Raw genomic sequence first — 72,089 nt, forward strand, 5'->3', positions numbered from 1 at the left:
TTCATATGGAGGAAAAAACAAAAAACAAAACAACCCCCCACCCTCCAACAGCTTCATGAGAAGCAGGTTCTAAACAGAGGCAGTATTTCTTAGAAGAAAAAAAAAATCAGATTAAAAAAATGCAACATTAACACAAAGGTTATTACAAAGGAGTGTGTGCTATCATTTCAGTCCTGACTATAAAAACCAAACATACACTCATGGTTTACACGGAGACTTGCCTTCATCTAACCAGTGCATTCACAAAGTGATGCATATAATTACCCTCCTTTGCACATTAGTTCTAGACAGGAGTTTGGTTAGATTGATTTAAAACATGCAAACATTACTGCATCTTGAAGGAAAACAAGAGAGGTTGTTGTTTTGTTTTTTTAAGTAACCTTTGCTTTGAACACATTTTAATGCTCTTGTCCCAGAGTAAATAATTAAAAAAAACAAACTAAACAATCCAATTAAAAAAAATAGTCTAGACTCTCAAAAGCACATTGTCAAGATGTTCCTGATAAGCCCCTTTCATTTGAAGAAAACAAACCCAACTTTGTCTAAATGTGTGTAAAAACGTGCAAATAGTGAATTTTGTTTTAGTTTTAAGGGGCAATGCCACTTATGGCTAATGCATATAAATGTGTATGTGAATATATTTTACATAGAGCTATATACATACAGTACATATACACACACACAGATATGATGCAGACTGTTACAATCCCATGGTGCTGTAAACTGCCAAACATACAAAATTAACAGGTTTAGTCAACTGTATTCTTATACGATGTATAAGTCACTCACAAAAACGAAAAACAACAAAAAAAACCCACTCTACAAAACAATCTACACACTTTATACTTCAATGACGATCCTCAGGGCTAATTTCACTGCTGGCATAAATGGGGAGGTAACCCCACTGAGGTTAAGAGATTTATACCAGGGGGTTAATTTGGTTCCTGGCCATTGCTATGTCATTTTTAAACACAATTGTTTTTCTAAATGAAGTCAAGCCCATTCTGTGACCACTACACCACCCAGCAAGCACATTTAATGGAGTGGTGGTGAATTTACAGAAAAAATATACACTCTCACTTGTTAAAGCCACTATTCCAAAAGCAACATCAAATGTTAAAATCAGAGGAAATTTAAAATCAAAGCCTAATTGAAAACATTGTTTCAGTGATTGATCAGAGAGAGCCGTTATTTCTGTTCACCAAATAGAACAGACGCCTGTACTTCATTTGCTGCAGAAGCCTGCATGCCAAGTATTTTAAGTCAAATTCTAAACCAATGCTACGTTTGCATTAGCCACAGAATGGGGGTGGGTCTACTGCCAAAAGTGCAGAATAAGAGAGCTGCATTAAACATGTGGAGCCAGCCCCAAAGAGCAGTGTTTTAAAGCACCATCATCTAGAACAGCTCACAAAGTACACTGATAATCCTCAATCTCAGTCCTGTGGAACAAATGGTAAGGCCTCTAAAGGGCATTCAAAATTCTTCCCTCCCCTCCTGCAGAAAATATTTCTGGCCACAGAATGTAAGCTTTGCAAAAGTTTGGACAAACTTTTCTAAAGCACTGTCAAAACATACTCCTGCCATACAGAATAATTACCTGTATTGCTTTACCAACATGTCCTGCTATTATTTGGGGCAGGGGTGTGGCTTTGTTCTCTCCTCTTGCCTGCACAGATTGTGCCAAAAGGAAACTAGTGGGACAGCAATGCAAGGTTCCTTCAAATACAAACAGGAGATCTTTGTAAAAATAGTTGAGTAAGTCCTTTAAGACTTTCATCACTATCCCAATTGCTTTTTAACACACACACACACACACTTACTTTTTAAAACGTATAACCAATTATTCCAAGGCTTTCTATGCAAAAGTTGAGACTAGAATCATTTTGGCGTCTAATCTTTTGTGAATAGACAGGAGTCCTGTTCAAGTGCATTGTCTGTTCCTTGCTCAAACTACACTCAGAAGTTCTTCAAGAAGCGGAGCCCGGATTTTCAACCCATTCTCTCACTTACTAAAGCCTCTGTGCATCTGACTTAAATTTGCCATTCGAAGCAAAAATTGGCATGAGTCTTTGTTCTTTCAGGAATATATTTTGACTCTGCTGTAAACAAAGCTGACATTAAGGTAGGAAGAAAAACAAAAGAATGTAGGATTCTAGAATATGGCTGAAAACAAAACCCCACTTCACCATAGTGCTGTTAAAACTGCATTTTGAACCTGTCTCTTACCCTCCCCCCATCCACAAAAAAGTACCTGTTTTATGTCTGCAAAATGCAGCACACTTACAAGACTCACTAACAGTTCAGATTTTCATTGTTAGTGTAAAGAAAAAACAAACAAACATTCAAACAGAAAAGAGAATGTTCAAGTACCAAATATAAGGGGCTTTTCCAAACTTTAGAACTGTGACACACCTTTAATAATTCTGCTGTTTTAAACAGCCATAGTATTGAGTTGCTGGACACGTTGCCATCCAAGTTGCATCCTAACAGCAATGTTAGGGCAACCAAGATTTCCCCAGCCCTTACAACTGCACTGAAAGCGTCAACATTCATTTCCACAGTCTCCATTATGCTGCTTGGCTTTAAAGAGGCCAAGATTTGTTCTGATTTCTGTCCTTCTGTGACATGAGTGCAGCCTGAAATTTGGGTATCACGTAAAGTAGATGGGCTCGATTCTCCTTTCACATACACAGCTTTTCTTCAAGTGTAAGTGAGAAAAGAATAGGCTCATTAATTTGATTGAGGATTTCTTTTCTACCTCTGTCACCTTTGGAAGTGTGCATGCACATGGAGAAACCATGTTTGATCCTGGTGCAGAGAGAGTTGTACTGCCTCAGAACCCAGTACAGACCTAGGGGACATGTGGTACATGGCAGGCATTGCGCCATCACTTCCAGAAACAGTTTAGACAACTTCTCTCCCCCTTTAACTGGAAAACGTGTCACCATATATGTTCATATATTACACGGTGGTTCAAATACTCAATGAGACACCCTTGTTTTTCGACTGCACCTGTGCTCTTTGGGAAAACTTGGCAGCAGCCTCAAACTGCAACTTACCAACTCATCTCAACACCCCCACTCCCCACTTGTTCGCAGTAAGACGTGCGACTGGTAAAGGAACGAATGGGAGGAGAGTTGGAAGTTTAGGAACTTCAGCAACATGATGTTCTTGGCTGCTGTGCTGTGTACAAAGGGCACAATGGCAACTGTGGAAGTAGAACTGGTTTCCCCATTTGTGAAAAAGCAAAATACTGAATCACCCCTGTTCCCTGCAAATATACTTCAAACAGATAGAAGAAACTGTGCATATTAGAAGGTCTCAATATCATTTCCCCCATTTAATACTGTGCAAAAAAAAGTTTTATTTAAATCTCTATATATACTTAATACAACATGGGTCAGTGAGATCAGCACTACTCTAGCTGCAGTCAGGTAAGAAATGGCTGCTCCAATACACTGAGCATAAGTTCCCTGTCTTTTGACCCTTGAAACCAGAACTTTTCTGCACTCTATTCGCACACGAGCATATTGTCTTCTGGGTTTTTTTTTTTTTTAATTTTTATATTTTACTTCCTTTCTTTGCTCTTATGTTCTCTCGTATGCATTTAAGCTTGTTAACAGCTCATACAAGGGCCCAATCCTGCACCTATTGAGCCTAATTCCAATTTCTCTTTCAGTCATGTGCAGAGTAACAGGGTTACACTGGTTTTATACCAGTGAGTGAGCAGGATGAGGCCAACTGGAGTGACTGGGAGCAGGAGCAGGCCCCCTAGTGGATTATACCTGCTATGTATTCCACTTGGTCTTATACCCATTTTTCACTTGCCACATGAGTGCAAAAACTGACGCAAAAGGAGGTGTGCAGTGGCATGTGTGACCATAAAATGGGTAAAACACTAGCAAGCTGTAACTCGTGTGCCTAAATCAAGTGCAAAAAGGCACATGGACAAATCAGGAGTCATCAGGGAGATAGGGATGGAGAAAGTGAGGAACTTTTAGGTTTTAATTTGAACACAGTCCTAATCTGAAATGTAGGGGGAAAAATAATTAAAATGCTTCTAGATGGCTTTTAGCTTTCTGGATGGATGTATTGCTCATAACAATGCAGCACCTGTGAAGGGTGAAGAAATGTGAAATAAGGGGAGGCAGATTCTGAGCTCATTCACACCCCACTGTAAAGCCAAAGTCACTTCACAGAAGCCAATGGAATTACTCTGAATTTATACAGGCATAACCAAGTGGAATCTGGCTTAACACATCACAAGCTCAGTGATATTCAACTACAAGAAACCTTCAGAAGTAGTTCTACTTCCTGCACCACTGCCAGTGGTGCTGAGAAACTGAGCCAGGATTTAGTCTAATAATTGACCGTTGCTGGTTAATATGAAAACCTTTGTCACAGTTCAGATTACAAGACACTTCACAGTTTGCAGATTCTCACCAGCGTGAGTAGAGAATGAGGAATAACTCCATTGACTCCACTAGAGTTTCCAGTGGAAGTAAGAGAAGACTCATGATATAATGCAATAGATTTTCAAAGGACCAGAGAGTAGATAACTGCTATCTGTACCTTTGAAAAATCTACCCAGTCTATGTGTAGTCTAGATTGAAACCAGTGGCAGGGAGAATGCTGGAGGGGCAAGAGATAAAGCATGAGAATGATGCTTTGCCGTCACTGGATTACCCGTAACTTAAGAGATGTGGCAAGTTGCTTTTACCAAAAAAAAAAAAAAAAAAAAAAAAAGTCCATTTCTGACCTACAGCTGGAGCAGCAAATCTAGATTTTTACTGACTAGGACAGACATTTTACCAGCAATGTGGTAGCCAACCAGGGGAAACTGGGTCATTTGGCATGGGGCCATGTGTTAGTCTCATTCTCCTCTCACACGAGACATCTACCAGCATCAGTTTGTGGGGGCTTTTCAAGCCTTGACACTTATTCATTTGAAGATCGCATTCTAGCCGGTTAACCAGCAGCTGGGTTTAACCAGCGGCACATTTAGTGCAAAATAAAGTGTTGCTTGGACATGCCAAGCAATCTAAATTGCCCTTTCCACTACTGTTTATCAGTGTTCAAGATCTGTCACAGCCCTACTCATGAATAAATAATGCTCTGCTTAACAGTATTTTATAGTGCCTGTGTTTGATTTCTCAGTGCAAACATTAATTAAGCAACAACCTTGCCATCATTCCGTAGGGATTATAGATGGTTCAAGTTCAAACAAGAAGTCAGTGGCAGGGTCAGAAACAGACCCAAGGGCTCCTGACATGCAGGCTTGTGTCTTAACACTAGACTGTTTCCGTGCCTGTGCAATTAACATACAGTGGGTATGAAACAAAATGCTACCACTAAAAATAGCAAAAATTTAATTCTAAGGCCACAGACGGAATAATTACTTTGCCATTTGTGCTTTGTTGCCAAACAAAGCTACTCTTACCTAATTTAGTTTTCCACTGTAGAGACTCAGTAGTAGCAAATCAAAATACTGAGTCAAGCATATAATGGGGACAACCTACATCTCTCTTCAAGTGCAATTATTCCTTGGCTTAAGCATTTTAGGAACACAGGATTGCTGCACCAAGTTACACCCAGGGTCTGCCTACCCAGCATCTGACAGTATCAGATGCTTCAGCAGATGGCACAAGAGAACCTGTAGTTTTTAGAATAGTCTATGCCTATCTCATAGCAGAAGATCCACTTCCTCCTTTGGCTACTACTTATCTGGCTGCTGTGTTTACAAATAATGCAGGTTACTTTTTTATTATTACCCAACACTAAACATGGCTATAGATAGTAGAACTAGATTCTGCTAGCATAAAATCTTGAGTACCTGACTTCAGTGAAGTAATGGAAATCAGAATCTGGTCCATGGGTGAACAAGTCAAAGGGCATTTGTATGATTGAGCATACTATTTATAATAGAAAAAATCTGAGGACCGGTCTTCATGTAATTATTTGGTATAAGAAGCCATCCAGAAGCACTGCATTGCACCTTTTCTTTATACTTACATTACAAAACAGTTACAAGGGTTTCAAAAGAATAGTTCATCATTCAGCAACAAAACTCACAAAACATGAGTGGCCAGCTTCATTCTGGTTTACATTCCAAAGCATAGTATCTAAAAGATTTGGAAAGAAGTGTCCCAAAATAACAACAAACAAAAAACAAAACCAAACAGAAGAGGGGAGAGGAAGGAGGAGCAATTACATCAAATCAGACAGATTAGAGTTTTCAAAACCACACAAGAAGTTTTAGCTTTTCCTTTTATTTGTTTCAAGTTTTGGTGTAGAAAGTATATGTGGATGCTAATGCAACCTTCCCCCATAAGTGCTCAATCCAGCAACGAACAAAGTTTTGGTGGGTTCAATTTGGTTATAAACATTTCCTTTACACGAAGACCTGTAGTGTCGTTGAAACCAAAAAACTTTGTTACTGTTGGTAAAAAATAAAGCAACTTTTCTTTATAAGGATTTTTTTTCCTTTTAAATAACAACCTGAAGCTTTCCCGTAATTCCTTTGGTCTTCTCTCACCAAATTCCACGCCTCCTCAAGATAAGCCCTCATTTGGAAGTTCGGCTGAATTGCAGTGAAGCTGCTAAAATTAACAGAGAGCATTGCTGTGTAGAGTTTCCCCCCCTAGTTTCTTGGAGTTTAAGACTGAAAGACATTACTGATGCCTCAATAGAGGCTTCAAAATTGTCTCCACAAGAACAAGAAAAAAAATCCCAATTAAAAGTTCTGCTGAAGGTGCCTGGCAAAAAATTATCTCCATAAAATGTTTTGCTTCCAGTTTTTTGGATGTGTTTATGTTGAGTTTATTCCCCCCGGAGGGAAACAAAAAAGTATCAGTGTAAAAGCATAGCTGAGCTTTAGGTAGCACCAGGACACCTACACCCAAGTTGTCGTCTTGTTGCTGCTAGGCCTCTTTGATTCACATTCACAGAATCACTTCTTGTGCAAAACAAGCAGTCTAAGGAGAAAAAATGCCCTCAGAGTTCTAATAAAAACTGTAGAAAAGAATCCAAGATAGCCAACACTTTCCCCCTCCCCAGAATTTATCTGCAAAGGGAGGAGGGCATCTGTGCGTAGACAGGATAGGCGAGCCTGACATTTAGGGAATCATTGTGTTGAATGAGGGATGTCTGCTGGTAATGAAGGACTAATTCCTTAAGTGTGCTGTACAGGTTATATGGTTCTGCAAACCCATAACCCCTTGGAGTGCTGTAGATCACACAGTGTTTAACTTCGCCATCAGCTCTGCAAGGAAAGAAACAGGACAGTTTAACACGACAGTCTAAATGTCAACAGGCAACTATTATAGCAAGGCTGATTTTGCATCAATAAAATAATGACAAAACTCTAGAGAGAAGATGAAGGGGACGTTATAATAGAGATTCTGGGCAGAAGATATGCATCTAGGAAGAATGGTTAGTCATTCTTACAAAGTGATCTACATAACAAAGAGGAGGACTTGTGGCACCTTATAGACTAACAAATTTATTTGAGCATAAGCTTTTGTGGGCTACAGCCCACTTCATCGGATGCATGCAGTGGAAAATACAGTAGGGAGATACATACATACATACATACACACACACACCCCTCCCCCCAACGTGTGTTACCATACACACTCTAACGAGAGTGATCAGTTAAGGTCAGCTATTACCAGCAGGAGAGAAAAAAAAACTCTTTTTGTAGTGGTAATCAAAATTGTCCATTTGCAGCAGTTGACAAGAAGGTGTGAGGAACGGTGGGGGGGGGAAGAGAGAATAAACATGGGGAAATAGTTTTACTTTGTGTAATGACCCATCCACTCCCAGTCTTTATTCAAGCCTAATTTAATGGTATCCATTTTGCAAATTAATTCCAATTCAGCAGTCTCTCGTTGGAGTCTGTTTTTGAAGTTTTTTTGTGATCAAGTGGGCTGTAGCCCGCAAAAGCTTATGCTCAGATAAATTGGTTAGTCTCTAAGGTGCCACAAGAACTCCTGTTCTTTTTGCGGATACAGACTAACAGGGCTGCTACTTTGAAACATAAAAAAAGAGGCTTTCACATGGGGAAGCTCTTATCTCAGTACTCCAACCCCCACTGCTTACTTCTCAAACTTTCATTCCGAGGACCGACCAGACTTAGATTTTTGGCAGAGATAAGCAGACTGATTCTCAAAAAGGCATTTCACCAGTACCTTGTAGCTAGCCCAGAATGTTGGGCTACGTTTGTAGTCGGCAAACACAGCATGGGTTCCCCCCAAGTCAGTTCGTTATCTGAAGTTATAGTAATCAAGTTCCTAACTTGGCATTTACTGAAGCACCACAATTATTCCACAAGCCTGGGAACTATTTGCCAGAAAGATCAGATATTAGATAATCTCCATGCTAGAACTTTCATAATCCAAATCACAAGTAAAAGCAGGTTACATTATGCCATTTCAGTGCTATCTTGTGGCACAATACTGATCAACAGAAAGAATATTCCTTTTCTGAAGTACTATCATTAGCTTAAACAGAACAGCCATGTGGATCTGGAGTTGCATGTCTGCAAATCAGAACAAATCTCAACATGTGTCACGTGGAACATTTCCGAATCCAAACTTTGCTAATGTTCCTCATCAGAGAGTGACGTGAATATCTCGCCATAGATTATTATGGAGTTTCTTACTGGAATGCTGCAGAACTATAGCCTAGTGATTACATGACTGAAGATCATAAGGACCACAAGACCTGTACCTCCAAACCAACAGCTTTCTGCAACAAAGTTGTGCCATTGTAACCTAGATGCATCTGCTGCATATTGTGCTCATTTGAATGTGTGAATATTAAGGTGACTTGAATTCTCTAAAATAATTCAAATGGCAAAGATACTTGAGATTGACAATCTAGAGGTTTCTGAGTAAGTTAAACCATAAAGAGAACAGACTTACACCACAGAACAAGCGTAACATCCTTTCTTGCTACTCTCTCGAATTAAAAATGCTCCATCAGGTTTCCCACGGAGCAAATCTTCTGCTTGGATACGGTTGAGATCCCCAACAAACCAAGTTTTCTCATCATAATGTGGCAAGTTTTCATCTTCTTCATTCACAAAGTAAGTACTAGAGAAAGAGGAGATGGAACTCGTTAGCTCAATAACCCAGTCGCAAAAGGCATCAGTTATAAAGAGGAGGATTTATTCTGCAGAAAGCATTCTAAAAGGAAAATAAAATGAAAATAAAAAAAATACATCTGGGAAGAGGCTTGAAGCTTGAAGACCGGCCTGCTAATATTCACTTAATGTCAACCAAGAATCCGTATTCAAAATGGTGGCCACATGCATATTAGCTGAAAACAGATGCTGGCTCACAGGACACAAAACTTTCCCTTAGGAAAAAACTCCAATCCTTTACACAGAAACTGGCATTTCATATTATTGAGATCCTCAGTGGGAAGACCGGAGCTCTGCCACTTATCAGTGAGATTAAATGTACAAGGGCACTTACTCATCAATATTTTCATTTTTGATTCCCAGCCAGTCGTTTATTCGCTTCTGCCTCACTCCTTTGTGATTGAGCCATCTGTCGGGATGAGAAAATAGAGAGCATTAATATGTTCCCTAGTTGTTTGCTACTGACCAAACAGAAGAGAAGCTTAGACATAGATCCCATAAAGAGAGAATCTAGAGACTGAGCTTACCCCCGTGCACTAAAGCCCATGTGCAAGACAGACCCCAGGCAACATTACACAGTACACCCTTAAACAGTCTCCTTAGAATGATCTCTTCACTGGGGAGGGAGCAGCAGAAGAGGCATGACCTCTTGACCCTGCAGGTCAATGGGGAAAGGAATGTACTATTGCAGGCTATGCTGGGTCTTCTGATGATGGCTGCGGCTGCCTCCCTCTCCCAGAACAGAATGCATTGTCACTGGTGCCTCTGTCCAGGTAACATTCTCACCTTCTCTCTGAAGGGGTGTTAACTCTCTGATACCAGCAAGGCTCAGAGGGAAGTGTGCTTTGGCCCTCCCAACCTGTGAAGCTCCAATCCTATAGATTTGGGTAGTAAAGGCTTCTGAGGGATTTGGGTCAGTAAGAGGGTGTACGCCATTCTAAGGAGCCACCACTTCGCCCTCTGCTCTTTTCACCCTAGTTCTGCATCTTCTGCTAACATTAGTGGAGGAAGACACTTGGTCAGTCAGAGGGTATCATCCATGATGTTCTAATTCACATGAAAGCTACCTATATTGTAGAATGTGTACTGGTGATGTACTGGTGTACCAGACATGCTTTGAAGTCTGACAATTACAGTAATAGGCCATGAAGTTATTATTACAGAAGCAGTGAAAGGCTAACCAGCTACTCAATCATTTCATACCACGGGTCTAGTCTCCTGTTAGTGCACACACAACTGTGATTATAAAGAGGAGACCAGACTCCCATTAGTATAATGAACATACAGAATGATAGCAACTGTCTTTAACCAAGTTAATCACAGATACTTTTTTGAGGTGCACAGGCCTTGCCTACTTACACAAGATACTGATCTCTGATCTTGCGTAGCTGGATAAGATCGGGTTTGATGCTATTCATTTTCTTGTCAATTTCCCTATTGTCCAGAGCTTGTTTCTTCAAATCCTGCTCCAGACGCATTTTACTATCATGGATCTCTCCCAGGCGTGATTTTAATTTCTCGTAATTCATCATAATTCTGTAAATAAATTTGTAATGTTTAAGCAGGAGAGAAATATACAAAAAAAAAATCAGTCCAGACTGCTCTAGCCTTAAGAATGTTATTATTAAATGGCTTACCTCTAATACACAGTACTGGAAGACAAAGAGCCATATTTCTTTATATCACATTCCTCTCCTGTAACCATCAGTTTAGTAGTGGCTACTATTGTAAAGCGCTTTCATTTTGTTCGGAGTGCAGCTCTACCCTGAAAAGTGACTAAAAGGATGCTTCCTACTTACTCCCTGGATCTGCTCCTGTCATACATTTAGAAAAAGATCTTAAAATTTAAGACAATTTTTTTTTTACTCTTGACAAAGCTAACAGCTCTGGGAGTGAGCTAGATCTGATTCTTTCTCTATGCTCAGATTTACTTACTCAAGTTCTAAACTGCAATACAACCCTAGCACAGGTGTTACTGTCAACAGGATCTGGCCTGCAGCAGACACTTATTACTGGCAATGATGAGCAAGTTGGAAAGAACCCCGCTTGACTCAATTTCAGATCTCAAATTGGTTTGCAGGCCTGGCAGTTAAGAACAACCTCCCCTTCTTCCCCACATTCATTTACTTTACTTATAAACATATTGACACAACTGTTCTGGTGTCAGGGTGAAGCATGCGTGTCCCACAATGTCACTTTTACGAAGTCCCTTTTCAGAGTAGAATCACACTAAGGATATTATTGCAATTGAGATGATGCCATATCAGGGTCAGGTTAGCCATCGTACTTGCCCTTTTACCATAGGGCAACCTACAGCTGTGTTTATTTGCAAAAATCTTAACAAAAACATTTAGAACACTGGAATGAGACTGTATTCCTTGCACATCAATGCAACTGCTTATACAAAAAAGAGGAAGTTTAATATCTAGTCGCCAAACATTTGTGCAGAGATTTTATTACTGTGTAATGCTATAAAATAGGCAAAGCTGCTCTGCTGTTAAGCTTCCTAGATCTGGACTATTTAGTAAAGGGATAGCATCTTACTTTGTGATTTGTTAAGCACAGCATACATTTATAGCACACTATAAACATTCTTAACGCAGAATAGGGGAGTTTTTAGTTGCTCAAATCACAGTAACTTTAGGCAATTAAACTATGATAGTTTTTTATGTAAGAACTGATATAAGTATCAAGAGTTGGAAGAAAGGATCACATTACTTTGTTGTGCTTAGGTATTGGCAAAGCTTGACAATAAGAACTGCACCTTGCTATTAGCAGGCAATAAAGGTTTGAGCCTCAACCATTAACTTTTGTGTGGACTTTGGCCAGATAGAAATTCAATCTACATTACAAAAAATATGGCTAACAGTGGGGTTTAACATACATTAAGATCAGATTCTAACAGAAGAGAATTTTGATGCAGTTCACATTGACTTACATTATGATCATATCCAGCTCCTCATTCAAACTGCATTAGGAGACTAATAGCCACTGACAGATGGGGGGAATCAGTGTGGCCTTTCACTGAAAAGTGACACTAATACTGGGATGGTGGGGTTCCAGATTTACCAAGTCTCCATTTCAAATATGCTCAGTTTACAAGTGAAGAGATGTTCTCTCTCTCTCAACTGCATCCCATGCAAATTCAGATGGGGATCTGACAGTCAAGCTAGGTTATTTCCTTCTCACACATCAGTGTTAGAGATTCTGCAGCACAAATCATGCCCTCATTTGTGCAACCCAATTAAGCCCTATGTGACACGTTCTAATGAAAACTGATTAATCCATGTATTGAAACTTTAAATAATTTTGTTAATGCTTGTGGAGAAACAGAATTCAGCTCTCTTGCACATTACTATGATTTAAAACAAAACATTTGCTTTTGTCGGATTCAGTAGATAAGACTATGAAAACATACAAGGAAAAGGTCTGCTGAGTCAGAAGTGGCCATTTTTCAGGGCAGAAATCACTCTCTGGAAAGTGCCTACTACCTTCCCTAGAGGTCTCCACTACTCAAAAAAAAACCCTTGACTTTGATTACTATTGTTGTCTAACAAAGAGGTAGTAAAAAATTATGGAATTTTTCAGCTTTACAAATATTAGTTTGTTCTTAATTTCAAAATATTTAAAAAACCTTTGTAGGCACTGGATTGGGGCCAAATCCTGATCTCCGATGCACATGCAACTCTTAGCAGTGTCAATGGGAGTTTCTAAATGGGCATCCAAGAGCACATTATGTGACAAGTGCTTTCAAGCTAGTCATTTCTGAGATTCACTCTACATGTGAGTGTTAGAAATCAGCTAACTTTTCTTTAGCTCACGTTTTAGCTGTAAATTAATTTCTCCCCCTCTCCAGACAGTATTCCTTGAGCAATAAGTATATACACATCTAAACCTCACATTAGATGAAGAGAGCTCTTCACTATAAAATCTAGATTCATAGACGTTAGAGACCAGAGATCATCCAGTCCGCCACCCAACAAATGCAGGATTATCCTTTACAGTGCACAACTGTTTGGGATATTTGAACAAAGGAATACAGTAACTCCTCACTGTAAGTCATCCCGGTTAACATTGTTACGTTGCTGATCAATTAGGGAACATACTCACTTAAAGTTGTGCGATGCTCCACTCGTACATTGTTTGGCTGCCTGCTATCTCCAGAGCTGGCAGCCTCCCTATGCCCCCTCCTCCCCACAGCGCCTCCCACCCACCGGCAGACCCCACAGATAAGCGCCTTCCCCCTCCTCCCCCCGCCTCCTGCCCATGGCAATCAGCTGGCTTGCGGCGTTTAGAAGGGAGGGGAGAGAGGGGGGAGAAGCGAGGACGCAGTGGGAAGTAAAGGAGGAGGAGATGGGGGGGGGAGAAGAGGCAGGTCAAGGATAGGGGCTTGGGAGAAGGAGGAGAATGGGCGAGCTGAGGGTTGAGCCCCCCCACCCCTGGTGCTTGCAGAGTAGGGGAAGCTACCGCTGCGCAATATGCTTCTCCTAGCCTATAGCACCTTCAGCCTCCTTGCCTGCCTCATCTCCAGTGCCAGTGGGCTGTGCTTGTGTGGGGTAAGGCAGGGCACCTCCCAACTCTAGTACTGTACGTACAGTATGTCTGTAAACACACAGCAGGTGCACACTATTCTCTCCCCAGCGTAGTATTAAGTTGCTTGTTTAAAATTGTTTAAAATGTATATAATGCCTTTCGTCTGGCAAAAAATAAAATAAAAAAAAAATTTCTCTGGAACCTAACCCCCCTATTTACATTAATTCTTATGGGGAAATCGGATTCGCTTAACATCGTTTCACTTAAAGTCGCATTTTTCAGGAACATAACTACAATGTTAAGTGAGGAGTTACTGTACGAATCTTTAGTAAACATACTGAACTTCTTTAATCGTATAAAAAAGAAGGCTTAACAGAATTTTCTGTTAGCTTTACTAGTGTGTCTATGTAAGGAGCTCACACACAAGTATGGTTTGAAATACTACCGTTCGATTTCCTTCTCATTCCCCTCTCTGCGGAATCGTTCAATGTATTCTTTGCTGTATCGCTCTTGCGTGTGGCACTGTTCCTCAAATATTTTAATGGTTTCATTAAATGCTTCAATTGCAGTTCTCTTCATCTGAATTTCCTATACAAAGAAACCAAAACCAAAAAGCATCCTTAGTCATTTGCATCCTGAAATAAGATACAAGCGCGAGACTCGGTTATGCTTCCTAAAGTAATTGTTAGAAAGAAACCTTCAACCTTTTTTTTTTTTTTTAAATTGTTGCAAAGTCTGATTTTTACTGAAGAGGAAAAAAACCAACCCATTTTAGTCAAAGTCTCATAGAGAGCGGATCATTTCTTTCTCCACAAGGTTTACCAAGTTAAAAAGTACTTGTAATTAGGCTTTTTTGAAAGAGAATCCCATCACAGATCTTTAAATTAAAAATTTTGGTTCTAGCTGTTTGTGGTTTGTTGCCAGAAGCACTAATATTAAAGTTATGATGAGACCTTTTATTTTACAGCAACCAGCCCAAACAATGCAGTATAAATACTGTAAAGCACAAGATCTAATTTTGATCAAGATATTATATAACATGTAACATCACAGAACCAGGATGGTGCCCTTCCAGATACCTCTTCTTCTAGGAGTCTATCCTACTTTACGGCCCCTATATGATGACACAGTGGCATGCAGTTCCTGGAAATCTCTCTTAGCCATCTGAGGGAAGAGATCCCTGGTGCAGGCACTGCATAGAAAAGCATCAATTCTGACTGCTCTGCTTTATGCTGGGAGCTGCTATGGTCTCTGTGACAGCTTAAAACCCTCATCTGGGCTGTGCCGTTCCTCCAGGAGTGCAGTGCTGTATCTCATACAGAAAAACTACATTCAATCACATTTCCTTTATTTATTAACTTTGTAATTGTCATCCCCACACCAAAAAAGCTCCAAACTGAAATCAAGGAAAAGACAAATACGCTACCTATTGCTTACGTTTTGTTTTCCTTGTGTTACATTTTTAAGTATTTGTTTCACTGTCTTACTAGGGATAGAAGTTCAGCTTTTCAGACAGCTGCTGTAATGATCAACAAAAGGTTATTTCGAAACTGACCTGTGATGTTCTGGTGTATTCTTCATATAGTCTGTCATACTCTTTACTCTTGTCCTGATACTGAGAGTGGTATTCCTGAAGCTTTTTACCTACTGCATCTATGTTATCTTCTTTCACCAACTGATCCTGTGTATATCAGGAAAGAAAGAAGGTAATTCTTTAGGCAAAGTAGTTTCTCCAAGCACTGTTCCTTGTCAACCTAGTAAATGTGCATATTTCTGCGATCAATTATGCAGCAATTTTTACATCAGGCTTCTAGAAGTATAGAAGAGAGATCTAGTCTAACAAAGCAAAAAATAAGTTTCACAGTCTATAAAGTGAGCAACTAGGAATATGGAACTCAGAACTAAACCAAAAATTATAATAAAAAACCCAACAAAGGCAATATAAGGTCAGGAGATGCCTAGATCCCCCCCCCCCCTTAGAGAAAGGGGGAATAATGCAGGCAGGAAAGATCAATTTTTTTGTTTGTTTGTTTTAAAAACAAGAGTTCACAGAACTTGTGAAAAACTGCAGCAACTTTGAGAGACATTTTGCTCAGCGTTAAAGACTGTTGCATAGCATGGAGGAGAAGGAGTAGGTATCAGCGTAAAACCCCAGGACCTAGAAAATTAAGCCCAGGGCAAGAAGCCAGGTGCCACTCTCACTTCTACCAGTGACTGATTTTAACATATTTTGTACATAAACAGTTGCTTTGCATCCTAGACCACAGAGCCCTGCATGTAATTCACTAAATCTCTCAGCCTCAGCTTCTCCACTTGTAAAATACAGGAGATGACAATTACCTACATCATAAGGATGCAGTGAAGCAGAATTTAATGTTTACGTAGCTGGAGAATTATGAAGACTGCCAGTGCGAGTACTCCAAGTAGAGGTTAGGACCTCCTTCTCCCAACTTTGTGGTTATTGTTTTAGACCACATGAACTCTTGGAACCACTACTTCGTCCTTAGAAAATGTGAAGTTGAATTTTCAAGCATAAAACAGCTTTGAGTTTTCACGATTCATGTGAAAAATCCAGGCTCTAGATAGAAAAGCCTGAGCTTTAGGACAAGGAAAAACTACAAAATACATCTGGTAACAGTTACTGGGCTCTCTGGAAACCTCACCTGTTGATACCTGGATACTGGATACATCAGCTTCACGTCAAGCTTAGGATTGTACTGGGCAAGAGACTCATGGCGGTAGTGGTTAATCAGCTCCACAACAGAGTTAAATGTCAATGGATCAGAAAAACCATATTTTCCATCCCGATGATAAATCTTTATCAGTTTGTTGTTGCCACCCTTCCTGTAAGGCAATACACTAGCTTAGAGGTTTTGTTGTGTGCATGGGTAGCGCGCGTGCGCAGACACACACACAAGCCGCAACATGTACGGTATGAGTAGCCATGCTAAGTTTTTCATAAAGGCAACACACAAGAATCAGTGTAGCTAGTCAGACAGACAATCTAATATGTACCTTTGTAACTAAATTACCTAATATTTATTAATATGTAAAAGGATAAAAATTAAATAAATAGAAAAGGTCTCCAAGTTTTATTTGAGCAGCAGAAAAGCCCAAAGTAAATCTCTTCCTGTGTTCATTCTGGTACTAGTTTATTGTATTTAAGACCTAGTTTAACCAGAAATTCTCCAAGGGAATGCTCAGGATTCTTTAAGAGAGCCACGCAAAAAAACCCAAGAGCAACTAGGCATATGAAGCTCAGTACTAAATCAAAAAAATTATAATAATAAAAAAACCCAAAGAACACATAAGGTCAGGAGATGCCTAGATTCCCTCTTAGAGAAAGAGGGAATAATGAGGGACATACAGACAGGAAAGATCAAAGTATTATACAAATGAAAATGTACTTGCAAACCGATTATCAAACAAACAATCTCAAGTGTTGGATGCTAACACTGGATACTCAAACTTAAATAAATCCTTGGAAGGATTTATAAACAGAGTAATTAATCCAGGACTTTTCATTATCCAGGTTTGTGTTTGCTGGCAATTTATATAAGTGCTTGCTTATTTTCCCCCCTACTACCAAAAAATTTAAACAGTGCTCTGTCCTTTATCTGCTTTCTTAATTTATGGCTCCTGCAGATACATGTCTATATGGTTAAATATTCAGACCACCATTAATTAGACTTTAAGGCAAAATTCTGACTGGATAGAAAAATTATCCTCAGTAACTTCAGTGTGGTTGTGCAATGTGCAAGTCAGAGCAGAATTTGGCCACAAGAGTACATTTTTAAACTCACAAAAGGAAGCAGATTTTGAACTCCAAGACAACATAACCATCTATCACATGGCAACTCAGAAGAAAGCTGATCCTACTATTTTGTGAACATACCGGAGCAGATTCTGTACTGAGTTACACTCTGCTGTGCAATCAGAATCAATGTAATTAAATGCAGTACCCCTCCTTAAATCAAAGTACTGAGACACAGAGAGATACAGAACTAGGACCTTTACTGATTATGTCTGCATCACAGAGATATCCAAATAGTACTGTCCCAGTATGTACCGGGCTCAGCACAAGAAGTGGGATGGAATTTCTAGGAGCTGGTCATTTGTTTCCTTATTCCAAACTCTTCATCAGCAATCTCTGGAGAAATGTTCCCAAGACAATGAAGACTACAACTGAGGGCATTTCATGTAAATACTAATGTGGTATCTACTGACATTGGTGAGACTACTAAAAGCAAGGTGAGACGAGAGAGTGAAAATACCCAACACTTACCGCAATGTCAGAGTGTAGTCTCCCTGCATCTTGGTTGATGCATCGCGCACCAGAAATGTTCCATCTGGCATGTCTCGTAATTTGTCATTTACCTCCTCCCTGGAGGAATGAAAGATTGGAAGAAGGATAAACGAGAAGTGTTAGGTAGTCGATTTGCTTTAAAATAGACACATTCAAAGAGAGGCCATCAGTGTCAGGGTGCGTAAGGAATTAGGTTTCCTTTGTGTTTTCCCTTCAAAATCAACTGCAATCTGAGGATTGAATGTTTGCTTTTCAAATTCTCTTATTTCAGATTTAGGATATGCATAGGGATAAGATTTCTGTTCGGCCTTTAAGGTTTGAACTTGTTTACTTTTAGCAAAAACCAGCAGCTGCACTTAACTGCTGTTTAGGAAGAAGGTTATGTATAACAGTAGCAGCGGTGTCTCAGAGAAATCACCAAGTTCAAAACCTTTCACCGAGATCTGCTCACATTTAAATCCAAACTGGAAACAGGTGATTTTTGTGAAGGCACTTCTGGCCCTTTAAGAAACTGGCACTAATATGGTCATTCACAGAAGCTGTGTCAGAAAAGTATCCACACTATAGCACAGTTCTAGACTCAAGGTCAATTAGTTGTTTGATTCAGATATTTCTTTTACAGCAATTTTATAACTACTGTAATGCCATTAATTCCAGTGGAATTACTCCTAATTTTCAACTGTTGTGAAAGAAGAAATTTAGGGTTTATTCTTTTAATTAAATGGAAGAGGCTTTTATGGAATGGGTAGGACCCATAAGCATTTCAAAGGAAATGTATGAGCTAAGAGTGTTAGTTAAACCTTCAGGAAACTCATTCCACCCAAATGACAAACCACACTTTACTTACAAAACTAATACCTTGTCCTTTATAGCACTTTTCACACAAGGATCTCAGAGGCAAGTTACAAACATACACTTTATCTATTTGACTGAGAGCACCTCTCTCCTGTACCCTCACCACCACCCATGAGATGCAGGCAATATATCTGCATTTTAAAAGGAATCATAATGGATGTTTTAATTCAGATATTGCTGTAAGATCTTATTTTCATTCTTTATAAGTGTTCTTAGTTGGCATGTAACTATCCTGGATGGAGAATCTCTTTCAAAAGAACAATTTCCACTACAGATATGAATGGTATCTGAGAAAAAGGGAAATTGTTGCCACAGAACCCTTTATGGCTTGGGCCTTACACATCTCAGAGATGGCCTCTCCATGTCTCCAACAGTTGAGAATGGCTAGGATGCTTGAGCTTTCATTCTCTAGTAATGCCCAGGGGGTTGGAGATGGAGTTTACTGTGGAAGATCCCTAACTTATTTTCCAGTCTTCAGTCCAATAGAGTAAATGTCTGGTGGCTTTTAGGGCGCAATGAAAAGCCCATCTGTTGCCCAAGGTGGCTGGATTGACAACTGATTAAATATATTTGTGGGTTGTATTTTGTACAAGAAAATGAAATGAACTGATAAAGTACATATAAAGCTATTCCTGCCAAACTGTATAGACTGGGTCTCATCCTGAGATCATTTACTCTGGTAAATCAGGAGCAATGCCATTAGGTCACTGTAATAATACTACTGTAAAAGCGATTTAAGATAACAGAATCAAGCCCACTGCGGCTTGTGATTAAGTTTTGCCATTGTTCATTAAGGGCCTGAATTGTGCTATCCCCTCACAATGATCTAAATGGGGTTACTAAATGGATCTTTTTTCTTCTGTTAAAGCTGTAAGAAGCGAGAGGGGCTAATGGACTCTTTTGCTAGACATCTCAGCCATAAAGCAAGCAGCAATCCAAAACTGCATCACATTCTTGTTTTATTCTCAGCTCTAGCATATTTAATTTATTGGTTTTATTCTTTACATAAAAGACTCACATTTAGTGAAAGTTTCATGAATTGCTCATTCCCAAATGCTATGTTTAATACATCTAATGACTGAAGCCAATACATTCAAAACAGCTTGGTTTCACAACCAGAAAGGCTAGAAAGGCTTTTTTTTAATCTTAAGATTTTGTAGAAAGAATGATTAATACAAGAAAACAATTGTGGCCACAAGATTGTGAACTACTGTTGTAGAACAATAACCAGAGCAGAACACATTACACACACTCAGTTCCCAATTCAGCATAATACTTAAACACACACTTCAAGTGCTCTGCAAAATCTGGGCCTGAATGCAGTTCCTGAAGTGAAATGTTGTCTGAGCATATACAGGCTCAAAAGGAGCACAGCTTAAACAGGCTCATTCTAGTCCAGCAGTAAACATTCTTTACCTTGAAATATCCCCCCAGTACCACTCTGCATCCTGCAAGGAGAAACTGGAATTGTCCTTTATTCCATTTGTGTTGCCCGGAGTCATCGGTTTTGGGGGCTTTGGAGGAAGAGCTGAAAAACAAAAACACAGATTTTTTTTCCATTTAACTTTCTGGCTTATATCACTAAACATTCAAGAAGTTAACAGTCAAGGTATTTTAGTTAACAAAAGCCAGAAGTGAAACATACATAAGGCAAGGCAAAGGAAATGTTATAGCAGGGGTCAGCAACCTATGGCACACGTGCCAAAGACGGCACGCGAGCCAATATTTAATGGCACGCTGGAGCCTGTCCGGACTCCAGCATGCCATTAAAAATCCTGCCCAGCCTCGCCCGCTCTCCTCTGCCCTCTGCTGCCCCCGCGGGAGCAGAAGCATAGCCATGCGCACGGGGTGGGCAAATGGCCCCACTCTCCCGGCACGGCAAGCCACAGGGTCTGCGCTCCGGGGCCGGAGTGCCGGCCAAGTACAGCAAGCTGCCGGCCCTCCTCTGGAGCCCTGCCGCCGCGTGCAGCACTCTGGGGGTTGGGGCTGCGCGCTCCTGCGGGGCAGCGTTTGGCTCTGCGGGGAGGCAGACATGCTCCCTGTTCAACTGGAGCTATGCTGCCGCCGCACGCAGCGCTCTGAGGGCGGGGGCTGTGCTCTCCCGCGGGGAGGCGTGTCTGGCTGTGCCTGGAGCCTCAAGGTAAAGGGCCCAGGGCTGGGGGTGTTGGATAAGGGGTGGGGGCAGTCAGGGGACAGGGAGCAGGGTGGGTTGGATGGGGAGGTGGGGTCCCAGGGGGGGTTAGGGGCGGGGGTCTCTGGAGGGGGCAGTCAGGGAGCAGAGGGGGTTGGATGGGGCATGGGAGTCCTGGGGTTTGTGAGGGGGCAGGAGGTGGATAGGGGTCAGGGCAGTCAGGGGACCGAGAGCAAGGTGGGTCCTGGGGGGGGCAGTTAGGGTGGGGGGTCTCTGGAGGGGGTGGTCAGGGGACAAGGAGCTGGGGGGGTTGTATGAGTTGGGAGTTCGGGGGGGGCTGTCATGAGGCAGGGGTGTGGAGAGGGGTTGGCGCAGGCAGGAAGTCGGGGGGGTTGGATGGGTCGGGAGTTCTTGGGGTCCTGTCGGGGCGGGAAGTGGTTGGATAGGCATGGGAGTCCCGGCGCTCTGGCTGGGGACTGGGGTGTGGATAAGGGTCGGGGCAGTCAGGGGACAGGAAGGGGATAGGGTCCAGTCCGAGGACAAGGAACAGGGAGGCTTAGATAGGGGGTGGGGTCCTGGGGGGCAGTTGGGGGCAGGGGTCCCAGGATGGGGTAGTCAGGGGACAAGGAGCAGCGGGGTTGGGAGTTCTTAGGGGGGCAGTCACCCAGCCCTCTCCCCTGAGCCCTGACCTCCCCCCCCCCACGCCCTCTGCCCTGAGCCCTGCACACCCCTCAGGTCCCTGCCCTGAGCCCTGTACCTCCCTCATACACACCCAGCCCTCTGCTTGACTTCTTCATCCCCCCCGCAACCCTAGCCCTGACACCGGCACCCCCACCCATACCCAGGCCCCCCTCTGCTCTGACACCCACATACCCAGCCTCCAGCCCTCTGGGTCCCGGCCCCGCACAGCCTGCTGCTGGTCTTGGGTTCAGGCTGACGGACCCTTGCCAGCCGGGGTCCCGGCCACAGGCCTCGCTCAGCCCGCTGCCGGCCTAGGTGAACAGAACCCCAGACTAGCAGTGGGCTGAGCGGGCCGGCAGCGTAAGATCAACATTTTAATTTCATTTTAAATGAAGCTTCTTAAACATTTTGAAAACCTTGTTTATTTTACAATACAACACTAGTTTAGTTATATAATGTATAGACTTATAGAGAGAGACCTTCTAAAAAACATTAAAATGTATGACCGGCACCCAAAACCATAAATTAGCGTGAATAAATGAAGACTCGGCACACTGCTTCTGAAAGGTTGCCGACCCCTGTGTTACAGAAACCCATCAATGGCTAATGGGAGAGAACAGGCAGCTTGAGTATGGATGTGTTTTTTCTCCAAAATGTATGGAATTCATAATTATTAAAGCCCATTATACTGGTTCACCATATGCCAAAAAGAAGTGAGCTGGGCTCTAAAATAACTATCCAGTCTCTAAATGGAACAAGTGGGAAATTCACAGGAAGTGGCAGTTCTTGGTAAGAGGAGTCAAGACAACAATCACAATAACTAGGATAATTTAACTGTTCACCGCCCCAAGCAAAATACTGAGGGCTTGACTGTGGCTTAGGTCACAACTTAGGAAGTGTGTGTGTGGGGGGGGAGGGTACAGCTGTGTAACAGCTAGTTCTCAGAGGAACTGTGGCCATTGCCATAGCTTTTGAAGAGTAAATGTGCCCTCCCCCTCCTATGACAGATCAACTTTGCTGACTGGTGAAAGAAAAGAGGAGGGTACTAGTCTGGATCTCAGCTAGACTTCACTCCTCACTAGCAACACAAGGACTGCAACCATTGCCCCATGCTTAGGTATACAATAGGGAATGAGGAGCGGAATAAGGGAGTGAACAGGTGCTGGGCTAGTCACAGTCTAGCCCTAAATTGTCAAGCTTCCCCTTTGAACTGCAAGGGGTAGAGGCCATATCACAAGGGAGCACAACTCTCCATGATACATCTACATTGCAGCACACAGGGACACCATACCCATGGCAGCAAGTCTCAGAACCCTAGTCAACTGACTCAGGCTCCTGGTACAGAGCTAAAAATAGCAGTATAGACATTCCTGCTTGAACTCTGAAACCTGGTGAGGGGGCTGGATCTCAAAGCCTGAGCAGGAACATCTACACTGCTATTTTTAGCCCCTTAGCGCAAGACCAAGTCAGTTGACCCAGGCTCTGAGACTCACTGTTGTGGTTTTATTGTTACAGTGTAGACACACCACATGCTCCCAGGCCTAGATTACACAGCCTCCAGAAGGTGTGCTTCACAAAGTACTGAATATAGCAATGCAAGACTGCAATTCTTAATGCAAGTGCATGCAATCTGGTGTCAGGCAGGAATGCAATTATGATCACTAGAAACAAAAAAATTTCATCTCTAGTTCAAGTGCAGAGTGACTTGACATTGAGAGATGCATTGCTTAGAGCCATTCATCTGTTCCCCTCTGAACCACACCTCCCACATTGGAAAAAAACAACAACTGTGCTCCAACTGCAGTTTCAAATGCCATTTCATGTTGAGGATCCAACACACAGTAGCTTCACTGTTCTTGGACAAACCAGCAAGTACTCAACCAAGCCAATCTAAACTAACCTGAACCTTGACCCAGACGTTCACACTCTGGAGTTACTGACGAAGCACCTGATTCAGATAGTAGCATTCATTCTGTGGTACTAATATTAAAGCTGCAGCATACAGATTCTTTTTGTGGTTCAGCTGGGAATGTCCAGGTGTGCATGAGTCTAGAGGACCAATATCAGATCTTGTATAAGGAGGGTGCAATTCCATTGGGCTAACTGGAATTGCTGCTTTTACAGATCCAGACTAACACGGCTACCCCTCTGATACTTGTATCATTTCTGTGTCTCAGTTAAAATTTCATGAAAGTGTATTGTTTTTCTACATAGCATTGATTACTTCAGATGTTACTGATACTGTACTGCTACATCAAAGAGGAAAAAACTGCCATGGGAGGAAGTTTGTGCATGACAAAGGGCTTCTTCTTAGGGTTCCTCTAAAAGACCATTTAGTTTGTGGCAAGCTGGGATGTGAATTTACCTCGTACTAGCTTGCCATGCGCTACTTGTCCATAAGCACCCTGCTGACATGCACTAACAGTTTGCTAGCGTGCTTTTAATCTAGTCCTGTTTCAAAGTGGGATAGACATTTAGTGTGTGGCAAGTAAGTGTGGGGTAGATTCACACCCCAGCTTGTCACAAACTAAATCTTCATGTAGACAGCCCTTTAGAATGTGATCCTCTGCACATGGACGGTTTGCAGGATGAGGTCCTAATCTTTGCAGGCTGCTAGGTATGTTGCTTGTTTGCGCGCTATGGAGCTATTTTGCAGTTTTATTCTGTTCAGAGCAATGGTTCTCAGCGAGGGGTACGTGTACTCCTGGGGGTACAAAAAGGTCTAGATGGGTACTCAACTCCCTGGAAGTTCAGTGTTTCTCAATCTGAAGGTTGTAGCTCCCAGCTGGGGATCATGGGATAGGTTTAGGGGAATTGCAAATACAGGGCCAGCATTAGGGGGTGGCAAGCACAGCAACTGCCAGGGGCACCATGAAGTTAAGTTACATGCTTCAGCCCTGCCACCTGAGGCTCAGGCTTCAGACAAGGCTCAAGTGAAAAACAGGCTCACGTATCACACTGAAATATAAGTACAATATTTATATTCCAACTGATTTATTTTATAATTAAATGATAAAAATGAGAAAGTCAGCAAGTTTTCAGTAATAGTGTGCTGTGACACTTGTGTATTTTTATGTCTGATTTTGTAAGCAAGTAGTTTTTAAGTGAGGTGAAACTTGGGGTACAGTCGTCTGGAAAAGTTGAGAACCAGTATTTTAGAGCACTGGGATCTTTAACGAAGAGCTGACATGAGCCCTGCACTCCAGGGGAGCAAAAGAGCTCTGTACAACTGTGCAGATGTTGCACTAGTCTCCCTGCTATGATTTGGGATTCTCCTTCTTCCCTCTGACAGATAAACATCAGTTCTTAGTATCACAAGCTTGCCTGCTTGGTGATATTATTCTACAGTAAGCAAAATTTGAGTGAAATATGTAACACAGGAAAAACGGATAGGCAACAGACTTTGGGCAGAACACTAAACTCTTACTCATGTGAGGTAGCCTTTTTTCAGGAGTCATCTCATTGAGGTGAAGCAGGTAGTTCTATTGTATAAGTGTTTGCAGGACTGGGTGTTTTGTTTCAAGAGAACCTGGGACCTAACCCTGCAACTCAGTCACACAAAGGATTCAACTGAAGTTAGTTGGCGCCTGGTCCTGCAACCCCTACTCATTTCAATAGTCACACCATCAGTTTACCCAGACTGTGTAATATGGTTAAATGCCCAAATCCTTTAATATTTCTTGTTTGACTTTTTCAGCCTGACAGTACTGTAATCTACTGGAAGCTACCTGAACAAAGTGCTGAATGTAAAAATATTTTAGGCTCTGCAACCTAGAACTATGAGCAATGGGATAGAGGCTTTTAATGTATGGGTTTAGCAAGTGCCTTTTACTCCAAATGTATTGAGTAGTGAAGCAGCTACACGCTGATGCTTTTATGGCATTTGTACAGTGATAAATTACAGAATTACATAAGTGATCTTAAAACAACGGTGGGTGGATACTGGTGACAACTAACAGCAGTATAACTAGAGGAAGTTCTGTGGTAGATCTGTGTGTGTGGAAAGTAAATAAAAAAAAAAAAGGCTTTAGCCTCCAATACCAATTTGTGAAGGACCTTAAAGTCTAGTTTCATAAAACTACACCTGACAAACAAAACATTGAGTTAAAAGCCTACAATAAAGTGAGGATAAAAAGGAAATGAAAACTGTGGAGTGTAGAGTGTGCAGAATACAAAACTTCCTTGAATAGGGAGCTCTCTCTCTTTCCAGTCTATTCCTGGGGCACAAATCTGATCTCACACTGGTGAGAGAGAAGAGTAAATCCACTAAATCTACTGAGTTATGCTGCAGTAAGATCAGAATCAGGGCCACAAACTATTTTTTTCTTAGACATGAAAGCAGTCGGCTCTCAAATGACAGTGCTTTGTTCCTATTTCTCTTATTAAAGCATGAAAATGGTTAGCACCAGGGAAACAAAACACATACAAATTCTTTAGAACAGCTTTAACTAACACCTCATTTCCAAAATCCAAGGCTGCAACTGAACAAGACATTTCTTCCCCTGCATCAGTGAGTTACTGAGATTAGATCCAGACTTCAGTGACTGCCTAGCACGCATTGCAGGGTGGGAAAGGCAATATCTTTTATTGGACCAGCTTCTGTTGGTGAGAGACAAGCTTTCGAGCCACACAAAGCTTTTCTTCAGGCTCTTACTCAGGCACAGGCAAGAGCCATTTTTTATACTAGCATGGTTTTGCTAAAGCTTGCTCGTTAACAACCCTAAGCTCCTTCACAACCTGCTTTCTAAACTCAACCCCAATCCCAAATCAGTCCGTTGGAAAAAACTAATTTCTGAATGGAGACAGCACTTCAGCCAATGGCAGCAAAGCACTGGGATCGTATGTTGCATGACGTCAGCTCACAGAATGTAGCTGTGCAATTTCCAGCAGGTAGTTTGGGCTGAGCTGTTCTGCAGAAGTGAAGTACAATTTCTTCTCCTGAAATGCAGGCACAGAGATCAGACTTCAGCAAAGTTAGTTCTGATGCTTTTTCTTGAATGCATAGGGATTTTTTTAGATGTTACTCAAAATGCAATACAAATAGAAACCTTTAAGTCAAATCTTGTTCGAAGCCAGCCCAAGGAACTAAGCATGCTGGCCAAATACTATTGAGTTTTAAACATTTCCTAATTCTCCCCCTCTTTACAAGGGAATTTAAATCTTTCAAGTCAATGGGCCATATTCATCCCTGAAATAACTAGTGATATACATACTTCACTGAAGTTACAGCCAGTATCCATTTAGGCTAATTGCCCTTTTCATGCAAAAATGTTAAAAGGATAGTTTTCTTTAATTTAAAACAACAACAACAAAAACACACACACACCACAAAACAACAATTATAAATCTAAAGAACCAAAACGTGGACTTTTTTAGCCAGGACTAATTCAGGAGTTATGGTCTGTGATAAAAGTGGCTTCCCCCAAGAAAAAGCAAATGTGTTGATTTTCATAATGCTAGATCACCAAGTGGCATCTAGTTCTATCACATACTGCAGCCAGAGAATCAATTGAGTATTAGCATGTTAGAGAAAAGTCTGCAGTAAATTAAACTTTAATTTAAGCTTCTGAGACAGATGCCAATTAGACTAAGAACGTCTGCATTACTGAACCTTTCTTCTAGGATTTACAATGGGAAGTACAGAAAAGCACTCAACTGCAAGACTAAGGCCTGGTCTACACTACGAGTTTATGTCGAATTTAGCAGCATTAAATTGAATTAACCCTGCACCTGTGCACACAACTAAGCCCTTTACTTTGATATAAAGGGCTCTTAAAATCGATTTCTGTACTCCTCCCCGACAAGGGGAGTAGTGCTGAAAATCGACATTGCCATTTTGAATTAGGGTTAGTGTGGCCGCAATTCGACGGTATTGGACTCCGGGAGCTATCCCACAGTGCACCATTGTGACCACTTTAGACAGCAATCTGAACTCTGATGCACTGGTCCGGTAGACAGGAAAAGCCCTGCGAACTTTTGAATTTCATTTCCTGTTTGCCCAGCGTGGAGAGCTGATCAGCACAGGTTACCATGCAGTCTGAGAATCGAAAAAGAGCTCCAGCATGGACCGTACGGGAGGTACTGGATCTGATCGCTGTATGGGGAGAGGATTCCGTGCTAGCAGAACTACATTCCAAATGACGAAATGCCAAAACATTTGAAAAAAATCTCAAAAGGCATGATGGAGAGAGGCCACAATAGGGACTCACTACAGTGCCACGTGAAAGTAAAGGTGCTCAGACAAACCTACCAGAAAACCAAAGCAGCAAACGGAAGGTCCGGGTCAGAGCCGCAGACATGCCGCTTCTACGCTGAGCTGCATGCAATTCTAGGGGGGGCCGCCACCACTACCCCACCTCTAACCGTGGATTCCGAGGAGGGGGTAATCTCAGCCATGGCTGAGGATTCTGCGGACGGGGAAGATGACGATGAGGAGGACGAGCTTGCGGAGAGCACACAGCACTCCATTCTCCCCAACAGCCAGGATCCTTTCCAGCCTGAATAAAGTACCCTCCCAAGGCAGCATCCCAGTCCATGAAGCCATGGAAGGGACATCTGGTGAGTGTACCTTTGTAAATATAAAACTGTTTAAAAGCAAGCATTTTTTAATGATTAATTTGCCCTGAGGACTTGGGATGCATTCACAGCCAGTACAGCTACTAGAAAAGTCTGTTAACGTGTCTGGGGATGGAGTGGAAATCCTCCAGGGACATCTCCATGAAGCTCTCCTGGAGGTACTCCAAAAGCCTTTGCAGAAGGTTTCTGGGCACTGCAGCCTTATTCCGTCCTCCATGGTAGGACACTTGACCACACCATGCTAGTAGCAAGTAATCTGGTATCATTGCATGACAAAGCCTGGCAGAGTATGGTCCCGGTGTTTGCTGGCATTCAAGCAACATCCGTTCTCTATCTCGCTGTGTGATCCTCAGGAGAGTAATATCGTTTATAGTAACCTGGTTGAAATACGGGAATTTAATTAAGGGGACAGAGGTGGCCGTTCCTACTGGGCTGTTTGCCTGTGGCTGAAAAGAAATCCTTCCCTGCAGTTAGCCAAGGGGGGGTAGGGGTGGGGGGCATTGGTGCTGAACTTTTCACGTTTGGCTAGCAGGGATCTTCCCTGATACCAGCCATGCGGGGGGGGGGGGGGGGGGGGGGAGTGGGGAAATAAAGCGATCATCCCAGAGAATTGGATATGGGGGGGGGAGGAGTTTAGTTTGTTTTCTGCTGCTGCACGTTAACAGGAAAACCGCAGCATTCAACGGGCTTTGCTTGGCATGTGGGAAAGGAGGGCGCTGCTTTTATGAAGGCTGCAGAAGCCGAAAGACAATGGCTTACCATGGCCACGATGCAAGCCAAATTCTGTTGCCCGGACCTGCGTCTGTGATCTCTAACACCAAAGCTGCAGGCACTCAATATTAAGATGCAAAATGCGACCTTGTACTGAAATCACATGTGATATGTAATGTGAATAGTGTTGTTCACCGTGAAAGAGTATAAGCATTTTTCTGTAAAATTTATCTTTTAAAATACTTCTCTCCCTTTTTCCCCTCCCGCTCACAGCTGCAAATTTTTCAAGCCTCCCTCCCCTGTCCCAAAGGCTCTCTCAGATAAGGTGGCAAAAAAACAGACACGAGACGAAATGTTCTTGGAAATCATGGAAGCGACCCGAAATGAAAGAGCTCATCTGAATGAGTGGAAGGTCACCCTATCCCAGTACAGGAAAGCTGCCAGTGAACATGAGGCCATGAGGGATGAACGTGAGGAGAGGAGAGACACTCGAGATGAGAGGTGGCGGGATGCAAAGCTGGGGCTGCTGCATGATCAAACTGACATGCTCTAGAGTCTGGTGGAGCTTCAGGAACAGCAGCAGGATCACAGAGTGCCGCTGCAGCCCCTGTATAACTGTCCTCCCCCGTGCCCAAGTTCCATAGCCTCCTCACCCAGATGTGCTAGAACACGGGGGGGGGGGGGGGGCGGCGGCTCCGTGCACCTGCCCACTCCACCCCAGTGGACAGCCCAAGCACAAGGATGTCATTATTTTGAACTTCTGAAGTGGCCTTTTCCTTCCCTCCTCCCACACCCAACCCGGCTACCTTGTCAGTTCTCTCCCTCTTTTTATAATTAATAAAGAATACATGATTTTTAAACAATAGTGACTTTATTTCCTTAGAAAGCAAGCTGTGATTGAAGGGGGAGGGTGGGTTGCTGACAGGGAATGAGTCAATCAAGGGGGCAGGTTTTCATCAAGGAGAAACAAACAGAACTTTCACACCGTAGCCTGGCCAGTCATGAAACTGGTTTTCAAAGCTTCTCTGATGCGCAGTGCTTCCTGGTGTGCTCTTCTAATCAGGGGCGGCTCCAGGCACCAGCATGCCAAGCGCATGCCTTGGGCGGCAAGCCACCGGGGGGGGGGGGGGCTCTGCCGGTCGCCGCGAGGGTGGCAGGCAGGCTGCCTTCGGTTGCATGCCTGCAGAGGGTCTGCTGGTCCCGTGGCTTTGGCGGACCTCCCGCAGGTGTGCCGCTGAATCCGCGGGACCGGGGACCTCCCACAGGCAAGCCGCCGAAGGCAGCCTACCTGCCGTGCTTGGGGCGACAAAATACCTAGAGCTGCCCCTGCTTCTAATCGCCCTGGTGTCTGGCTGCGCGTAATCAGCGGCCAGGTGATTTGCCTCAGCCTCCCACACCACCATAAAGGTCTCCCCCTTACTCTCACAGAGACGGTGGAGAACACAGCAAGCAGCAATAACAATGGGAATATTGGTTTGGCTGAGGTCTGAGTGAGTCAGTAACATGTGCCAGCGACCCTTTAAACGTCCAAATGCACATTCTACCACCATTCTGCACTTGCTCAGCCTGTAGTTGAACAGCTCCTGACTACTGTCCAGGCTGCCTGTGTATGGCTTCATGAGCCATGGCATCAAGGGGTAGGCTGGGTCCTCCAGGATAACTACAGGCATTTCAACATCCCCAACTGTTATTTTCTGGTCTGGGAAGTAAATCCCTTGCTGCAGCTGTTTAAACAGATTAGTGTTCCTGAAGACGCGAGCGTCATGAACTCTTCCCGGCCATCCCACGTTGATGTTGGTGAAACATCAATGAAATTAATAGGCAGCAGGTTTAAAACAAATAAAAGGAAGTTCTTCTTCACGCAGCGCACAGTCAACTTGTGGAACTCCTTACCTGAGGAGGTTGTGAAGGCTAGGACTATAACAGTGTTTAAAAGAGAACTGGATAAATTCATGGTGGTTAAGTCCATAAATGGCTATTAGCCAGGATGGGTAAGGAATGGTGTCCCTAGCCGCTGTTTGTCAGAGGATGGAGATGGATGGCAGGAGAGAGATCACTTGAGCATTGCCTGTTAGGTTCACTCCCTCTGGGGCACCTGGCACTGGCCACTGTCAGTAGACAGATACTGGACTAGATGGACCTTTGGTCTGACCCGGTACGGCCGTTCTTATGTTATGTCCCTTGTGATCCACCAGTGCTCGCAGCACCACTGAAAAGTACCCCTTGTGGTTTATGTACTGGCTGCTCTGGCGCTCCGGTGCCGAGATAGGGATATGGGTTCCATCTATCACCCCACCACAGTTAGGGAATCCCATTGCAACAAAGCCATCCACTAGGACCTGCACATTTCTCAGAGTCACTACCTTTGGTAGCAGCAGCTCAGTGATTGCTTTGGCTACTTGCATCACAGCAAATCCCACTGCAGATTTGCCCACTCCAAAATTGATTCCCGACTGACCGGTAGCTGTCTGAAGTTGCACGCTTCCACAGGGCTATTGCCACTCGCTTCTCAACTGTGAGGGCTGCTCTCATCTTGGTATTCTGGCACTTCAGGGCAGGGGAAAGCAAGTCAAAGTTCCATGAAAGTGCCCTTACGCATGCAAAAGTTTCACAGCCACTGGGAATTGTCCCACACCTGCAACACTATGAGCTCCCACCAGTCTGTGCTTGTTTTCCGGGCCCAAAAATCGGCGTTCCACGGCTAGAACCTGTCCCATTAATAGCATGATCTTCAAAGCGCCGGGGCCCGCAGATTGAGAGAATTCTGTGTCCATGTCCTCATCACTCTTGTCACCGCGCTGCCATAGCCGCCTCCTCCTCGCCTGGTTTTTCAGATCCTGGTTCAGCATAAACTGCACGATAATGCGCGAGGTGTTTACAATGTTCATGACTGCTGTCTTGAGTTGAGCGGGCTCCATGCTTGCTGTGGTATGGCATCTGCACAGTTCATCCAGGAAAAAGGCATGAAACGGTTGTCTGCCGTTGCTTTCACGGAGGGGGGGGTGAGGCTGTACCCAGAACCACCAGCGACAATGTGTTTTGCCCCATCAGGCATTGGGATCTCAACCCAGAATTCCAATGGGTGGGGGAGACTGCGGGAACTACAGGATAGCTATGGGATAGCTACCCACAGTGCAACGCTCCGGAAGTCGACGCTAGCCTTGGTACATGGACGCACACTGCTGAATTAATATGCTTAGTGTGGCCGCATGCACTCGACTTTATACAATCAGTTGCCCAAAAATCGAATTCTGTAAATTCGGAGTAATCCCGTAGAGTAAACATACCCTAACTTGCAAAATCATGGCTCCCAATCAGTAGGCTGGAGTCAATTGTGGGCCACAGCACTTTTGTGAAGTCATCTGAGGGTTTTTGTTTTTAAACGATCCCTTTTTTTTTGGTAACCCCCAAATATGAATGCTGCTACCTCCCAGCCACCACACCTCACCCAATACATTTTAGGGCAAGTGGATCACAACAGATCAATGGATCCCTAGCTGAGTTCTAGGTTAATATTCTGGGAGTCATAATGCAATGTTGTATAAGGTAGTGCCATTATTGTGGAAGCACCTAGCTACTTTATAGTTAGAATTATATTTTCAAGTGGGCTTATAACAGGACAAATTCCTCTCTAAAAGTAGATGAGGGTGGTGTGAAATTCCACACCAGGTTATTTTATGCCATCTGAATATTCTATATAGTTTTTGCTTGCTTTGTTTTCATTACTTTTAATACGTCTCAATGAAATTTTTCTTTGGCAGGCCTACATTTTTCATGTACCAATCTACACAAAACTTGATAGAGAAGTGTATCTTGAGTAGCTCTGGTGCAACAAATTGTTTCTTTATTCAAAGTTGTGTTTAGGGTAATTTTTAGCAGTTATTCATGGCATAATTTAAAGCTTATGTGCTATGTTATCAACCGAGAAAGACTGTGGGGCAAAAAGGAGGAAACCTAACTTTTGTTAGAAATGTGTAACCTGTAACAGAAGGGTTCTTGTGCACCTGCTGACACAAGGCTTCATGCACAGCTATTGACAGAAAATATTCTGTCAGCCACTGTGATTCTATCCAACACAGATTCTATCCAACCCCATGCCAAGTCCCCATCCCCAATTCAGTATTAGGAAGTGTATACGCAAGACTTCATTGTGAAGCAGGGATGTTAACCTCCCACACCAAAATACAGCTCCCCAAAAGCAAGGTAACGTGTAGGTAAGCCATTCAATAGTAGATACCCTCTACTTCTCCATCCACTTTACCATAGATACCACAGACCATGCACCACAACCTTAACTTTGCCCATCTAGAGATGCCAGTCTTCCATGAAACCTTTTACCAAATTACTCTCTTCCAACACAGCCAACTTCTAGGCCAAGCATTCACAACTACTACTATTGGGAGAAAAAACAACATGGTAAAGGTGTGAATGCAGAACAGTAAAAGTCAGACTAGAGTTAAGATGTATAGTGGGCAGAGGAACAAAAATTATGGAGGGTGGCTCAACTTTTTGTTTTCTTGCTTTTGTGGGTTTGTCAGGCATGTTGTGTATAACAAGTCAAACTGCTTCACAACAAAGTTTTTTTGTTAGATATGTTCAGATTCTTATGCTATGTCCATCACCACAGCATTCAATTTTCAAAGTTAACAACCGTAATATGACTGTCATCATTAAACCAGGGTAAAGTTTCCTCCACCCCACTTAAACCCCTTGGGTGAGCAAATTGTGAAAATTGTTTTCATATGTTCATTGGCAAAGCGCTAAAGGTGTTTACTATGCAAAAGAAAGAAAGTCCTCATTCTTCTTTCATTTACACTGGTATAAATGCAACTGAAGCTGGAGGGCTAGATTTTCAGCTATCCCCCAATTCACTCAGCTGAGGATCAAGGAGCTGCACATAATTCCTGCAGCAGGAGTTTAGAGCAGCCTCAGGGATATCAGCTAAGGATATGGCTGCAGTGCTGCAGCCATGCCCCTTTCTACCTCCATTGAAGGCCAGGTGGGAGGATAGTGCAGAGCAAAGTTGTCCTGGGTGGCACAAAGGCATCATGATTGTCTCCCTATAGAACATCACAGCCACTTGAAACTTCACATTTGAAGCAGGAAGATTTAAATACATTTCCAAAGTACAGGCCTTTAGCATACCATTTTACTAAGAGAATCTTCCTCCGCAATATAGTGCCACTGTACATAAACTATTCTGATTCCATCCTAGAGAGATCAGGGATACACATACTGTACACAGTCAGTTCATTACAACAGACCAAATTTACCGATGCAGTAATTCCACTAACTCTAGCAAAGCTACAAAGAATGAACGTGTTGACTTATAAAATATGTAAGGAAAGTAATATGTTAATTGCTTGCATCTAGGTTATAAAGCTAAAATGATTAATTAGATTGAATAGGGCAACTTCCCCCCCCCCCCAAGCAGCATTCTTATTAGCACTTCAACAATCTGTTTCATATCTGCTGAGACCAAGTAAAACAGCAGATATAAAACTACATTACCTTATTACCAGACTTGGAAGGATTAGATAATTGGTAAATGTCGATTGCATTGCACATACAAAAACTGATAAATATTTTCACAGATAAGAAAAATGCTCTCTGTAAATTTTGACTATTTGCCTGTTTGAGAACTTAGAGCTTAATTTAAGGCTACTTACACCTCTACCTCGATATAATGCTGTCCTCGGGAGCCAAAACAATCTTACCGTGTTATATTGAACTTGCTTTGATCCACCAGAGTGAGCAGCCCCGCCCTGCCGGAGCACTGCTTTACCGCATTATAATCCACATTTGTGTTATATTGGGTCAGAGGTGTACTTTGTATATGTTGACAATTTATGTTTTAACAATTACAAGGCTTTAACTTTTTGAAACTCAACATCTGCCATTCAGTAATTACAGTCTGACTCCCCGACTCTCCAATTTCCCACAACTGAACATTTTAATTGATAAACACAAAAGTGTTCTAAAATAAAAATCTATAATTATCTATCAAAGTTAAGAACATAGGAACATAAGAATGGCCATACTGGATCAGACCTAGGATAGTATCCTGTCTTTCGACAGTGGCCAATGCCAGGTGATTCAGAGGGAATAAAGAGAACAGGTAATTATCAAGTGATCCATCCCGTCACCTATTCCTAGCTTCTGGCAAATGGAGTGTAGGGACATTTCAGAACATGGTTTTGCATCCCTGCCCACCCTGGCTAATAGCCATTGATGGACCTATCCTCCATGAACTTCTCTAGTTCTTTATTTAAACCCTGTTAAAGCCTTCACATCATCTGCTGGCAAAGAGTTCCACAGGCTGACTGTGCATTGTGTTTAAAACTTCTGCCTATTAATTTAATTTGGTAATTTCATAGAATATCAGAGTTGGAAGGGACCTCAGGAAGTCATCTAGTCCAACCCCCTGTCAAAGCAGGACCAATCCCCAACTAAATCATTCCAGCCATGGGGTTTGTCAAGCCTGAATGTAAAAACCTCTAAGGAGGGCGATTCCACCACCTCCCTAGGTAACCCATTCCAGTGCTTCACCACCCTCCTAGTGAAAAAGTTTTTCCTAACATTCAACCTAAATCTCCCCACTGCAACTTGAGACCATTACTCCTCGTTCTGTCATCTAGTCTTATTAATCTCTCTGCATATGCAAGCTGTTCCATACCCCTACTCATTTTTTGTTGCCCTTTTCTGTACCTTTTCCAGTTCACCTTTTTTGAGATGGGGCAATCACATTGGCATGCAATATTCAAGATGTGGGCATACCATGGATTTATATAGACGCAATATATTTAAAAAAAATCTAATTCTGCCAAGCAAATTTATGACAATGTATTCTTCTATAGATTTGCAGAACATCCAAGGAAAGTTAATTTTCTACAAGGTACGCTTAATTAGCTCGAACTGTTAGTGCAGCGATTATTAACTTTCTCTGCACTAACCAACTTCACATCAGGAGGATTGTTCCAGGATGGTGGATACACAATGCAGAAAAGTTTACAAGTTAGTCACCAAAAAGGATAAGGATTCCAAAAATACAACTCCTGATCTACCTTGCTAAATAGGCAGATGCCACAATACTTCTTACATCCCTCTTAAGTCACAAAACCTCAGATGACCGCAAGTCCTTGGGTCATATAATTATTATCATGGCTTTCTTGACCCAACTGACATTTCTGGACCAAAGCTAGGGCGTATAGGTGTGTGTGTGTGTGTGTGTGTGTGTGTGTGTGTGTGTGTGTGTGTGTGTGTGTGTGTGTGTATTAAGTGCAATTTTAGGAATTAAAATTTCCCTGTGAGGAGGAAAGAAGTGAGTATGTAGGCCAAAGTAACTATTTTGTTCATTCTCCTAGCTGTAGACACCCACCAAGAAAGTCACTTTCAGTGGACAAGGAGGATGGTGGGGAAAGAAGACTACTTTCCCTAGAGGGTCAAAAAGTGTAGTAACCGCACACACCAGGCATTAACTCCGAGGAGGGACTACTGACCATGGACGTCACCCACTGGAACCCTGTCACAGGTGAGAACCGACTGGTTGACTCTGAATCCTACCTCTTGAAATCCAGAGGGTACCTGAAGCAAAGCTTTTTGTAACTTTCCTGCAAGAAAGAGAGGCTTTTCAATCTTCCATTAGACAGTCAAACATCCCTATTTTCATACCATTAGATAAATATCCCTCAAATGCAGTAAACACTCTTGGCATCTTCTGAATTTACATAGAACAAAATACAGGTCAAGAGACACTAACACTATTCAAAACTTTTGATACTAGTCTGTTTAGATCAAGATGAAAAGCTAGCCCTGGGTGAACAAGTCTGGAATTTAAGGGAAGCATGAAGTCTGAGAACCACCCAGGACAAGAATGGGGTTCCATGTGAAGGAGATAAAGTTTCTATTTTTAGAGTGCTGGCCTTTGATAGTGATGGCAATACAAAGGGTCTGTATTTTCTCTTAGGACCAAAAGGAACAAGTTCAGCTAACTCCATCTGGTGACTCAAGTTGAATATCTATTGTCTTTGAGTCCATTCTCCTGGTACTACTGTGACTCTTCCTAGGCATGTTCTCCTCACTCTAATGTGTGTTGCTCTGCAACAGATTTTATTATATCTCCTCCCATGACAGCAGCAAACGGCTTATTCCATATGGGGTTCCATTCCTGTCTCATTCCTCCATTGCTGGTCTATTGGTAAGGCTATATGATAAACAACTGAACAGGATAAGAAGGCCTGAAGAGCTCACCTCACTGATTTGAGCTCCACTCTGTTGAAGCTGGGGATGGAGAATTGCTCCTAGGGATAAGTTGATATGCCAAAAAGAGTCTGAAGAACACTAATTGGCCACAGCTGCTGGTTCAGAAGAAATGCAACCTCGGTTGCTAGATACAGAAGAAGTGTAGCACGGGCACTAATTGTGCTCTGCTTTCTTTGAACTAGACACATTTTATATGTGCTGAAAATTTCAGTTGGCATTTTGACTTCTCAGACACAGTAAAGTTATTTCTTCTTCTGCACTTTTGCTAGATGTTAATATATTCCAATGCATTATTCTTAAGATTAGCCCCCCATCCCAAAACCACACACACTTCCCCATTGCTTTTTGGGAATGATAGTAAAGTATATCAAGATTAAGGCTTTAGAAGAGATGACTCCCCCATTCCCTCCCCCAAACCAGCCCAAGAACGAGCCATTGAAAATGCAGCATATATCATAAGATGGTCCTTGGTTACATAGCAATGGTGCAAATCTTAATTTGGCATCTAGATATTTTGATGATGAGCCCATTAGATAGAAGATAAAAAGCAGCCAAAAGATTCAATGCCACCTATGAAAATATTGTATAAATGACTTTTCAGACAGATTATAAAATCTGCTCTTCAAAGAAAGATATAAGTAGTATTTATAAAATTGATGAGCAGGTACTTCTCAAATAATCAAATGGATATATACCTTTTGGTGAAATTCTGGCCTCCTTTAATAACAACCTGCTTCAACATAGCACCCACATCCAGCTTGTCTTCTACACTTTTTATATCAGGAAAAACCTAAACCTCAAACAGTAATGCATACAGAGAAATACCAATGAAGTTATTATTCATGCCCCTGTCCAACAACGCTAAAGGAAGAAACAAAGAGAAATGACTCACTGAAACAATCAACATGAGATGATGTAAGGCACCCTGCTGCTTTAGTAATGGGTGCCAATAAACATTTCTAAAACGAATGCCTAACTATTACAACCAATATACATTAACAGCAAGAATAATGCATTCACCAGCTGCAACCTGAGCAGTGTTAAACACCTATTTCACAGACTCTGTTGGTCTGTTTAACAATAAAATAAAAAAGTAATGGAAGTGTTGCACATAGACACATGCATCACTATAGGCTGAAGATCGAGGTCCTTATGTAGACAAGATTTCTGTTGTCTTCAATGAGAGTTTGCCTCAGGATATTACTGATTAGGAGAAAGAAAATGCGACTTGAGCATAGGAATTCTGGTCAGTCAAGTTACTACACCATCACATCAGATTTCTTCCTACTTGCAATTCTAGTTCACTGAAGTGTTTTAATTCTGCAACACTTCAATATTTTTATCTTTGTCTCTGAAAGATTTCATGGTGAGGAACGTATAAATTTCAGTACCCTTTTAATTTCTAATATTTTACAGAAAGGGAAATCATATTTCAGTTTTAAGGGTTCACAAATATTTAAAAACTGAATCGCACCTCAGATATATAGAAGTTAGTTAAGGAAGAGAAAAAGAATTCCACATCTTGTCGCACAATTGTTTTTAAAAACAGGAAAATGGTGTTTTTCAATCATGCAGATTCATTATGTGCATTGTCAGAAGTTCAATACTTCATCTAGCATTAATAAATCTTAACAAAATAAAGCAGGTATCCAAGATCATCCAGAGAGAAATGCTCATGAAACTGAAATTCCTTAAAACACCAAATAGCAGCTGGTCAACAAGAGCTTATGCAAGACCTAGTAGGTATGGAAGCACAACATAATTTATCTTACACATAGCCTATATTTTAACTTTATAGCTTAAAACAAGGGTAGACAATAGGCAGACCACAGGCCAAATCCAGACCACCAGATTCTTTTGAACAGACTGCAAAATCCTATTTCCTACTTATTATCATCATAATTGTTATTGCAGTGTGAAAAATGTTTCTCTGGAGTCTGGGCCTTGACCATACCTTGGCCAAGAAATTTGGACTGGGGGAGAAGGACTACCCCGGCTTAAAACGTCACAGCTTAAAAAAAATCCCACTCACCCAAGAAGTGAAGAGTGGTCCATTATACAGAGTCTATTTCTGAAGAATTTAAGCTTATTTTTGAAAAAAGAGTCACTGTGTCTTATGGTTGCAAAGATAAGACAACACTGGTTTGCATTTAGTAGGTTTTCTTCATGAGTCTGCAGCCAATGTCTCTGTTGTTGCTCAGCATCTGCAAGCTGTAGGCACAAAGTTAAATTAACAAAACTGGCCAATTTCACTACTCCTATTCAGGACCTTGTGGGAAACAATGAAACTGACAAGACTCTGACTCTACAGCTAGTGCTTGGGATAACTATGTTCAGCAGCAAAAGAGACTCCAAGAGAAGGTTCCTTTGAAGCAGAAAAGGTAGCAGGTAGTTGGGCACTTACTAGTCAGAGGGTGATACACAAGATGAAGCCTCGCAGACAGGTTCCAGGGATCGCATTCAAGAACAAATAAAACAAACCCCACACCCAGATAGACAGACAGGTGGGGGGCAAGGCTCCTCATTAGGGCATTTCTCCACATTTTATACCAACCCCCGGCTTGCAGGAGTCTCACATTTTTCGAGCACTGTGCTCCAGAACAAAGTGTAATCTAATTTTGTAGCAATAAGGATACTTCTCCTAGCCTGCAAAATAAGTCTGAATTAATGCACTTCACTGACAGATGAAGAGTGACATTCCCTAATATTTAGGGCCATCAAAAATGAGAACTAAGAAGAAGTGGAATGCAAGAGTCAGTCATGCAACGATTTTAAAAAGGCAAGGAACTCATTATAGCAGTCATTAAGTCAAAACTGGTGGAAGAAGTCTAGGTATAACGAAGACCCCAGACATCTCACAACTCCCCCCCCCAAAAAAGTTTAAAGCTAAATAGCTTGAATCCAAGTCTCTTATTTCATAAAAAGTTGTTAAATATACAAGTCATCTATTGAACCCTATTCACTCTGTGTGCCATGCCAAAGAAGTGATTTGTGCAAGCTCTACTTTCTCTACAGAGGAAGAAAAACAAAGTCCTGTTTGTTTTAAGTTTCTTTTCTCTGCAATTTTAAACATACACAAATTATTTTGATCCAATAAAATAAATAAATAAAATAAGAATCTGTTCTTCAGGGGATTTATTCCACACATATAGAAGTGAAATGAAGTCAATGGTTTTAATTCACTTTTGCAAGTGTGTAAGAGCAGAACTGATCCAATAATAATAAAAAAATGTCTGAATCAACTTAGATATAAGAAAATTAAGAATAGTAGAGTACTGAGAATTTATTAACAACCTGTATCTGTCCTATCCCTGGTAACCACAAAACAAATTTTATCTAGATTCTTCTGCCATGTCATTCACCAGCAGGGCCGGCTTTAGGCCGATTCCCCTGATTTGGGCCCTGCACCACCTTTTTAATTTCTTAATATTTTTTACTCACCCAGCAGTGGTCCGGGTCTTCGGCAGCACTTCGGTGGCGGGGGGGTGGGGGGTGTCCTTCACTCACTCCGGGTCTTTGGCGGCATTTCGGCAGCAGGGAGTCCTTCAGTGCCACAGGAGACCCGGAGCGAGTGAAGGACCCTCCGCTGCTGAAGTCCCGGACCGCCGCCGGGTCTTTAATCGGGCCCCGCAGTTCCTAAAGCCGGTCCTGTTCACCAGCATCTGGCTGCCAATGAACACCAACCAAGTTTGAGGAGCCACCTTCAATTGTAATTCTAAATTGTATCTACTACATGTAGAGTCTGACACTGCACTAATTCAAAATCAGAGGGAATTTTGCCCTTGACCTCAAAAGGAGCAGAACAGGTCTACAGTTTTCAGTGTACATATGTTAAGCGGTCAGAAAGCGAATATTTTTTAGATTAATTGCAACCACCACTTAAAAGGGCACTGTCATCCTAAGACTAGTCAAAACTCAAATATATGTTCCTTCTGGATTATCTGTCCTCTTCATTATGTGAGCATACTGCTTATTATTGTACAGTTTGTTGAGCCTTTTTAAACCACTGATTTTTTAAAATGTAGGCTTGGTCTACACAGACTTAACTAATGTCACTCAGGGGTGTTGATTTTCCAAACCCGAGCAATGCAGTTATACCAATCAAACTCCTGGTGTAGACAGCGCTATGTTGACAGGAGGGCGTCTCCCATTGACATAGCTACCACCTCTCAGACTTCTTCTGTTGGTGTAGGTAGCGTCTTCACTAAGCACTACAGCTGCTTTGGTGCAGCTGCGCCACTGCAGTGCTGTATGTGTAGACAAGCTTGTAGTGTTACGGACTTTGCAAACAGACACGCAAAAAGAAAATGGGGGGGGGGAGAAGAGTTAGTCAAATTTGGGCCTACCAGCCTTTAAGCATCCCTTTAACATTGCATTAGGAGAATGAGTTACTATTATAAGCCAGATCAGCAGATAGATCCCGTTGCACATCAGCAAAACTTCTTTAAACTTGTGGTTTTGTAGTTTTGTTTCTAATGCACACAAAAGAAGCTGACTAATATCTAATTTGTAAATAAACCAAGGATCTCTGCCAACATCTATATTTCATAGCCAAATATTATATTTTTATTGATTTTCATTGCACTGTGACAGAATAAATTCTCCTCTCGGAACTTTACAGATCAGATAAATTGGTGGTAAAATAAATGAGGACAACACATGCTGGACAAAAACCAAAAGGGGGTGGGTGGGTGTGGAAGTAGTTCTAAGTCCTATTAACTAGAAGTGATGGGGCACCTAAGCAGGTAATCAAGATTTAATGTTCTACAGTTCCAAGTTGCACTCAGATGATCTCTGAAATCAATCCAAGATCCCCTGTTAAAAAAACCTTTACATTACAGCGAGTAGTTCATTGTTACAAACCTGGACAACTATGTGGTTAAATACAGCTATGTTAAATGCAGTAACATATTTGTGAGAATCGCTGTCTTTTCAGGTGCTAAGTCTCAGAACTGTGATCAAGTTACGGTTATCAGAACTTAAATTACAGATTAATCCAAACATTGTTTATTAGAGTTATTCTAATATTAGAATATTGTGATGCAAGCATCTGTCTATGTTAATCCTGATTAGAAAAAACTAGTAGTGCATGAACTACAGATTGTTTGTTTTCATTATTACATGCAATTGAAGGTTAGTTTTGTCTTCACAACCACTGAAGATGTTCTGGTCTTCCACCTAATACAATTCACAGAGTCACAAACCACATACAAATACTAGAGCCACATTATGCCAGTAATCCATTTTACTACACATTATCATGCCAAGAAAAAGCAAGGAGAGGGAAAAGTGTTGTAAGAAAGTAGAAGTCACTTTCCTGCTACAACTTTAATTACAATGCTAGCTCTATATAATTATTTTAAAACATGTTTTAAAGAGGATGTATTAGAACTATGGACTGAATTTACCATAATCTATGTAAAAACAGACCATCCCACTCCAGTGTTTAGGTAATAAAGGACAAAAATTTAAACAAGTTAGCATATGCTTATAATCCTGATGCTGCTTCCATTGAAAAAAAATCAACAAATAAAGTTCCATGGTTTTCAACAGGAGCAGGAGCAGCTTTTTTCTTTGTGACTTATTTGAGCCTTGACACTTAGCATATTTAGAAGATAGAAAACCAGGTCTCTGCCCTGAGGAATTTAGGTCTACCTAATGTGCCATATACATCTATATACAGGCAACTGCATACATACAAACCTAACGAGGCCCCTGCAATAAGTATGTGAAATTGCCTGAGTTTGAGGTTAAAGGTGACACTGCACATTAGACTCTCCTTGCCTTTATTTGTATCTGAACTAGAGACACTAGACTGTAACCAAGAGTCTGCTCCTAGACTGAAGCCACTGGGGGCCTACTGTCAATAAGTGTCAATATTCTAGTCTAGGGTGTGAAGGCCAACATTGTTTCCAGAACTGCATGAGGAGAGCCAATAGACTTATCACCTCCTTTTAGAGGCTTTATGATTTCCCATGTATCTTGTTAGTCTGTAGGCTATTCAAACAGTATCTCAACTACTCACAAATATGGGGTTTTTTTTTTTCTGGGCAGACTCAAATTTTGCACTAAAAAGCATCATCAACTTTTTATTGGAAATGAGTCAAATTCAGTTCTAGTGTAAATGAGGGCAATTCCAGTCACTTTGGCCCAAAATGTCTAGATTACATAATTTAACAAGGGGATTTAAACAACCACTCCTGGAAAATGAAAAATTCCAGCCCCTTAAATGAATTGTATCATACTGTGGATAAAGAAAACCCCTTGAACCAACATCATCTTCCCCCTCCCTGAACTCTTAGCTACAAATTTTATACATACCCACATAAGCCATCTTACATATTCTTAGGTGGACAATAAGAGTTGGTCCTCTAAGATGCTGAGTGTAACCTTCCAAGAGGTTCTCAGCGCCTTACAGTATTGAGTCCTTAATACTTAAATTTCACCCCAGAATTAAAAATGTACATAAAAAGAGTTAGAACCCCTGAAAATAAAGCTTCATGAACAGAAATACTGACAACCTTAACTACAGAAGCACTGCTTTAAAACACACACCCACACACCCCTACTCTGCACAGGTTTCATAGCTCGGTTGCACAGCAATATTTATGGAGTGGCTATTAAAAAGCTATTTTCTGACCAATTCAGCTAGATAGGCCTACATACTTCAGAAATTAACATTTTACTTTCATATGCTAGCAGCCGCCACACACTGAGCTGTTCCAAGGGCCATCTGAAAATGTAATACCAACACTAAAAGATTTGGGGTCATCTAAGTTCCTTTTTATTACAGATGGGCATGCATTAGCTGTTAACATGAGACATTGGGATATATTTACTGAAATTATGATTTCCTATCTAGTAATGAAGGAACAACTGAGAGGTAAACTGAAGCAGATTTCACTGAACTTTGTTAAACTTTCAAGAGTGACATTTAGGAATATGTCAACTATGCAAGAATTTAAATGCGTGGTGGTCAGCACTCTCTAAATAAAAAAAATCTATCAAATCTATTTTGGATAAAATATCAAAATTACATGAGAAGATGGCTAAGGCCAAAATATTAAGAAATACTTTAAATCATCTAATTAGCCACATATCTAAAGAAACAGAACAGTCCATTCTACTGTAACAGACTATATTATAAAGTCACATGCAAGTATATACTTTGAGTACAGACTCTTCCAAAATTCTGTTTTAGCCCTCTCCAACAATATGCGCGTGCACATATGCTTTTATACAATAAAGGAAGTCTCCTCTGCCCATTTATTCTGCATACCACAGACCTTGACATTTACATCCTGAGCAAAACAAAAATAGAGGCATGAAGTCCCCCTGATTATTAAGGCTGCTCTCATACAGCTATAAAAAGCATTCATTCTGTAATCAAATTATGAATTCTAGTAAGTTTAATGAAAAAATGTAACCAACTTTCCTCCTCTGATTTATCAGCCCTCTCCCCCACACTTCCCACTCACTCCTCCCTAACAGACACAAAAGAAAAGCCCTCTACCCCAGGCAAACTTGGGACAATACACTTTGGAGACACCATTTCTAGAAAAAGTTGCATTTAAACCTTCCGTACAATACCCTTATTAAACATGACTAAAGTAGCAAGGAGTTTTCTCCCAGAAATTGCATTTAAAAAAAATAATCAGTGCAGGTCTAGGATTAGAGAGAATAAAATCTGCCAGATCCTGGAAACTATTAAACTGACATTTAATTAAAATATTTAAAACAAAAGAAACCTAGAGAATGTGAAAGGATTACAGGCTCCACAAAAGACACGCAGGTAAAGATACCAAAAAGAACCATTGCATGGGAACTGATCAGCAAATTCATCACCTTCAACAACGAACGAAAGGGAACATGGAGAGGAAAAAGGGGGAACGGTCTCTCCCCTCCCTCCCGCGGTTTTCTACTACCCTCTAAAGCAGGGGTCCCCAACCCCCGGTCCGCGGCCTCTTACAAACCGGGCCGCGAACCGACCCAGTGGACCTGCGGGAGGCCTACCCGAGCCGCAGGGCCGCCCAGAGGGGGGGGCAAAGGGGGCAATTTGCCCCGGGCTCCGCAGGGGCCCCCAAGAGAAGAGCGGAGGCTCCCGCCTCCGCCCCTCTCCGGGAGCCTCGGCGCATCAAGCGCCGAGACTCCAGCCGAGCCCCTGAGCCCCGCCCCGAGAACCGTGGGGAGGGGGCGGGGCAGCTGCCTCCGCTCGGCGTGGAGCTCCCAGCCCCGCCCCCTCACCACGCGGCTCTGAGCGGGACGGAGTTCAGGCCCTACCGGCGACGCGCTCGGTAAGAGGCCGAGGCCGGGGCCGGGGAGAAGCCGAAGCCGGGGCCGGGGCCGGGGCCGAGAAGCGGCGGCCGGGGCCAGGCGGGGGGGGATGGAGAAGCCGGGGGGGGGGGGGAGAAGCGGCGGCCGGGGCCGGGCGGGGGGGGGCGAAGCCGGGGCCGGGCGGGGGGGAGAAGCCGGGGGGCGGGGCCGGGCGGGGGGGGGATGGAGAAGCCGGGGGGGGGGGGGGTGAAGCGGCGGCCGGGGCCGGGCGGGGGGGGGGGGAATGGAGAAGCGGCGGCCGGGGCCGGGGGGGGGGGGGGGGGAGGGGGACGCGGCGGCCGGGGCCGGGCGGGGGGGGGGGGGGGGATGGAGAAGCGGCGGCCGGGGCCGGGCGGGGGGGGGGGGGGGGACGCGGCGGCCGGGGCCGGGGGGGGGGGGGGGGATGGAGAAGCGGCGGCCGGGGCCGGGCGGGGGGGGGGGGGATGGAGAAGCGGCGGGCGGGGGGGGGGGGGATGGAGAAGCGGCGGCCGGGGCCGGGGGGGGGGGGGGGGGGTGGGAGCAGCGGGGGGGGGGGGGGAGAAGCGGCGGCCCGGTCTTCGGCGGCGGGGGGCCCCTTCCGTTCCGGGACCCGCCGCCGAAGTGCCCGGAAGGCCCGCAGCGGGGGGCCCCCCGCCGCCGAAGACCCCGGGCCCCCGGAATCCTCTGGGAGGTCCGCTGCTCCCGGGACTCCGGTGGACCTCCCGCAGGCGTTACTGCGGCCGGTTCCCCGGTCGCGCGGCTTAGCTGGACCGCCGGCAGGCGTGCCTGCGGGAGGTCTACCCGAGCCGCGGGACCAGCGCTCCCTCCGCAGGCATGACCGGTCCCTGGTTGGGGACCCCTGCTCTAAAGGGCATTTAGCTCTTGATGCTTCCCGAAAATAAGCCATGAAACCCTCTCTGCCGCACAGACAATGGGTCAGAGTCGTTGCAAAGTTTCCAGGCACGTCCGAGCCAGCTGGGCTGCAGTTCTCTCCCCTCGCCGCACCCCGAATTTCACAGGCAGAAGCAGGGGCCCAGGGGTAGGGAAAGATGGTCCCTACGGGGATAAATCCGCTGGCCGGAGCAAAGGGCAGCTTGCTCCCCCTACCTGGCGGGTCCATCTCAATGTAGAAGATGAGCTCGGTGGAATAGGGCATCATCACCTCCCGCCAGTCCGTGTCCTCGCCGTCCATCTCCCACACCGTGTTGTACATCGCCACGGGCGACTCTCGAGAGCGATTTATAAATATCAAGGGGGGTGGGGTGGGGGGGTAAGAGTCCTGCAATATCCCCCCCTAGAATATTTTAATTACAAAAATAAAAAGGGGGCGGGGGGAGCAAAGGAGCCCCCCTGCCCCCGGGCAGGAGCCAGTCTCTGGATCGATAGACTATCGCGACAGCGATGCCGTCGGGACACCTCCACGCAGGAGTCGCCTCCCAGCTGCCGACTCGCGATGGGTTTTCCTGAGGCAGCCGGTTTCCCAGATAACAAGCCGCCGGGAGGGGGGCAGGGGGGGGTTAAGGACAAACCGAGGGTCCCCGCCCCCACGGCTGGCTGAGGCGGGCAGCGGAGGGCTCCGCACGCCTCTGCCCCCAGCCCGGGCTCGGCCAGCGCTCCCTCAGGGCAGCCCCCGGTGCCGCGCTCCGTGCCCGGCTCGCAGCCCCGCGCGCAGGGCAGAGCAGGCGGTTCCCAGTCCCTCGCGCAGTGCCCGGCTCCCAGCCCCGCTAGGTTTCATTTTAAGAGGTTCTGAGGGGCCCATCCCAACCGTCGCCAACCGCCTCTTGCTGAGGACTAAACCACTCCCACTGCGAGGAGGGGGCTGGGCGGTACCATCCCCCTTAACCCTTAGCGCGCTCCCGGTTGCTCAGACAAGAGAACTGGGGCGGTGGTAGCGTCCATCGAGCCGGGGGAGGGGGGAGTGTGTGACGCTGCAGCAGGCGTAGGGACCCTGCGGCGGCACGGACGCGTGGGAGATGCCCGCAGGAGACAGAGGCGGCGGGTGACGTCTTCCAAGAGCCGGGAGCAGAGTCTGAATTTCTTGCCACCCCCCCCGCGCTGTAGAGAGAGCTGGTATGCTCCGGAGCTGGCCGGCCCGAGGGGGAGGGGCAGATTAGTTTAACCCAGTTGCCAGAGCGGCAGTCTTTGTCTGAGTGAGCAGCGAGCTCCAGGATTGGTGGAGAGCGCTCGGCCAACCAACTAGCCAATCAGCTGGTTCTGAAGCCGGCCGGCTAGCTGGGGATTGGTTGCAGGCCCCAGTTACTAAGCGGGTAAGAAGGGGGGGGAGATAAAGAGGGACGGAAAGGCTCGCGTTGCCCCTCCCTTTTCTCCCAGGAGTGGGGGAAGCGCCACCCACTGGGGGAAGGGACGGGGCTGCTAAGGTGCACCCCCTCACTGCCGTGGGGGAGGGGCGCTGCTCCCTGCTGGCCCGGGGGGCGGCTTACAGCGCCCCGCCATTGACTCAGTGACTGAGGGGGGCGGGGGCTGCCCCCCACTCTCCAGCTGATAGGGGTGGGGCTGCCATGGGGCTCACAGTGCTCCCCCCAACTAACTCAGTGCCTGGGGGGGCTAGTGGAGTCCCCCCCTGCAGGGCTGCCAAGGGGGCGTAGTGCCCCCCCACTGACTCAGTGCCTGAGGGGGGCTAGTGGAGTCCCCCTGCACTCGGCTGCCAGGGGGCTCACAGTGCTCCCCCCAACTAACTCAGTGCCTGGGGGGGCTAGTGGAGTCCCCCTGCGCCGGGCTGCCAGGGGGCTCACAGTGCCCCCCCACTGACTCAGTGCCTGGGGGGGGCTAGTGGAGTCCCCCTGCGCCGGGCTGCCAGGGGGCTCACAGTGCTCCCCCCAACTAACTCAGTGCCTGGGGGGGCTAGTGGAGTCCCCCCCTGCAGGGCTGCCAAGGGGGCGTAGTGCCCCCCCACTGACTCAGTGCCTGAGGGGGGCTAGTGGAGTCCCCCTGCACTGGGCTGCCAGGGGGCTCACAGTGCTCCCCCCAACTAACTCAGTGCTTGGGGGGGCTAGTGGAGTCCCCCTGCGCCGGGCTGCCAGGGGGCTCACAGTGCCCCCCCCCCACTGACTCAGTGCCTGAGGGGGGATAGTGGAGTCCCCCCTGCAGGGCTGCCAAGGGGGCTCAGTGACCCCCCCACTGACTCAGTGCCTCGGGGGGGGGCTAGTGGAATCCCCCCTGCCGGGCTGCTAAGGGGGCTCACAGTGCCCCCCCCCCCACTGACTCAGTGCCTGAGGGGGGATCGTGGAGTCCCCCCTGCAGGGCTGCCAAGGGGGCTCAGTGCCCCCCCCCACTGACTCAGTGCCTGAGGGGGGATAGTGGAGTCCCCCCTGCAGGGCTGCCAAGGGGGCTCAGTGCCCCCCCCCACTGACTCAGTGCCTTGGGGGGGGGGCTAGTGGAATCCCCCCTGCCGGGCTGCTAAGCGGGCTCACAGTGCCCCCCCCACTGACTCAGTGCCTGAGGGGGGCTAGTGGAGTCCCCCTGCGCCGGGCTGCCAGGGGGCTCACCGTGCTCCCCCCAACTAACTCAGTGCCTGGGGGGGGCTAGTGGAGTCCCCCTGCGCCGGGCTGCCAGGGGGCTCACAGTGCCCCCCCCCACTGACTCAGTGCCTGAGGGGGGATAGTGGAGTCCCCCTGCGCCGGGCTGCCAGGGGGCTCACAGTGCTCCCCCCACTGACTCAGTGCCTGAGGGGGGCTAGTGGAGTCCCCCTGCGCCGGGCTGCCAGGGGGCTCACAGTGCCCCCCCCCCCACTGACTCAGTGCCTGAGGGGGGATAGTGGAGTCCCCCTGCGCCGGGCTGCCAGGGGGCTCACAGTGCTCCCCCCAACTAACTCAGTGCCTGGGGGGGTTAGTGGAGTCCCCCTTGCAGGGCTGCCAAGGGGGCTCAGTGTCCCCCCCCCCCACTGACTCAGTGCCTGAGGGGGGATAGTGGAGTCCCCCCCTGCAGGGCTGCCAAGGGGGCGTAGTGCCCCCCCACTGACTCAGTGCCTGAGGGGAGCTAGTGGAGTCCCCCTGCGCTGGGCTGCCAGGGGGCTCACAGTGCTCCCCCCAACTAACTCAGTGCCTGGGGGGGCTAGTGGAGTCCCCCTGCGCCGGGCTGCCAGGGGGCTCACAGTGCCCCCCCCCCACTGACTCAGTGCCTGAGGGGGGCTAGTGGAGTCCCCCTGCGCCGGGCTGCCAGGGGGCTCACAGTGCCCCCCCCACTGACTCAGTGCCTGAGGGGGGCTAGTGGAGTCCCCCTGCGCCGGGCTGCCAGGGGGCTCACAGTGCTCCCCCCAACTAACTCAGTGCCTGGGGGGGCTAGTGGAGTCCCCCTTGCAGGGCTGCCAAGGGGGCTCAGTGCCCCCCCCCCACTGACTCAGTGCCTGAGGGGGGATAGTGGAGTCCCCCCTGCAGGGCTGCCAAGGGGGCTCAGTGCCCCCCCCACTGACTCAGTGCCTCGGGGGGGGGGGCTAGTGGAATCCCCCCTGCCGGGCTGCTAAGGGGGCTCACAGTGCCCCCCCCACTGACTCAGTGCCTGAGGGGGGCTAGTGGAGTCCCCCAGCGCCGGGCTGCCAGGGGGCTCACAGTGCTCCCCCCAACTAACTCAGTGCCTGGGGGGGGCTAGTGGAGTCCCCCTGCGCCGGGCTGCCAGGGGGCTCACAGTGCTCCCCCCAACTAACTCAGTGCCTGAGGGGGGCTAGTGGAGTCCCCCTGCGCCGGGCTGCCAGGGGGCTCACAGTGCTCCCCCCACTGACTCAGTGCCTGAGGGGGGCTAGTGGAGTCCCCCTGCGCCGGGCTGCCAGGGGGCTCACAGTGCCCCCCCCACTGACTCAGTGCCTGAGGGGGGCTAGTGGAGTCCCCCTGCGCCGGGCTGCCAGGGGGCTCACAGTGCCCCCCCCCCACTGACTCAGTGCCTGAGGGGGGCTAGTGGAGTCCCCCTGCGCCGGGCTGCCAGGGGGCTCACAGTGCTCCCCCCAACTAACTCAGTGCCTGGGGGGGCTAGTGGAGTCCCCCTTGCAGGGCTGCCAAGGGGGCTCAGGGCCCCCCCCCCACCCACTCAGTGCCTGAGGGGGGATAGTGGAGTCCCCCCTGCAGGGCTGCCAAGGGGGCTCAGTGCCCCCCCCCACTGACTCAGTGCCTCGGGGGGGGGCTAGTGGAATCCCCCCTGCTGGGCTGCCAGGGGGCTCACAGTGCCCCCCCCCCACTGACTCAGTGCCTGAGGGGGGCTAGTGGAGTCCCCCTGCGCCGGGCTGCCAGGGGGCTCACAGTGCTCCCCCCAACTAACTCAGTGCCTGGGGGGGGCTAGTGGAGTCCCCCTGCGCCGGGCTGCCAGGGGGCTCACAGTGCCCCCCCCCACTGACTCAGTGCCTGAGGGGGGCTAGTGGAGTCCCCCTGCGCCGGGCTGCCAGGGGGCTCACAGTGCTCCCCCCACTGACTCAGTGCCTGAGGGGGGCTAGTGGAGTCCCCCTGCGCCGGGCTGCCAGGGGGCTCACAGTGCCCCCCCCCACTGACTCAGTGCCTGAGGGGGGCTAGTGAAGTCCCCCTGCGCCGGGCTGCCAGGGGGCTCACAGTGCCCCCCCCACTGACTCAGTGCCTGAGGGGGGCTAGTGGAGTCCCCCTGCGCCGGGCTGCCAGGGGGCTCACAGTGCTCCCCCCAACTAACTCAGTGCCTGGGGGGGCTAGTGGAGTCCCCCTTGCAGGGCTGCCAAGGGGGCTCAGTGCCCCCCCCACTGACTCAGTGCCTGAGGGGGGATAGTGGAGTCCCCCCTGCAGGGCTGCCAAGGGGGCTCAGTGACCCCCCCACTGACTCAGTGCCTCGGGGGGGGGCTAGTGGAATCCCCCCTGCCGGGCTGCTAAGGGGGCTCACAGTGCCCCCCCCCCACTGACTCAGTGCCTGAGGGGGGATAGTGGAGTCCCCCCTGCAGGGCTGCCAAGGGGGCTCAGTGCCCCCCCCCACTGACTCAGTGCCTGAGGGGGGATAGTGGAGTCCCCCCTGCAGGGCTGCCAAGGGGGCTCAGTGCCCCCCCCCACTGACTCAGTGCCTTGGGGGGGGGGCTAGTGGAATCCCCCCTGCCGGGCTGCTAAGGGGGCTCACAGTGCCCCCCCCACTGACTCAGTGCCTGAGGGGGGCTAGTGGAGTCCCCCTGCGCCGGGCTGCCAGGGGGCTCACCGTGCTCCCCCCAACTAACTCAGTGCCTGGGGGGGGCTAGTGGAGTCCCCCTGCGCCGGGCTGCCAGGGGGCTCACAGTGCCCCCCCCCACTGACTCAGTGCCTGAGGGGGGATAGTGGAGTCCCCCTGCGCCGGGCTGCCAGGGGGCTCACAGTGCTCCCCCCACTGACTCAGTGCCTGAGGGGGGCTAGTGGAGTCCCCCTGCGCCGGGCTGCCAGGGGGCTCACAGTGCCCCCCCCCCACTGACTCAGTGCCTGAGGGGGGATAGTGGAGTCCCCCTGCGCCGGGCTGCCAGGGGGCTCACAGTGTTCCCCCCAACGAACTCAGTGCCTGGGGGGGTTAGTGGAGTCCCCCTTGCAGGGCTGCCAAGGGGGCTCAGTGTCCCCCCCCCCCACTGACTCAGTGCCTGAGGGGGGATAGTGGAGTCCCCCCCTGCAGGGCTGCCAAGGGGGCGTAGTGCCCCCCCACTGACTCAGTGCCTGAGGGGAGCTAGTGGAGTCCCCCTGCGCTGGGCTGCCAGGGGGCTCACAGTGCTCCCCCCAACTAACTCAGTGCCTGGGGGGGCTAGTGGAGTCCCCCTGCGCCGGGCTGCCAGGGGGCTCACAGTGCCCCCCCCCACTGACTCAGTGCCTGAGGGGGGCTAGTGGAGTCCCCCTGCGCCGGGCTGCCAGGGGGCTCACAGTGCCCCCCCCACTGACTCAGTGCCTGAGGGGGGCTAGTGGAGTCCCCCTGCGCCGGGCTGCCAGGGGGCTCACAGTGCTCCCCCCAACTAACTCAGTGCCTGGGGGGGCTAGTGGAGTCCCCCTTGCAGGGCTGCCAAGGGGGCTCAGTGCCCCCCCCCCCACTGACTCAGTGCCTGAGGGGGGATAGTGGAGTCCCCCCTGCAGGGCTGCCAAGGGGGCTCAGTGCCCCCCCCACTGACTCAGTGCCTCGGGGGGGGGGCTAGTGGAATCCCCCCTGCCGGGCTGCTAAGGGGGCTCACAGTGCCCCCCCCCACTGACTCAGTGCCTGAGGGGGGCTAGTGGAGTCCCCCTGCGCCGGGCTGCCAGGGGGCTCACAGTGCTCCCCCCAACTAACTCAGTGCCTGGGGGGGGCTAGTGGAGTCCCCCTGCGCCGGGCTGCCAGGGGGCTCACAGTGCTCCCCCCAACTAACTCAGTGCCTGAGGGGGGCTAGTGGAGTCCCCCTGCGCCGGGCTGCCAGGGGGCTCACAGTGCTCCCCCCACTGACTCAGTGCCTGAGGGGGGCTAGTGGAGTCCCCCTGCGCCGGGCTGCCAGGGGGCTCACAGTGCCCCCCCCACTGACTCAGTGCCTGAGGGGGGCTAGTGGAGTCCCCCTGCGCCGGGCTGCCAGGGGGCTCACAGTGCCCCCCCCCACTGACTCAGTGCCTGAGGGGGGCTAGTGGAGTCCCCCTGCGCCGGGCTGCCAGGGGGCTCACAGTGCTCCCCCCAACTAACTCAGTGCCTGGGGGGGCTAGTGGAGTCCCCCTTGCAGGGCTGCCAAGGGGGCTCAGTGCCCCCCCCCCACCCACTCAGTGCCTGAGGGGGGATAGTGGAGTCCCCCCTGCAGGGCTGCCAAGGGGGCTCAGTGCCCCCCCCCACTGACTCAGTGCCTCGGGGGGGGGCTAGTGGAATCCCCCCTGCTGGGCTGCCAGGGGGCTCACAGTGCCCCCCCCCACTGACTCAGTGCCTGAGGGGGGCTAGTGGAGTCCCCCTGCGCCGGGCTGCCAGGGGGCTCACAGTGCTCCCCCCACTGACTCAGTGCCTGAGGGGGGCTAGTGGAGTCCCCCTGCGCCGGGCTGCCAGGGGGCTCACAGTGCCCCCCCCCACTGACTCAGTGCCTGAGGGGGGCTAGTGGAGTCCCCCTGCGCCGGGCTGCCAGGGGGCTCACAGTGCCCCCCCCACTGACTCAGTGCCTGAGGGGGGCTAGTGGAGTCCCCCTGCGCCGGGCTGCCAGGGGGCTCACAGTGCTCCCCCCAACTAACTCAGTGCCTGGGGGGGCTAGTGGAGTCCCCCTTGCAGGGCTGCCAAGGGGGCTCAGTGCCCCCCCCACTGACTCAGTGCCTGAGTGGGGATAGTGGAGTCCCCCCTGCAGGGCTGCCAAGGGGGCTCAGTGCCCCCCCCCCCACTGACTCAGTGCCTCGGGGGGGGGGGCTAGTGGAATCCCCCTGCGCCGGGCTGCCAGGGGGCTCACAGTGCTCCCCCCAACTAACACAGTGCCTGGGGGGGCTAGTGGAGTCCCCCTTGCAGGGCTGCCAAGGGGGCTCAGTGCCCCCCCCCCCCACCCACTCAGTGCCTGAGGGGGGATAGTGGAGTCCCCCCTGCAGGGCTGCCAAGGGGGCTCAGTGCCCCCCCCCACTGACTCAGTGCCTCGGGGGGGGGCTAGTGGAATCCCCCCTGCTGGGCTGCCAGGGGGCTCACAGTGCCCCCCCCCACTGACTCAGTGCCTGAGGGGGGCTAGTGGAGTCCCCCTGCGCCAGGCTGCCAGGGGGCTCACAGTGCTCCCCCCACTGACTCAGTGCCTGAGGGGGGCTAGTGGAGTCCCCCTGCGCCGGGCTGCCAGGGGGCTCACAGTGCCCCCCCCCACTGACTCAGTGCCTGAGGGGGGCTAGTGGAGTCCCCCTGCGCCGGGCTGCCAGGGGGCTCACAGTGCCCCCCCCACTGACTCAGTGCCTGAGGGGGGCTAGTGGAGTCCCCCTGCGCCGGGCTGCCAGGGGGCTCACAGTGCTCCCCCCAACTAACTCAGTGCCTGGGGGGGCTAGTGGAGTCCCCCTTGCAGGGCTGCCAAGGGGGCTCAGTGCCCCCCCCACTGACTCAGTGCCTGAGTGGGGATAGTGGAGTCCCCCCTGCAGGGCTGCCAAGGGGGCTCAGTGCCCCCCCCCCCCCCGGACTCAGTGCCTCGGGGGGGGGGGCTAGTGGAATCCCCCCTGCCGGGCTGCTAAGGGGGCTCACAGTGCCCCCCCCACTGACTCAGTGCCTGAGGGGAGCTAGTGGAGTCCCCCTGCGCCGGGCTGCCAGGGGGCTCACAGTGCTCCCCCCAACTAACTCAGTGCCTGGGGGGGGGCTAGTGGAGTCCCCCTGCGCTCGGCTGCCAGGGGGCTCACAGTGCTCCCCCCAACTAACTCAGTGCCTGGGGGGGCTAGTGGAGTCCCCCTTGCAGGGCTGCCAAGCGGGCTCAGTGCCCCCCCCACTGACTCAGTGCCTGAGGGGGGATAGTGGAGTCCCCCCTGCAGGGCTGCCAAGGGGGCTCAGTGCGCCCCCCCACTGACTCAGTGCCTCGGGGGGGGGGCTAGTGGAATCCCCCCTGCCGGGCTGGTAAGGGGGCTCACAGTGCCCCCCCCCACTGACTCAGTGCCTGAGGGGGACTAGTGGAGTCCCCCTTGCAGGGCTGCCCCCCCACTGACTCAGTGCCTGAGGGGGGCTAGTGGATCTCCCCACCCCCCCCAGAGCTGCCAACGTCCCCTGTTATAAGGGGCAACCCTTATTTCCACAGAGATGTGCCTGTCCTGTTAGCCTGTGTTTCAGTGCTGGCCCAGGTGGAGACGGGACTCGGGCCCCCAGAGGCTCAAGTGAAGCTGGGGGACATTGGAGGTTTGGCCCATCTTTTTGAAATGCCACATTGGCAACCCCCATCCCCTTGAGGGACTGGCTGGGGAGGGGGGAAAGGGAGGGGTCTCCGACCTGCCCACCACAGGCTGACTCAAAGGTGGGTCATGGTGTCTCTGGCTGTCCAACTGCCCCTACTGACTTGGCTGGGGGGAGGGGGACTGGAATTATCCTGCAGTGAATGACTGCAGGGTGGGTGTCATGGGGTGGCAGTTCCCTCATCTGAGAGTGCTGGTGCCCCACAGCTGAGTGAAGGGAGTGGGGTGGCTGGCTGTACACCCTCCTCCCCACTGACTGACAAATGGGGACCACCTCCATCGCCTCTGGCTGGGGCAGGAGAGTAGTGAATGCCCAAAAGTCACTGATGAGTAGGGAAGGGGAGGTGCCTGGACTGTCTGATGCCTGTAAGCAGTGATGAGCTGCCAAAATATTAACAACCAGTTCCCTCCTCACTCCATGAGGGGGTCATGCCCCCCCCCGGGACTCCTGCCCCCCCCGGGACCTCTGCCCCATCCACCCCCCTTCCCTGTCCCCTGACTGCCCCCTGCCACCCCATCCAACCCTTTCTCTCATTCCTGATGGCACCCCGGGACCCCTGCCCCATCCAACCACCCCTTCTCTCTGTCCCCTGACTGTCCCTGGAATCCCTACCCCTGACTGCCCCCCACCGCCCCATCCAACCCCTGCTCCTTCCTGACTGCCTCCCCAGGACCCTTGCCCCCGTTCAATCCCCCTGTTCCCTGCCCTCTGACCGCCCCAACACTAATCCACCCCCCCAACACCCCTTCCCTGCTCCCTGCCCCCTTACGCGCAGCCTGGAGGTGGGGGCTGGGGCTGGGACCGGAGCCGCTTGGCCGGAGCCAGGGCGCTCGGCCGGGACCGGACTCTGGGAGCCGGGCGGGAGCCGCGCCGCCCGGCCGAGGTCGGGGCCGGACCCCGGGAGCCGGGCGGGAGCCGCGCCACCCGGCCGAGGTCGGGGCCGGACCCCGGGAGCCGGGCGGGAGCCGCGCCACCCGGCTGAGGTTGGGGCCGGACCCGGGAGCCGGGCAGGAGCCCTGCGGCACCTGGAGCCCTCCTCCCGCTCGCGCCCCTGCCCCAGCTCACCTGGGGGAAGCTGCTGCTTCCTTCTCAGCCCTCCCAGGCTTCCCGCGTGAACAGCTGATTCGCGGGAAGCTGGGGAGGGGGAGGAGAAGCTGGAGGAGCATTCAGAAGAGGAGGCAGAGGTGGAGTGAGGTGAGCTGGGGCTGGGGGAAGGGCAGGGAGCTGCTAGAGCTTTTGTTAAATTTAAAAGCTCTTTTCGAACCAGTTGTCCCTTGCGGGACAACCGGTTCTAAACGGGCTTCTAAATTTAACAACCGGTTCCCGCGAACCGGTGGGAACCGGCTCCAGCTCACCACTGCCTGTAAGGTTACTTCCTCAAAAGCTAGAAAATAAACCATCTTAACTAGAGGAGCTCCCCTTAGGACCCTTCCTTTGCTGAACCAGTGTGAGCCATCAGCCCTTCTCTTCTTCTCATGCTCCCCAGAATTCAACAGCTTTGCCTATGGAGCTGAACACAGGCCACCCCAGGAATAAAAAGTACATGTATTCAAAGCGAAAATCCTTCCTTCTTGCCTTTTCAATCTCTTCAGCCTCAGAGACATTCTGAAATATTCAAAAGCTCCAATAATATAAGGCCTTACTTAGTGAGTTGTGAGTGTACCCAATAACCCCTGAAGTCCAGGGGGACTCAGAGAACTCAGCTCCTCAAAACAGGTGCTCGGCACTTTACATGATCAGTCCCTAATGTAAGAAATCATTAAGGAGAATATACTTAAACTCAGAGAGAGAAGAAAAGTTTGTGGTTAGATTTCAGTGTTGTAAGAATTTTACCTCAAAGATTCAAGTGTAAACAGAAAACTTGTTTGATTCATATACTGTCCTTTACAATTATATGGATTTATAATTTTGTCTCAAGTGTGAACAGGACCAAGCCGTTAAAGTCACTGAGAGGTTTGCCTTTGACTTCGGTGGGTACAGGATTGGGCTCTTTTTACATACTTTGTTCCACTGTGAGCTTGAATTGATATTCCTGAATGAAAGATACTGCTGTATTAACCTATGTAAAATGTTACACATTTTATGTTTTAGGATTGTGAACTGAAATATGACTATGGCTGTTCAACTGACTATTGTTACCATGAAAACATTGTTCTCTTTAAAATGAATAGTAACACTATTGAATAATCACTTTGAATTTTACACCTCAATTTATATTTTAGTAGTGTTATAAAATGAAACAGACATAGGATCTACCTGCCAACCTCTGGCTTCATCCCTGTAGTGTCTGAGAATAAGATAGTGCCTGTTGTAATATTACAGTAATAATACTTTATACTTTTACAACACTCCATCCAAGGGTTTCAAAGCACTTCACAAACATTAATGATTTAGTGCCTGATCCTCTAAGATGTTGAGCACCCCAACCTATTCACTTAGTGAGGTGGGAAAAACCAAAAAAATCCAGAAAAGCACAAACACTGAAAGGCAGCTTTTAACTTTGAAATAACTTTGGAATTACAAAGACCAAACATTTATACTTTATGAAAGAAAATTTGTGATATGTTCAGATACTGATGGACTAACACCAAGAGATAATAATATTCAGATATTGATGGACTGACTACACATTAGGACAGTGCATCTCAACCTTTCTAGACTACTCTACCCCAGTCAGGAGTCTGATTTATCTTGCATACCCCCAGTTTCACCTCACTTAAAAACTACTTGCTTACAAAATCAGACATAACATTACAAAAGTGTTACAGCCACACTATTACTGAAAAATTGCTTGCTTTCTCATTTTTACCATATAATTATAAAATAAATCAATTGGAATATAAATATTGTACTTACATTTCAGTGCATTGTCTAGCAGTATAAACAGGCCATTGTATGAAATTTTAGTTTGTACTGACTTTGCTAGTGCTTTATGTAGCCTGTTGTAAAACTAGGCAATATCTAGATGAGCTGATGTACCTCATGGAAGACCTCTACGTACCCCTGGTTGAGAATCACTGCACTAGGAAAAACAGAAACTTGGCCTGTCCAACTCAGTGAAACTCAGCTTTCAAGAATAAACAAAATCAACTGTTCAAACACAGAGAAAAGCCCCTTCCAGAGACTACAAGCCAGTTCAAGAACGGTGGAAGTACAACTTCCATTTGCTAGAGAGATCTATGCACTGTCGAGCACTGGTCAAGGAATAGTTTAATTTGCTTATTTTAGCCACACTGTAAAGTATAGTTTATTGAAATGAAGAATAAGTCATAAATAATTTCTCATGTCTTCGCCCAAGATAGAAAGCTTATAGTCTTGGGGAGGAAACAGACTCCATACTTAGGTGAAACAGAATGTGACTGCAATATCTAAGGAATTGAATAACTGAAAGCCTACGCCCACTTGAAGAGAATGTGGGAAGGACTAGGCTTACAGAGATTCTGAAGTTTGCTGATATATCTCAAATAACTTCCACAGCAAGTAATTGAAAGAAAGCGCTGTTCCAGCAACAGAACTCCTGGCGGGATAGCCAGCTGCACAAAAGCATAAGACTTTGATTCAAATAACTTGCTGTAGATAAATTAATTTTATATTCACATCCACAAACTCACTGATTAATCCATGATAACCAGATATTATTCCTTTTTCTAATTTTTAAATTGAATTTCTTGGGCTAATACAGTCTTCCTGCTCCAGCTTGCTCAAAGAAGATTGCCTTGTACAGAAACTGTAAAACTAATAGACTGTATGCATGTACACCTCTACCCCAATATAACGCTGCCCTCGGGCGCCAAAAAAATCTTACCGCGTTATAGGTGAAACCGCGTTATGTCGAACTTGCTTTGATCCACCGGAGCGCGCAGCCCCGCCCCCCTGGAGCACTGCTTTACCGCGTTATATCTGAATTTGTGTTATATTGGGTCGCGTTATATCTGGGTAGAGGTGTTTGATGAAATTTAACTTGGTGCAGAGGGATCATGCGAAGCTGTCACTTAAACCTTGTGGTGGGTATACATGGGTAGAAATTGCAAAGCAACTGAACAGGGATTCTGTGTGCTGGCTGTACATGGGTCAACATGGAGGGTGTGGATGTGGCAAAAGCAATGGGATATATCACTTTTCAGACTCTAACACCCCATCAAGTGGCATGAAAAGGCTACAATCATTATTGCAGGAGAAGGAAGCCCTGGACATGGCCCTGGGTTGGACTTCAACCCCCCTCCCCCACCCCAAGATCTGGTTTACATGATGGATGCTCTATTTTGATGGCATTGACGGTTACACCTTAGTGGCTTTTTCATTTTAGTGGAATAAATTTAGTTATTAACATTTGTTTTTATTCTTGCTGATTTAATCAAAGACGTAATTTAATGCTAAGGAATTTATGTAATGGTAAACAATAGGACCATTCATTGACATAAGTCATGAAAGAAAAAAAAGTTTATTAATTTGTCACAACTGTGCTTAAAAAATTGTATAGAATTACTTGACTGCAAACACACTCATCCATGTGACACTCCCTTTCCGACCTTCACTGATGCCCCTAGTTCTTATATTATGGGAACAAGTAAATAACTTTTCCTTATTCACTTTCTCCACATATAAAGGACACAATAAGCTAAAAAGATACAACAGATAGAGAGCTCTAAATTCAGAGATATGCAGCATACTGTGCACATTAGTGCTTAAAATAACCCCAGATCAGAAAATCAAGATACAAATAAAGAAAATACAATACTTGGAGTAAAGAGGCCACTGGGTTGAGAAAACCCCATATCCTAGTGGGGCTAACCTTGCCTAGGTTAAGTTCTATGGCTGTCTTCTTTAAGATGGAGGGGTTGTCCAATGAGCAATGACATGGTCCCAGCATTGCATGCTCAGTCTTGATCCAAGCAGCCTGTTCTGCTAAGCAAAATAAAGAGTGACAGCTCTTATAACTACACAGTCCTCACTGTCTGATTTGTGCTACTAAATAATAATAAAAGTCTAGAAATCAGCACAGTGTCGGCTGTTTCTGTGATGCACATTAGGTTCCAGTGTCAACTGCCATAAGCGCTTTCTCATTTCCTTGAATCTGACAATTTGCACTTCAAGGCAATATTAAATATTGAAGTTTTGAGTGCTTCCATGTGTTTTGGAAAAAGTCAAATCTTCTTGCAGTGGAACATGCTGAACATAGAAAAGCCATTTGAGCCAAATCGCTCCGTTTCCTCTTTGTACAGACATGATAATGTGATAGCTGACAATCTACTGTGGGCCACGATCTGCTTATATAACTTGGGGGGTGGATGGGGAATAGGGGTCAAAGCACTACGGGTGAAATACAGTAAAACGAGGGGAGGTATCTGGGCAGCTCATATGCTTTCTGATGTTCCTGTGATCCAAATACCGGGCTCATCATCAGCAAAAACCCAGGGCCTGAGTCCTGACAAAGGGAATTTCTAGAAGAAGATTGTGATAAAATGTTCACTTACATAGTAGGGAAAAATAATTCCCTCCACTGCATTAAGTGCTGGCTGAAATTCTTTGCCCTGCATTACATAGTGAGTCTGAATAGATGACCATAATGGGCCCTTCAATTCTTTTAATTTATAAAATTATCAGTTCTAATTAATTGCCAGTTTCCCAGATGTGGTCTCATTCGGCCACTTCTTGGAGTGATCAGCATTAGGTAGAACAAGTCAATAACAATTTGGTTGAGTTTACATTAAGTGTGGTATTGCCTGTTTTCCATCTAAATAGGATGAAAAGAGAAGGAAGGACAGAGAGGTAGGCCATTTACCAAAGGAGCTTTTACTTGGCCAGTGTTTCTTACTGGGTAGTGCCATGATAATATATCTGCAGAAATACCATCTCAGACTGTTGCAAGCTAAACAGGACTATGCCTCGCCCGTACTGCCATAGGAAGCCACTAAGGAAAATACGGGTATTGCAGGAAGTGGTGTTTGGAATTTGTAGGTTTCTTTCTATTCTCTTAGTCAGTACTTACCAATGCCACAGCAGGATATAAAGGGGCAGTGGGACCCTGGAAGATGTAAAACTTGAATCCTGAGCATGTCGTGGAAGACCACGTGGCATTTTTCATAAGACTAAGGGTGTTAACCCCAGTGATATGCCCAGTTGCCAGTTTGGGTAACTATTTTGCTTCCCTAATTTCCTCACACACTTTTAAGTGGAGACGGTATTACTATTTGTTCTGGGTGAAATCCTGGCCCAATTGAAGTCAATGGGAAGTTTGCCATTAAAATCAATGGGACTAGGTTTCTACCTTCTTTGTTTTAAGCCATTGTTTAATGTTATTATGCACTGCTAAACAGCTGCCGGTGTAGCTGCGTTTACAAAAAGATTCTGGTGAGAGTACCTATGTAGTATCGAAGACTGTATATTACACGGAAAACAACTATCGTAAAAGACCATTGGATTGCAAAGTCGAACGCTAAAAAGTTAGGAAATGCCTTATCTCAGGGGTCCACAACGCGGTGCCCGCAGGCGCCATGGCGCCCGTGGAGGCATCTAAATGCGCCTGCGTCCTGGCTGGCGGTGGAGCATCCGCCGAAATGCCGCCGAATTTCTGCGGCGTTTTGGCAGCGATGCCTCTCGATGACGTCACTTGTCAGCGGCAAGTGGCATCATTGAGATGCGTTGCCGCCGAAACGCTGCAGAAATTCAGCAACGACGCCTCTCGATGATGCCACTTGCCGCCGACAAGTGACGTCATCGAGAGGCGTTGCCGCCGAAATGCCGCAGAAATTCGGCAGCATTTCGGCGGGTGCTCCACCGCCGCCACGGTCCTTCGTCTGGCGTCCGCCAGACGAAAAGCTTGGGGACCACTGCCTTATCTATTTACGGTTGCCTGTGCAACCTTAATTCTGCCCCCTTGTGTGTCCATACTATGCACTGAATGAGGCAGAGATCCTGTGGAGAAAAATAGTATGTGATCATGTAATGAAAGCCTATATCATAATGTATATGTACAAGGGAGAAGAATGAAGGTTGCACAGAGAATCATACCTAACGCATTTCCTAACTTCACAGCATTTAGCTTTGCAACCTACACAATATTCGTATAACAGCTTTTATATGTCATTTCCCGAGTCTTTTTTTAAAGGTAAAAAATTCTGTTACGTACAACTGTAATAACCCACCCATACATCCATAATCGTCAGAGTTTGAACACAAAACGCTTTCAGCTCTGCAGCACAGCCTTCTATCCGCTAAGCAACAGGACTAATGGCTGGGTGCTGCAGCTTGGATGGCCGTGTGGGCCTGCCTCTTTAGAGTGTTCATGTTCAGTTACTATTTTGACAGGTTGCCAACATTTTCCTGAGGAACACGGGTGACAGAAGGGAAATGGCAGTTTTACAACCCAACCAAATAGGGTTGCCAACTTTGATTGTCCATATTCCTGGAGGTTTTGTCACATGACACAACCTTTTAATTAAAGATTAATTTTTAATTCCTGGCGACTCCAGGGCAATCCTGGAGGGTTGGCATCCCTACAACCAAACCAGGATGGGATTTCATGGAGAAAGTCTCTAGCTTGCAGCAGGGGCGGCTCTACGTTTTTGGCCGCCCCAAGCAGTCATGCGCGGGAGGCGCCCCGGAGCCGCGGGAGCAGCGGACCTCCCGCGGGCATGACTGCAGAGGGACCGCTGGTCCCGCGTGGCTCGGCTGGACCTCCCACGGCTGCGGACAGTTCGCGGGTCCGGCGGCTCCGCTTGAGCAGCCGCAGTCATGCCTGCGGGAGGTCCAGCTGAGCCGCGGGACGAGCGCCCCCTCCGCAGTCATGCCTGCGGCAGGTCCAGTCGTCCCGGGGCTCCGGTGGACCTCCCGCAGGCATGACTGCGGCAGGTCCGCCGGCCCAGCCTGCCGCCGCCCCCCCCGGCCGCAGGGGACGCCCCCTAGAGTTTGCCGCCCTAGGCACCAGCTTGTTTTGCTGGTGCCTAGAGCCGCCCCTGGCTTGCAGGCTTTGTCCCTGCCAGATTTCAAAGGCCTGCTGCAAACAATGGACGTGACAGAACTTCTCCAAAAAAGGATGTGATAATATTTTATAATGGAAAGTGTTAGGCAACCTAAAACTAGGGGTCATTACCAGTTCCCCCTATAATAGAAGTAACATATGATATGAAAGTTAAAGAAAATGAAACGACCTTGATACAAAACAGAAGATTTCAAGCCTAACTGGAAGGTTAGATATTTGTCCCTTGTTGGGACAGTTACCTTGGCCCAAATCCTGAGCCCAATCTGCAGCTAAATGGGCAGGTTATGCTTTAGGGTTCTCTACTGAGGTGTGTATGGAAAGGTATTCTTTCCCCAACAACTCTACTGCCTTTCCTGTAGCCTGAGGTTGCAGTAGCTCCTCCACCCCTACCCCGGGGGGGCAATGGCATGGAGGATCCATAGGGCCTAGTACCATTACTCCTGCTGCCTCTCCCTCCATAAGTCCAGCTATGTATTAGTGAGTAAAAAGGACCCTACAAACTAGATTCTGCTGTTCCTGCTGCATCGTGAGGCCTTTGTGGACATGGAGGAAGACTCACTAGGTGCCACTCAGCAGGTAACTTCCAAGTACACTAATAACTGTTAATATTTTACCGATGACAAACAGCAGCTAAAAGTCACGCCGTCAAACAGAGCCATACATCAGAGAAGAACCCTGACATACCAATTCTTTGGTTCCTCACCTGATCCCCATTTACACTGGCTAAAAAATGAGGTTTAAACAGCTGCAGTTACAAAATTATCATCCCACACTCACTTCCGCTCTTGTGCTCTGCACCAGTGTCATTTTTCAAAACCTCCTTTTATTTCATCACTCGGAGAGTGTGGGACACTTGTAACAAATTCAGAAAAATTAGACAGCAAGAAAAAAAGAGAGCGTTCTCCCTCCCCCACCTCCTAATACTGAAACCAGAACATTTTTTAAATGTAACACAAGGAATTTAAAATATTTCTAACTTCCACTATTCATTAATTTAATGCATTGGAACTAAATCAACCTCATATTTTTTTTCCCAAGGAATGCACAGTAACCACTCTGTAAATGCCACAGGTCTGACTTTAAAAGTGGCTGTATAATTTTATTCATTGAAGAAAGAAATAATCCTAATATCTTCCAGTAATAACTATTTTTTCCAATATATTGCTCCATGGCTTATTCGCTATCAGTACAATTCTGAGAGCGTCAGTAGAAGGAGATATACAGCAGAATGCTCAGAGAGAGGAAAACTTGGGTCTGTTCCCTGCTCTGACACAGTCTCACTGTACAGCCTTGGGCAAGTCAGTTAAGGCTAAATTTCCAAAATTCCCACTAATTTGTGAGTGCCTAAATGTTTGGGTGCCCAACTTGAGGCATATTTGGAATCCAAAATCAGTGGCCACTTCTGAAAACGTTGGCCTTAACTTCTCTATGGGTTTGTCTTCATTGTTCAAAAAGGTGTGTTTTTCCTATGGGACAATTAATGCACATGAGCTATCCAACTGTAAAATCCTGGTGGAGCCCAGGCACTACACTAGGCAGTAGTTAGGCAAGGTCAGGTTACCATTGCATGTGATTGACCTCGCCCTATTTACCTTGTGATAAAAGCTACAGTGTCTTGTCTCCACTAGGATTTTACAGCGGCACGGCTGGCACTGTTAATGATCACTGTTAGCTATGCTTCAGCATTAGTAAAGAACCCCCCTTTAATGCATAGCCTGTACCTCACTGACCCCTGCTATGAAATTTACCCACCCAAGTGCTTTGAGAAATTTCTTCAGTGCAGCTGCACTAGCTCATGCCAGGACTGAATTGAATCTGACCCTATCATGCAATCAAAACGAACAGGCTTCACACTGCCATGTGGGAGACTGGGGTTTGGCTCAGAGTCCTGGCTTCTCTCTCCCTGAACTAGGAATGCTGCTGAGGCAGTTCTCTTATCCCCAGGGTTGGGGGAATGGAGGAGTGCACTTTGCATTGACAGATCTATCGTCTAATCCTCAGCTGCAATAATGGTGACTGTGACCTGAGGCTTTGGGTGGGGGTGGAAGGCACAGAGAAAGGTGGGGAGTTCTCAGGGGTATGAGAAAGTCATATCATTTCTTAAGAATAGGCTGGGCCAAACATTCAAATACAGGATGTGTTGGATGGGCCTATTTTCTCTGCACACATGCAATTCATGCCTTTGAAAATGACCCATTTATCAAAATGCATTGTTGCTTAGCTACATGCATTTTCCCTGTACGTTTTCCCAGATGGAAATATGCTTATATCTACTTGGGAGAGTCCGTTTTCCCTGACTTTCCTTGCCTAACAGAAGCAAGTGTGAGAAGAACAAACCTCTAACTATTGAGCAAAACTAGCCTATCATCTAAAGTTGTATTTTACTATTATTTTGAGAAAAAAAAAACACGTCAAAGTGATACCTTCATTGCAAAGCTGAGGCACTGGAAAGAAAAGGGTTAGAGAAAGAAATAATTGCAGATCAGAGCCTTAAAGACCTATGTTGTTAGTTTGTCTTTTGCATTAAAATTCCTCCTTTTCTATTGGGGAATTCCTGGCCCACAGTGTAAATTCTATTGAGTAACACTGGGCTCCTGTGAAAAAGGTATCTATTTCCTGCAAGACAGGTGGATATTGAAGGCACTGAGAATTCACTCTGTGCCATATCTGTCTGCCTGTTTTCCTAATGTACTCATCACTGTGGAATCTAGAAGCATGCAGTCGCATACAGTCAGCTGGAAAGGGAAAGACCTGCTTTTCACAATTTATTAACTCACAGCCACAAAATACAGTCTTAGGCCGTGTCTACACTATGGGTGCTACAGCAGCAGAGCTACCGCGCCATTGCTATGCTGTTGTAAACTCTGAGTGTAGATGCAGACTACAGGGATGGAAGAGGTTCATCTTTGCTGTAGGAACTCCACCTCCCCAAGCGATGGTAGCGAGGCCAATGGAAGCATTCTTCTATTGACCTCGCTGTGTCTACACCGGGGGGTAGGTCAGCATAGCTACAGCGCTCAGGGGTATGGATTTTTCACACCCCTAAGTGCCGTAGCTACATTGACCTAAGTTTTAAGTGTAGACCAGGCCTTAGTTATATTGTCCTTTCTGATACTGTCCCTCCCTGCTGCTCTGGGTAGCTGTGAAGAGAAACTATCTCCCATGAAAGGCAACCAATTCTTCATATAGGAGGGAGGCTATGACTTCCTGCCCCGATTTGCCCTATGGCACCACAGCAAGAGGAGAGAGAATCCTGGACGACGGTCTTTTCCCACAGCCCCTGGTGGCTGTGACTCTATGGCATTTTCAAAGGAGCAGGATGAAAAGGGTGCCATTTTGGGGGAGGGTTTCTGAACATTATTTTGAAAATGCATCAGACCGTTGAAGAGTCCAGCATACCAAATCCTAATCCCTATCGCGGCTTTTTAAAAACATCCTTTCTGTTTAGCAGAAACACCCCCTGAAATTGCTGACCCCATCCACCCTGCTTCCAAGAAGAGCCAGGGTAGCACAGCAGAGCAGAGAGCTTTCTGGAGCAGGCATCTCCCACAATGCAAAGCATTCTTGCCCACCCCAGTTGTTCAGTTTCCTGATGGCACTGCACCCATGTACACATAGAGTATCTCTATTCCTAGCCTATCGACCAGCCGGGTATCTGACACTGAGCCTCTACCCGCCGGTGCATTTATTACCTCTAGTATCAAGCCTCTTGAAAGGATTGTGAAACATTGAAGGGTTAGCGTTCGCCCTACATTATGCTGACAAAGCATAAAATGTTTATTGTCTCAACAACAAAAAAAAAAGAGAGAGAGAGAGAGAGAGAGAGAGAGAGAGAGACAAGGTAAATAGCGTGGTACTGATTAATGGGCCAACATACCGGTGTAAGGTTTAATACAACAGTTCCCAGGCCAAGAACCTGTCATAAAATGAAAACCTGTATTGTATCTATGCAAATCACAGTTACTTGGTTAACACATCACCCGGCTCCTAAACACTAAGCGCTCTGTAAAAGCTGCCAACATCTGAAGACGCAATCTTTATTGGGCTGGCGTTTTGAAACTCTTATCTTGGTCCAAGCAAATGTATACAATGCAACTTTGTTTTGCGTAGCATCTATTAGACAAACTGCCTTGCAAAATGCTCTCAAGAGTTAAAATCAAATAATTGCGGGAGGGAGAAATTAAGAAGTACAGATGAGGGAAATAAAACCAATGATTATTAACAAAAAAATTGTAACCACTGTGTTAGTCTCTCAGCTCACCATAGAACGATCTGAATATGCTGGTTCCAATGGGGCTGCGGAAGGAGTAAAGTGAGGGTGGCAGAATCTGGCTCGTTGGCTTCATCCTTGTCCTGCTCTCTCAGTCTCTTTCCTGTATTGTTTCTTTCTTTTATTCTTGTCTTAACGGTGGACAAGATTCTGCAATCCACGAGTTAACCCTATGGAAATCAACCTGAGCAAAGGTGACAAAATCTGGTCTAAACAGACTTGAGGCTTCTCTGGCCAGAGACTCCATCTTGATTTCTTCTGGTGTCATGCACAAGTGACATGGCATGAACAACAAGATCCAGTGAGAAATAATGGTATCGTGACTGGAAATGGTGATGAGTTAGCTGATGGTGAGGTGGAGAGAGAACCAGGAGACGGTTCTAGATGCTAGCAGAAGCCGAGGAGAAAGCTGTTGTGCCAACAGTGGCTAGATTGTTTGACAGGACACCAAAGAGCTTGGTATTTCGGTGTGGAGGAGAGACAAGGTCCATGAAATCGGGTGGAGTCAGTCCATGGAGAGTTTTATAAGAAAGGATAGTAATTTTTACATGGATCCTGCTGTTAATGAAAAGCAAATGTTTACTGCACAAACCTAACATGAGGCTAGTGAGATGGCAGTGTCACACTGACCTGTCAGTCTTTCACAAGACTACAGCACGACAGCAAAACCAGAAGCAACCCCTTGCAACCTGCCTCTAGGGCCATGCGCAACTGGGCATGGACCCCTGGGCATGGACCGCCGTTGCCTTTGCTACTAAGCCACTGGGAAGGGATTTCAGGGCTGACATTTCCCTGCAACCTCTGATTTGCACCCCAAAGAAGAAGAATGAAGAAAGAAAGTTTTCACATTGGTTTATTCATGGAATTGGGCTTCTGCAGCATCCTCTGACACAGCACTAAAATGTGGAACAATGGCAATGAGCATCCACAGACGTCAGAGTTTTCTTAAGACCCAGAAGCTATACACGCCACTGAAAAGAAGTTAAGACAAGATGCTTTTTTCCCTTCTCTCTTTATGATTCAGGACACCTTCCCACAGGCTATCCTGTCAAATCCATCTCACTTGCCCCCACCCCATGGTACTGTAAGAGGAAACATTTTCTGTGGTTGACAGATGCTAGCTGGTAACAGTGGTACCGTTTTAGGATGATCTTTCGAAATCACCTGACCACAAAAAAAATCAATCTGTCCAGTAATTGCCAGTTTTCCCTCAGACTTAACAACGCTTCTCCTCACACGATAGTGTTTAGCAAAGCAGAAGGGGCAACTGAAGCCTGCGAACAGCTTACACACCGACAAGTCAAAAAGAAGTGAAAATAAATAGGCATTGGGTGTCCAACTTACAGTGTAACGTGAGACAAAGGTAAAATGGTCGAGCTAGGAACGGTTTGTAGGTCACTGGAAGGCAAAAAGACACTAAGTTCTGCTTTCTTTATGCCATTGGAATTTTTGCAGAATTAACCACAAGACATGGTCTAATGGCGGATTCTTTTGCAATGATGGGGCTGATCTTGCAGCTCTTACTCATGTTAATAATGCCATTGAAATCCATGGGACTAAGGGCTGCAGGGTCAGACTCTATATTAATTACACTGTGAGAAAGAAGAGGAAGAGGGAGTCCTGCCATTCCTGTTATGCAGCTACAGTAGCAGGGATGCTACTAACAGAAGATTCACTTCTGCCCTGTTAGAGAAGGTCATTGTCTGCCTTTTGCTGTGTAAGAATGAGGCTTTCATTGGCTTCCTTGGGATGCCAGAGCATGCATCTTGAAACCCATTGTTGTCTTGCTTGATATCTGGGCTCAACCTGAGCAGTGTTGGGGGCCTTTGGGTAGGCTATTTTCAACTTACAATGGTCTCTTCTGGCTTTATAATCTATGCGCCTATTGCTAGAGAGGCAGCGCTCCATTTTATAATACCATCACCTCGCACCTCCATAGCACCTTTCATCTGAGGATCTCCATGCGCCTTACAAACATGAGTTAATTCTCCGCCCACCAAGCCAATATTTGACTCATTTTACAAACGGATAAGTTAAGGCATCAAGTTATTAAGTAACTCGCCAGAGGTCACAGCGAATCCATAAAGTTCATGACCATTAGGCTGGGGACAAAGTGAGAGATAGTCCCTGTCCCAAAGGGTTTACAGTCTAAGCGGACAAGACTGAAGGGTTGGAGGGGAAACAGAGGTGAAATTACTTGCCCAGGGTCACACAGCTGGAGGGGAGAGGTGTTATTTAAGTTAAGCGCCAATGTGGACACAAGAACAAATGGATATAAACTGGCCATCAACAAGTTTAGGCTTGAAATGAGATGAAGGTTTCTAACCACCAGAGGAGTGAAGTTCCAGAACAGCCTTCCAAGGGGAGCAGTGGGGGCAAAAAACCTAACTGGCTTCAAGACTGAGCTGGATATGTTGATGGAGGGGATGGTATGATGGGACTGCCTATGATGGCATGTAGCCCATCAGTGACTGTAAGGAGCAAAAATCCCCAACAGCTGGAGACAGGACATTAGACGGGGAGGGCTCTGTGTTACTACAGAGAATTCTTTCCCAGGTGTCTGGCTGGTGGGTCTTGTCCACATGCTCAGGGTCTAACTGATCACCGTATTTGGGGTTGGGAAGGAATTTTCCTCTGGGTCAGATTGGCAGAGACTCTGGGGTTTTTTCACCTTCCTCTGCAGCATGGGGCAGAAGTCACTTGCTGCTTTAAACTTGAGTGAAGTGTGGAATCTCTGTAATTTGAAATCTTTAAACCATGATTTGAGGACTTGAGTAACTCGGCCAGAGGTTAGGCCCTTGTCTATTACAGGAATGGGTGGGTGAGGTTCTGTGGCCTGCAATGTGCAGAAGGTCAGAGTAGATGATCACAATGGTCCCTTCTGACCTTAAAGTCTATAGTCTATGACCTGGTCAGAGACCAAGCCAAGAACAGAACCCAGGCTGACTCACAGCTCGGTGTCCTGTTGACTAGAACACTCGGTTTCCAAAGCATGTGCTTAAGTGCGTTACTGAATAGGGACAGAATTCCTCATGTGCTTAGAGTTACAAGCATGTTTGCTTGGCTGAATTGGGGGCCCTAATCACCTGGCCATATTTTCTTCATAATGGTGGCGCTAATGCTGCTCAGCCATAAAATATGCGTGACAGGAAAATATGCAATCGTTAACTGGATTAATTTTTGGCAACTCCAACATTAATCCCGCTAATGATTGTGTTAATCACCAGCTCTAATGCTAGAGTTAATTTTTCTTGAGGAACTCAGATCAAAGTTATTCTTTTGCTGCTCATAAGTAGGAGGACGGCCATGAAGTTAAGCACAGAACTGGTAGTCAGCACATTTGGCCTCACTTCCAGGCTCTTCTACAGGTTTTCCCATGTGACCTTGGGATAGTCGCTTAATTCCTCTATGCCTCAGTGTCCCCAGTAAAATGGGGATACCACTATGTCCCTACCTTAAAGGGGTGGTGGCATATTTAATTCATGAAGTAATTTGGTATCCTGGGGCAGCAGACTTACAGTTATTTCTTTGTGGGTGGAGTCCAGGCTACACCTCAGATCTTGTGCCACCATTCCTAACCTCATGCCGTTCCCCTCCTTCCATTCCTACTTCTCGTCTCCTGCTGTCTCTGGAATGCCCAGTCCCTCTCTAAAAAGACTGCCTAGCACGTAGTCCAATATTGTCTCATTGGTTCCCTGGACTCTCCCATCTGTCTGTATCCATTTACTGTCTCCAGTCTTATAGTTACATGGTAAGTTCCTGGGGGCAGGGGCCATCTCTTTGTTCTGGGTTTGTACAGGTCCATGACTAGGGCTCCTGGGTGCTATGATAATACAAATAAATAATCACAACTAGCATGGCTGGAAAACCCCAGTTTGACTCACTTTCTCCCCTTCTATTTGTTTGCAAAGTCACTTTCATTTTTCTTTAAACAAGTGAACACAAATATGGCACTGCCTGGCTTTGAGGGTGTGACAGTGTACCCCATAAGGCTTTATGGGGTGGGGGTGCTCATAAATGTATGTATGATATAACTGGAATAGGGTTTTGCTACATATGCCATGTAACATAGCTATGTAAAGGCTATGATCTACTGGTTATGTTCATCCTAGTTGTATGCAGGCACCATTTGTGTGTTCAAAGTTATGAACGTTGGCTGTATAATTGCTTGATTTCTAAGTAGCCTTAGTTAGAACATTTGGTCACTTCTTGGGAAAGGAATGTGCAAATTAGGTGCTCAGTCAGGAAGCATTTAACAGACAAAAGAGCTTGGAAGGCTCCAATCCACATAAGAAGTCGTCCTGGAGACATACAAGATACCATGTGGACAATGGCTTCTCCCTGTAAAGACTGAGTCATGCATTGACATGTGACTTGCCCAGGTGACTCCAGAACTCCATCCTGGAGCTGGACTTTGCATAGGAGTGAGGAAGGGGGTCTCCACCCACAAGAGAAAATTTATTTAAACCCGTGGGAGGCCCCTCCATTTTGTCTTCAGCTGGCTAAAGAAGAAGCGTCACCCCCCGCGCCCCCCCCCCACACACACACACT

General features: G+C 46.8%; 1 protein-coding gene across 1 annotated transcript; it reads right to left on the minus strand.

Moving 5' to 3' along the window:
• Positions 1-4,445: 4,445 nt before the first annotated feature.
• On the minus strand, positions 4,446-46,928 carry LOC123375572 (phosphatidylinositol 3-kinase regulatory subunit gamma). Its single transcript, XM_045026573.1, has 10 exons — positions 46,603-46,928; positions 20,259-20,370; positions 17,967-18,065; positions 16,345-16,525; positions 15,237-15,362; positions 14,127-14,269; positions 10,508-10,684; positions 9,483-9,557; positions 8,928-9,098; positions 4,446-7,264 (listed from the first exon to the last, which is right to left on the minus strand). The coding sequence occupies exons 1-10, from the start codon at positions 46,706-46,708 to the stop codon at positions 7,063-7,065; spliced, it is 1,392 nt and encodes a 463-aa protein (XP_044882508.1). The 5' UTR covers positions 46,709-46,928; the 3' UTR covers positions 4,446-7,062.
• Positions 46,929-72,089: the final 25,161 nt, after the last annotated feature.

The sequence above is a fragment of the Mauremys mutica genome, chromosome 8 (assembly GCF_020497125.1).
Source record: "Mauremys mutica isolate MM-2020 ecotype Southern chromosome 8, ASM2049712v1, whole genome shotgun sequence".
Classification (NCBI taxonomy): domain Eukaryota; kingdom Metazoa; phylum Chordata; order Testudines; family Geoemydidae; genus Mauremys; species Mauremys mutica.

Coding starts and splice junctions, on each gene's coding strand:
- LOC123375572 (XM_045026573.1), bottom strand. CDS start 46,708: ATGTACAACACGGTGTGGGAGATGGACGGCGAGGACACGGACTGGCGG. Junction 14,270..15,236: donor AATACACCAGAACATCACAG/GTCAGTTTCGAA, acceptor TTCTTTGTATAG/GAAATTCAGATGAAGAGAAC. Junction 9,558..10,507: donor ATCAGAGATCAGTATCTTGT/GTAAGTAGGCAA, acceptor TCATCCCGACAG/ATGGCTCAATCACAAAGGAG.